Source organism: Hesperophylax consimilis, chromosome 6 (genome assembly GCF_061612785.1).
Source record: "Hesperophylax consimilis isolate HC1 chromosome 6, BYU_Hcon_1.0, whole genome shotgun sequence".
Classification (NCBI taxonomy): Eukaryota; Metazoa; Arthropoda; class Insecta; order Trichoptera; family Limnephilidae; genus Hesperophylax; species Hesperophylax consimilis.
This window is the reverse complement of record NC_142841.1, coordinates 9,459,524-9,531,612: the sequence shown is the minus strand read 5'-3', so window position 1 is coordinate 9,531,612 and position 72,089 is coordinate 9,459,524.

Sequence of the window (72,089 nt, the reverse complement as noted above, 5' to 3'; positions counted from 1 at the left end):
ATAATTACACCGCTATCATCAACCTAATATCCGACAAGTAATTGCTCCTACGTGGCAAAATGGCTATTCCATAGATATAAAATAAACAACCATAGCTTCTTTAATGTAGAAAATAGCATGTTGAATCGTTCAACATGCGACTAAAATCTTGGCGGAATTGCATAATATTCGGTATCTTCATCCTAATATACTAGAGTACCTATTTACATGATTATTAACAAGTTATTTTAGCCTAAATCGGTGCTCTTATCGATCAATAATTTTCTTTATATATTTTAGCGATGCCTACTGTAATTTTTATAAACTTATTACATTCATTGTCAATTTCAAAATAATTGATACCATGAAATAACTTAAAGATTTAACCGAAAATCGTTTTTTTTATTTTTATTTTATTTTATTTAGGAAACATACAGTTTAAAAAAAAAATAATTGAACATAAAATATAGAACATGATTTAAACCAGTTAAGTTCCATTTATAATATTTATAAAAGCTAGAAATTAATTAAAAGCAATAAAGTACAACGGGTGTGTGAAAAATGATTAAAAAGAGAATACTAAACAATACAGAAGTAATATTTTTAACTTAGGTACATAGTAAGGTTAATTTGATTTTAAACGATTTAAGGGTACAGTGGAAAATGTCAATATCGCTTAAGGCATTATAAGATTTGCAGATACGCCCGAGCAAGGAGTTTTGTGCGTATTTCGATTTGAAATATAAAATAATGTATTTGATCTGGTATTGCGTTCAGGACAATGAAATACAATCCTTTCTAACAGGGCTGGGGAGTCAATAAGGCAGTTCACAATTTTGTACAGAAACAGTACGTCAAAATTTTTTCTTCGTTTGTTAAGAGTAATAGGATTACATTGATGATTTTCAAAACGATACGACAGTTTTGTTGACTTGTACCTACTGTATATGAATAACTAGTTCTTTTTCCTCTTGTTAACTATCACTGCTGTAACCAAACTGCACTCGTACCGCACGGTGATAAAATACTAAAATTGCATATTGCTAATTTATTAAAAATCTCTTCAAATGATTTGTAATCCGGTTAAAAACAGGATAGCAGGCTTTTGACGAATGAATTGATGGGTTTCCCGATAAATTTTTAGTAAAACACGAACATATTTTCACGATTTTGGAACAACATTACGACATTATGACACTGTATATAAAGGAAAATGCAGGTGCATGAACACGTATTTCGATATATTACGAATTAACTGTAATTTTACCAGGAAACGGCCTGCCATCCCATATTTAACCGGATTACTAATAATCCATGCCCTTGAGGTGATTTTTCTCAAAAACGACGCTTTAAAAATAATCCAAATATTATTATTAATTTGAAGACATTTTTAATAAATTATCAATGCTCATTTTTCTCAGTGCGGTCATGTAATAAGAGATCCAAGTGATATAACTAGAATAAGATATTTCCAAAGAGTACATATGGAGAGAGTACTCATCCTATTGGCCTATTGCTAACAGACCAATAGGATGAGTTGCTTTTCGTTTTTCACCCATTTCGTTTGTTTGCTGCAAATCATTTTAAAAAGAAACACTTTTGGTTCAATTAAAAAACTAAATAAGAAAGTTGTGCAAAATTGCATGTGGTGTCGCCTAATTTTGTAAAGGCAATGAAACAGTGTTTTTGTTTTGAAATTTAAAACGATTCAATTTTATTTTGAAATTGCCGGCATACATAATATTATGAAATAACTTTAAAACCATTAGAAACTTTGAATTTAGAACTAAAGAACATATCAGAGTTCTAAACGGAAATTGTGAATCTGAGTTTGCAGCTCATCTTTTAAATAACGACCACACATTTGATAAAAACTCAGGTCTTAAAATACTGCACGCAGGATATAAAGCTTCGCAAATAAATAATTTAGAAATTAGAAAACATGTAAATAAAAAAGGAGAATTAATTTAAAAAATTTATAAACCCACTTTTAAATATTTTCCCACTAAACTGGTCTTTCCCGTCTAACAATATTGTAATTCCCAGTTCCGAAAAACTCCTCCCACTCTTACCCCTTCCCACTTCATCCATAGTTTTTAATTTAATTTTTGACTTTAGTATATACTTGCTCCTGATGAGGTGAACATTGTTCATTAAACATCTAGAGGTTATAATATATGTGATGTGAACAAAGTTATTTGTTTTTTTTTTAATATAATAAATAATAACGTCACAAAGTGATAAGCTTTCAGAAGAAATTTTCTTCGAAAACAAAAAAATTATATTATGTTTGCTTACGGTGAGGCCATTTAGTATGTTCTATTTCAATGACCTCACGAATAATTTATCACTTGCTGCAACAGACGACGCATGCAATTTCAAAGCGCAATTATGATTGTTCGGCAAATTAAGAATGGACGAAGTGATGAAACGGATCGCTTTTATGAGCCGTTGCATAGGAATTACTTATACAATATTTTTTATTGAATATTAAATTTAATTTTAAGGGGTGCGGACTTAACACTTTTGATGGTGTAACGCACATAAAATTATTATATTAGAGATAACTGCTTTCTTCTATGGTTATTTTTTTTTTGATATGCATAGCTGCCATTTTTTTACTGAAAATCATATATAAACCAAAAAATCCTAGTAGATTATTTAAAACATAAAGAGGCAGAAACTTAAAAAAACATCAACAAACAGTTTTCTTCTAAGTTCACTTTCTGTTTCTTCTGCAAAAAACTTAAAAATAATCTTTTTTAATTTTGTTTCCACTGCGCATTTAGATAAAACGATATTTTTTTCGATATCATTTTCAACCTAGGTAAATACAAGAGAAGTCCAGTTTAGTATAGAAAAATGAATAATTAAATAAAACACACGTGTACATTTTATAAGTTAACAATTGCAGTGGATATTGAAATTCACTAACAACGTTCCTACATTTTTTTTTTGTGTTTTATTCGTAGAACTACATTTATTTATTTTTGGAATTTAATAAATTAAATTTGATAATGTTATTGTTAAGTTCTGCGAGTATTTTTTGGTTTTTATTATTGTTACAGCTGTATCGGCTTTCAACGCCATTTTCAAACTGAAAAAAACACTGTTACTGATTATGATTATGACAATTCTCGAGGAATCATTTCGAATTAAAAATAATTTTCTGCTCAAAATATTATATTTTAGGTAAGTGCCTACTTAGGTACTCGTCTTGTTTGAATTCTCCAAACAAACACTTCCAATTTTGAAAATGATGACACTTAAATTTAAAGCAAATCCGAGTTTAGGACATAGAATCGTAGTTACAGACACACAACCAAAATTAATTATTTTTAACTAATTTTGTAATCGTCATCATAATATGAATATTTTTAAATTGATTGCTGAATTACATCAATTATTAATAATTCTTCTTGGGCGTATCATTTCATCTACAAATATATTATATTACAGATAAACAATTCATTGGCAGAAATGCTAATTATATTTTAAGATCAACTAAAAACCGAATCGAATACGAAAAATAAAAAAAATAAATTAAAATAAAAAAATTATATTTCAATATGCATAAATATACCTAAAATTGCATTAGCTTTGTTCATATTACAGAACTATCATCATACTAAATTATCTTATTATCCCAAATGAGCTTTTCGGTTTATTTAGAATACTGTGTTTTTAAATATATTCACCGTAATGTTATCGCTCCGTATTTTAGTGTTTTTTCAACATTATCCGCCTCACAAAAGCTCCTGCAGCCGAGGTGGTGTGTATTTTATTACAAGTTTATGTATCACGCCAAATAAATAAATGGTAAGGTTTGTTGATGCAATAAATGTTAGCATTAGGTCCGAACTAACCACGGGGAGTCGTATAAAACCGTCGGCAACGCATACATAATGTCTAACAAATACTGTAATTACCTCCGACGGAAAGCTAACAAAATAGTAACACATCACAAAAAGGTACAAAAAACTCTACAATTTACAACTAAGACTATATGTTTTTGTCAAGCACTTTTTTACTCATTTGTATTACTTCTTCAATATGTTATTACAACGTGATGCATCATAATAGAGGTCAGATGTGTCTAATTTTAATAAGATTGGAAAGTAATTTCTGAGGCATTGTAAAAGTGGGTAATCTTAAATGCCTCCGTGCTTTAATCTAGGGAGGGTTAGTTTGGGATATTTTAAAGGATGTAGTGATCGGGCCCGCCCAAGGCTCAGACCACCGGGAGCGCTACGCCATGCCTCTATTGGACTAAAAAATTCTTTTCAATTCCCTGGAAAAGTAAATTACTCGGAAAAATAAATAAATTGGGAAACCTGGGTGATTTATCCAATGAATTGAACTGATTTGTTTTCCTTGCAATTACATTGATAATCAATACCTACCTAGAATACTTCTGTACAGGGTGTATCGGCACGTACCCTCCTTAGCACATTTGGAGTAAAAAATGTTATGGGCACTTTGCTGTCCGGTAAATTTTTTTTTAATAAAAAAATTATTAATCATATTTTCATCACATGTCACCAATGTTTTATCCTTTGTCAAAGTTTGAAAACCCGTCTGGCAATATTTTGTTCGAGTTTCGTTGAATAATGTACGTACGTACCTGCGTTGGCGCGCTTTTACAATCAAAACGAAATGGCACCATTCGTCTCATTTTTAACTATTATTATTTAGTGTGTACGAAAGAGCGAGAATACTTTTTGACACACCTGCTAATAACAGCTGTTGAATACGAGAAACAATGCAAATGACAGTGACGGAGTGTGGATTTTTTATTTATTTTTTTTTTAATGGAAAAAAAATGTTACCGGACAGCAAAGTGCCTATAACATTTTTTACTCCAAATGTGCTAAGGAATAGCTGGTTAAAGTTTGTCGGGTACGTGCCGATCCACCCTGTATACTTACTAATTATGGAAATTCGTATGTTATTTTTCGTAATTGTATGTAGGTAATCGATCGATAACAATTTATTTAATCTCGATGCGTAGACCGCTAAGAATGCTACAGAGGTCATAGATTTAGAACTATTTTAGACGCCCTCCGTGGTCGAGGGGAAAGGCTTTCGATTAGCAATCTGCGAAGGTCGCATCTTAAATTGTTTCGTCGTCAATTAGCGAAGGTCGCGGGTTCAAATCTCGACGTGCGCAAGTAAATTGTGTTGGAAGAATTTTTGTTATTTCATAATTTATTCATTAAAAATAAAACATAATACTTGCGGCACGTTCCGTAGTGAGAGATACTCGCAGTATCGCCCTGATGTAAGACCACCATTCAGAATTAAAACATTGCTTGAAACGGCCTTAGCCGTGTTTGGTGAACACACGGAACCAGATCTGAATAGTCAGGAACTCCCCCACTTTCCTAATTGGTGATGCCATAGTTTCAATCGCTCCAAACGGTTAGCAGCAGTTTAAAAAATATTTATTTAAAGAAAAATAATATAACACCATCATGTTTGATAACATGTATTTTCTTAACGTTTGTATTATGTTTATTAACATGTATTTTCTTAACGTGTGTATTTTGTTTAATAACATGTATTTTCTTAGCATTCTTTTGTTTGTTTAATAACATGTATTTTCTTAACGTTTATATATTTTTTAATAACATCTATTTTCTCAACGTTTGTATTACTTGAAATAAAATGTGTTTACGTCACCTTTCGAAAGCTATTTCTATTCAGAATCAAAACTGAATGTTTGTTTATTGAAAAAGTATTAAAATGCTTTGCTATACAAATTATAACATTCATTTGTTAACATTTTCTGGAACCTGCATAATGAATGTTTTTAATGGCAAATTAATAATTTATTTTAAAATACCTCAACCGGAATTTTCAACTGTCAAAATAACAAAGCGTATTATTTCACAATTTATAATGATATCACTTGAAGAATATATCCATTAAACTTGCATTTTATGCGCAATCATATAGTTTAATGAGCCTATTAGATTCTCATCTGTTCGTGAATATTTATCTTACATTAATGATGTCCCTGTCTGTTAAACCGTGAGGCTGCTAATTTGTTCATTTCAATTTAAAATAAAACAATTTGAGACTATAAAATAGTGGAACGTACCATATAGATCCCAGGCCGAGATATATTTCACATTTGAATGCTAATTTGACAGAAATTATTTCTCGCTTATCTGAAATTCAATCTCTTTCATTTTTCGAACAAGGCAAAAAGAAAAAAAAAACCGTTTATTTTTTACAGAGTCTCAAATATTTGTAATCTTGATAATTACCTTCCTATATCAGTTAATGTCATGTATTAAGGAATATAATTGAATAAAACATCAGATTTTCAGGTGATAAAAACAAAGCACTAACGGGTTTTTGTTTTCCATGCATTATTTTTATACTTGAGGGTAAAAGTGTTTCGTTTTAAATTCCGAATAAAAATTTCGACGAAGATATTATTATTCACCAGTGGCTTAGCGATAAACTTTCTAAATCCTGGGCAATATGATTAACTCGAAACCCTCTAACCATTTACGAAATTTATATTTTATATAAAGCAGCAATTACTTTGAGGTGTTACATTATATATTAAATTAATAAACACACTTTGTAATACATTACTTTTATTGTATTGCTAAATGATAGCCAACCAGTCTTCTCTTATATTGTTTTTAATATTTAAGCCCCGACGAAGCTTGGGAACCTGGTTGGCCGTCATTTATTGATTTAATAAAAGTAGTGTATTAAAAAATGTGTTTTTTCATCTAATATGCACATTTCAATGTTTATATGCAACCAATTTATTGAAAATGTTGCGAGTCTTCATTGTATTGCATTCACTTGTAATCTAAAAAGAATGTTCGCGAGTCAAATGAATCATTAAATTCATTATTTATTTGGTTGTTAATTTTATAGCTGGTACGATCAACTGACGATGCAGCCCCGATTGTCACTACGCCGGCTTTTAATATTTCATACTAATGGTTGTTCTTAAAAAGTGTTCATACGTGAAAACGAGTTTGAATAGTAACAAATGCAGTTTAATCGAAGTAACCAGAAGGCAAAAAACTTGATGACAACAAAATTTACCTAAAAAAATATAACGTAATTAAAGATCAAAATATATAAATCACAAGTGTCCATGGAACAATACCCGTACGTACGAAGGTATTAGGTAAGATTAGGTATATATTAAGGCAAAATAGTGTTCATTTTACTTCAGTCAAATTCAATAGCATAGCTTTTCAGTGAATTCAGCCAAACCACGATTTTTTTCTGCAAAACTCAACACACAAAATTATCTATTTTATTAATTTATAACCTTCTTCATACAGGTCACTAATTTTCTGTAGAAAGTAAGAATACTAGTAGCGAGGTTTTAACCAGAACGTTTTGCATTTCGTCGCACTGTAATTATTTTTCTACCTTCCGTTTCGGTTCCACGATGGTGGCCGTTTAATGGTTCAGTAACGATTCATTTTCAGATGTGAATTCTTCGGCGGCATGTAAATTTGTATTTTTTTTTCAATAGGGTAGGTAGGTACTTAAGTACAGTGTTTGGAAAAAAAATCATTGCAATAATGACGGTTCTTTGAACACATTGCACAATTCATTGGAATAAAAAAACGTTGGATAAAATATGGTTTGTAATTAAGTAGTAAGGTATTTATGTACAAACTTACAAATCTCATAATTAAATAAGTGACAATTAGTGACATACTCTTTCGGACGCGACTTCCACTGTTCACATAACTGCTAGCTTACTATATTTTGGACGCGACTTCTACTGTTCACATAACTGCTAGTTTACTATATTTTGTACGCGACTGCTACTGTTCACATAACTGCTAGCTTACTATATTTGGACGCGACTGCTACTGTTCACATAACTGCTAGTTTACTATATTTGGACGCGACTGCTAATGTTCACATAACTGCTAGTTTACTATATTTTGGACGCAACTGCTACTGTTCACATAACTGCTAGTTTACTATATTTTAGACGCGACTGCTACTGTTCACATAACTGCTAGTTCACTATATTTTGGACGCGACTTCTACTGTTCACATAACTGCTAATTTACAATATTTTTTAACTGATATTGTGTAGAGTTGAGAGGCATATCAAATAAATTCTAACCTTAAAAAATGTTTCTTGTATTTATTTGTAAATATGAAAACATGTTTATTGGTAATTTTTTAAAAATTATAAACTAATGTTTATGAGACAAGTTTTTGTGAATAGCATGTTTACAGGTGAAACAAATATAATAAGCAGTAATTGTTGATTGAGGTACTAGTACATTTTGAATTATTTGGCGGGTTGGAAATAAGCCGACAAAGCTCAGTGGTTCAGAGCACCTGACCGGACATCAAAAGGTACGGGTTCAATTCCCGTTGGCGGCATTTATTTTTACTCGGGAGATATTTTCAATTTGTATTGATATTTCAGGCGACTAATGATTACTTATAATAATTATTTGTTATGTTTTATTGGGTTGACGTTTTTCGCAATTACTGAGCTTTGATCAATTTAAAATCATTTCATGCAAAATTTCATCCAGAAATATCGACCTTTCTGCCCTAAGCTTTAGCCCGTAAGCTCGGACCGGGATACGTGGGGAACTTTACGGGCTACCCGTAATAAAAATCATAATAAAACGGCCGAATGATTTTGCTCCGATATTTGATGCGGCCATAACAATAAAAGCGGGCGCGGACTTGTGGCAGTAATGGCCAGGGCTGCGAACTAAGGATTCATTCGTCAATAATATCATTTGTATTTTAGTAGCGAAGTCCTGTTTTAACTCGACCGTTTTACATTTTGTCTGTCTGTAAATTTGTTGAAATGTTCCGTTTCCTGTTTAAGATGGTGGCCGTTTAAATGGTTCAAGATAGATTCCATTTTCAAATCAAATTTAAATGTTTTAAGATAGATTCCTTTTTCAAATGTGAAATCTATTATTTTATTCTATGATTTTCTTATTGGTATTTTTTCAATGTAATAATACCTACCTGCTTGAAGAAAGTTAAAAAAATAATTGTCATTGAGATAGTGACGTTTCTTTGGACTAAATCTGTGTTTATTTTTGGAATTTCTAAGAGTATGTCTTCGGAAGAACTGTCTTTTTTCAAAAATTATAGCTTTGCGTAGTCAAATATTTTTTATGAAATTGTAGTTTTTAGGGTTAACAATAATCGACATCAATTTTGAGAAACTTTCACTAGATATTGGCACCTTTCAGATATCGAAAGTCGATTAAAATTACTGTAAATATGTTTAGTCTTTACACCTAAAGATCTCCATGGCAGTACCGGAAGCAAAATTATAATTTATATCAAAAACTTTCAAAGGTATATGAGATTGTTAAATATGGCGAAATTTAAGAAGGTTTCGATTGCTCAGAAGTAAGATGCATTATTCCCAGATAGACTAGATAACGGAAAGTTCTAAGTTCGAATCTCGATCGCACGTTCAACCTTTAATATTCTGTGTATTCTTCCATTTTATATAAATATTATAATGAATTTTGTTTCAATAATTCATACGAAAAGAGCCTTCAGATTCGTCATCTTCATTATCTTAATCTTCCAGTACCATTTAATCTTCCTCGCGAGATTACCAACGTGGTGGAGCCGTAATCCCAATGGCTTTGAACAGAGCGTATCTTTAGTTGCAGTCGCATAAGATTGACGTACCTATAAATAAATTAATAAATGTAAATTTTTAAAGTCAGATGCTTGATTAAATATGAATTCAATTATTTTATAAAGATTTAGATCGACAGAAAAAATATATTTAAAAAAAATCAAAGCTACTAACGTCAAACAGAAGAGTTAAATCTTTTCACAGCCTCTACATCAGCGTACCCTCAACATATTGCGTTAAACTAAAAATTTAGTTTCGGCAAACTAAGACGCGAACATACGTTACCTCTTAATAACGTTGAATAAACAAGAGAAAATGCTCCGCTGACGAAATATGGGATTAATTTATACAAATTCCGGGGACATTCTGAATTGTTACAGATCAACAATTCTAATTTTAAATGTGAATTTTCCTAAACCACGAGAACAAAATAGGAGAAGCTGTATAAGTTATATTTTTTTTGGTTACCATAGTAATAAAATGATAATCACTTTGAATATTTGAGACAAAATGGAAATAATTATTATTTCTCTTTTTAACGTCAAATAAATTAAGTATTTCCGCTTGATGGAAAAAAATATAAAATACTTTTATAAAATATGGACGCACGGTCATATATGATCCTAAAATGCTGGAGGGGTATAGAAGAAAGACATTGCATTAGGAAATAAATGCTTTAATATTTTCTAATCTTATTTGACGAAGAAATTTACAAGAAGATTATCAACGGAAGCAGTGTGTATAATGATGGACAAGAAATACTAAAGATGTGTTCATAAAGTATGCAGAAGCCATTGAAATTGTAAGTATAACAATAATCTAAGAAGATAAAAATAAACAATGTTCGCAAACGTGTAAATTCTTACCCAAATTAGCAAAATATGTTATCTCCTCTAAACCTAAATTACAATAATGAAGAACAGTAAAGAAAATCCAAGAAAAAATAGGAAAAGTACAATTAGAGACAAGAAGAGCCAAGCAGAGACAAACAAATCCAAGAAGAGTCAAAAATAGACAAGAAGATTCAAGAAGAGCCGAGAAGAGCAAGAAGAAGGAAGACATAAAAAAGAAAAACCACGCTCAATCAATTCCTTTATTTCTACCCATCCTACATTCCAATATTGGCTTATTAGGGTTGCTATGTGTACCGGTTGATTTAACTCCAACCTCCTTCCCATCCTCAGATCATGGGTTCCAAGTCCTAACAAATTAATGCCCTTGGTGTACCGACCTTACTGCGACAGGAGTGCTCCTGAATGAGGTGGTACAATCGTATCTTATCGTATCAAATGACCCAAATTACAATAATTTTCTCACACAAAGTAATACACGAACAATGAACCAAGCACCCTGTATTTACGCCGAATGTATTTGGAATCAGTAACAGCACAATCAATTAGTGGCATTTTCTGAAGACAGGGGACCCGCACAAAGGACATGTTTATGTGTGACAAAACGATTTAACAGTAAATAACTGGCGTAGATGGTATCGCCAATAGCCGGGGTATCGACTCTGAGATTGCGTTGGGTCGGCTAAATCGTGCCTGTAATCTATCCAACTGTCAGTTCAACCCTAAAATGGCAACGAATTTTTTTTGTGTGGGCTTATTGACTTCACCCATGTTTTTAAATGTAAGATTGGAATCAGATCTCTAAAATACAATTATTTTTGAAATACCTGTTCTAATTTATGTTGATGTTGTTAACCTTCCCCTTTGCAAACCTATCTATTTGTATCTAAATCTTAGATACGACCAGTTTGGGGATGTGTTATAAATACCTATCTATCTAATTTGTAGATAAACACACATTTGTATTTCTTTTGAATATTCATGCGACGATTCATTTAATTATATTTACTTTCTGACAATATACATACTCGTACATTTTACTATTGTTGATCGGTATTTATGAAGGAGTTTGGACAATATCATTAAGAGGTGCGCTATATATTTCTCATACTTTCGTACATCTGGAATCTACATAAATAGTAAGATAACCGATCGAATTCAATATTTAAAATAATCATACAACGCAGTGTTTGATTTACCGGTGTTTCTTTAGAAGGAGTTTTGAATATCCTAATGCAGAGACGGCAGACACGTCAAACGCTTTACCAGCTCATGTACATTTTCCTCGATAAAAAGTGCAGTTTTTACTGAAACTTATGGAATGATTTGAGGGCTCCTCTCACAACATGGATATCTAGAAGATCAAGATTTACCTTTCCTTTAAAAGATACTTGGCATGGCAACCCCAAAGACATAAGACAACACCAACGCCAAAGACATAAGACAACAACAACTCGAAAGACACAATACAACAATAAACCTAAAGTCATAAGACAACAACACCAAATACATAAGACAACAATACACCCAAAGACATAAGACAACAATAACATCAAACACATAAGTCAACAACAACACCAAAGACATAAGACAACAAGAACCCCAAAGGCAGTGGTAACATGGTGGTCTCCTTTATGGAGTGAACATTAGAAAACAAGTCATTTTAACCAAATTTTTATAAATGGATCAAAATATTTCCCATTAACCTCAAACCCCCAACATTTCACGAATCTCCACCCTCCCATCACTCGGGCAATGGAGAGTTAAGACGTATAGAGGCCGGGCACATAAACTGCTTCAGGGGTGGAGCCAGGCCCGAGCCTTTACACAAATTTTATTTCCTCAGAGGGGGGGGGGCAGTAAAATCTAATGAGGATTTATCCGCGGCGGCGGCCGTTAAGAGTCGGGGGGAGTGCATTAAAACGGCGTGTGTTTATTTGGACAGGGCGTAAAACCGTTTCTTAATGTTGTACAAATAATGTCGGAGCATACGAGCTTGTCTCAAGATGATAAATGAAGAGGATACAGCATGTTAAGGTTTTTGAAAAATTTACTCAAGATGGCTGCCTTTTGGCTATTTTCTATCTCCATTTGGAATTTATCGGTTATGAGAGTGGTTATTCCTAATATTCGATCAAAAACCATTATTATAATTCGCAATTTACGGAAATTTAAAATATAATGAATTTTAACTTTTGAAATACCATGTATTATTTCAAAAATGATATTATGCTGACTGAAATTTTACATAATTATGTACGAAAGTGTTTTTCTTATTAAGTTATCACATTTTATAGTTCTTTAATCTTTTGAGATTATACGCTGCACTAATCTTTACGATGTCTGTAGTTTATGCCTGAGATACAATACTAACATGGTATTTTAATACTTTACATTTATTTAAGTCAATTAACTACATAATTTATTCACTAATTGCCGAGAACTTTGTCAATTAGTTCTCTTTAAAATGCTGTCTTCGATTAACTTTGTCTTTAGTGCCTATATATTTTGAAAGAAATTCTGTGTCTTTAGTAATGGTGTATATGATAATGATTTGTTAATATTCACGCACGGTTGACTCAAGTAACGGCCTTCGTGGGCGAGGGGTAAGGCTCTCGACTAGCAAGCTAGAGGTCGCGGGTTCAAATCACGGCGTGAGCAAGTTAATTTTATGTGATGATTTGTGTTATTTCACCAATTATAATTCAAAATAATATATTAAATACACTTCCAGAGTGGAAGATACTCTCAGTATCGCCCTGGTGAAAGACCACCATTCAGAATTGAAACGTTGCTTGAAATGGCTTTGGCCATGTTTGGTGACCAGATCTCATAGCCATAGCCAGGTACTTCCCCACCTTCCTCTTCCCCATCTCCCCATCCTTCCCACTACTTTCAGCCCCACAACATACCCCAATTGGGGATGCCATGCTCACTGGCTTTAGACGGTTGGGATCAGTAGGGTCTATTGGGCGGTTTCACATAAAAATAAAAGTAAATTAAAAATCCCTGAGGAGGATGCTTCAATCCTCAGCCAAACCAAAAAAAAAATCTTTGCAGTAGGCTATTAGCCAGACCAAGAGATGGAGCAACTAGGTCAAATATTGAAAATAAATGTAATGTAATTTTTTTTTAATTCTTAAAATCTATTATTAATAAATCTAGCATTTTTCTAACCTACCTTTTTGTTGAAAATATACAAAATATAATATTTTATTAATTACTTACATGATTTTTTTATTATAACTGAGCTAAAATTCCCTCAACATAACACAAGAGCCTGGTCTCTTTTTTGTTTTACATTATAATACTGTGTGGCATGTAAACATGTATATTTAATGTAAAAATACAAAAATAATAATAAACAAATGTTTTTTCAAATTTTTTTTCGAAAAAGTAGCTCACGTTTCTATGTTCTCCAATGGATTAATAAAACATTCCCGAAAAGGCCATATGCAATCACGTCCATCCTCATCAAGTTCCTAGTATCGAGAAATGAGAACTAAATGTCCCCATTCCATGTAACGATAGCCCATTCGCCATTCGATGGCGCACTCTCCCGCTCCAAAACAATAACGGAAGCTGTCGATAAACCTGATGAATTTATCGGCACTAAATGTCCCGGAACACTGTTTCAATATGTAACGCAGTGCCACGCAGATTCAGGCAACGTCACGCAACGCCACGCACTGTCACGCGGTGTCACGCGACTCTCCCAGCGAGACCGAACCCCGGCCCTTGACGTGACAACAAAGTTTCATGTGACACGTGACGGAGGAATGCAGATTTTTTTTATGAATTATTGATTTTATTTCATTTTGTGTCTGGACACACCAAACTTCAATACCAAACTGAGGTAAGTTTTTATGATTCCTTTCTACCAAAAATACGCATTTACCTTTAAATATGTATTTTTTTTATTTGATGCAATAACTTACATATATTAAAACATTATTAAATAATGTGAGCCTCACTTAGGTGTCATGAATTATCTATATGTATTAATATTATTGTCCTATTATCATCTGTTGCATTATTTCACGCATTTTTAATATACTTGTCTACGTATTATGCCAAACTTTCAAAATTCTTATTAAAATGTTTGCTTTCCAAATGATAAAATTTGCTTATGATTATTACCTGTTTTCTACGCTCAGTCTCTGTTTCTTTCATTACGTTAGTTTTATTTTTAGTAAATTTTTTGTCACATACATTTAATTTTAGATATATTTATTATTAACAAAAAAAATCCCACATAGACAAGGCGTCGGTATACTTGTGATTTATTAGAAAAATACTACCTTTATAAACGTTTAATAAATTTTCATTAAATTCTAACTAAATACTTACTAAATTTACCTTATTCCTTATCCATCACGAGATATATATTAAATGTTATTTTATCAAAAAATTCTTCCCCTCTAGTGTAAGTGCTACATAGTTTTATCCGCACTGCCAATCTAAGCTTATTTGACCATCGAGGTAGGACAGTCAAAACTATCTCTTAAATTTGCAATATGTACCTAATGCTTTTCTGCACTAAATAACTCAAGACTGCTGCAGTAAATAGTACACGTCAAAGCCCACCTTTGTAGCAACAATGAAATATTAAAGAATCTAAATTAGATTAATGTATTTATAAATCACTTTTTAGCTATTGTTAAGTGTTTAAGATTCACGCAATTTAATGCCCTTTCATAATCTAGATTTGTAAGATGAATAGCCCCCAGTCCAATAGGCAGTAAGCCCCCCAAAGTACTAAAGGAAAAATAATATTTTATTGAATTGTTTTAAAAGTGTTTGAGACAGAAACAACATCTGTTACAGTTATAAAGATATCAGAGAAGTTCAAAACAGGTTGATATTTCAGGAATAAAATAAAGTAGTTTCCTTGAGAGAGCATTAAAATGATAGTTAATGGATTGTCACAGCGGAATCAATTCGTTAGCTTGTTTAATGGGTGTTACACGTCCAAAGGGTCAGGCCTATTTTCATCCTGGCTGACATCTAGTACGTGAACTAGATGGCCAATGATTCGGATGGATTGTGGGAACCGCCCGATCTGTTTATGCCTCGGAACCTGCTACGGGATGCTTAATGAATATTTAACTTTACTGCTACATTCCGTCTGGTTTATAGTCTTGAATATGTGAGACTCCAATACCGTTTATAGCCAAGTTAATGATTTCTCCAAGAGAGTCATGACGACTGCGTGCGCCTAGCGTTAATGCATATCCTGCGCCTAATGATCAATGCTTTATTGGTTTCATTAGTTTGAGAACAACAAATGTAAATAGGCAACAATACGCACTGGTAATGATATGAAAGGTGTATAAATTCACACACCTATAATTTGAGAGTCTACATAATAATGTGCGGCATTTGCAAAGCACGTATATATAAGTAAAAATTTTCATAATAGCGGTTTTAATTCTGTGATAACTGAAAAATCTCTCTACTAAAACCTATATATTCATAAAATTGGGACGACTTTCTTGTAATTAACATAGCGTGGATAGAACATAACATACCAACATAGAGAATTCTCTATAACAAGTTGAGATTCAAGGCGTTCTGATGAAGAAGTATTTCTTAGAGACTGGCAGGATTCTCCAAGGATCAAACGTGTCTCCTGAAATATGGGAAGTTTATGCTTGTCGAAGGAATTATTAGAAATTAGTTATTATTTCTTACAAGATTATTGTAAAATCATGTCTGGCTGGTGGTTGCCTGATCCTTTGATTCAAAGAAGTTTTGTATTTTGCAGTGAACGTAAAATTTATTTAACTTACGACGGTATGTAATTTTAAAAACAAGTCAGACAGCGTATTTTTAACGATTCAAATAAAAACTCCGTAAGTGAGCATCTTATTTGCCAATAAAAGAGGGAGGTTGTTTTTAATGCATCAACAAAACTGGAGAGTATTACGCCCGTTTCTTTGAAGAACTCAGAATAAATCCCAAAGACATAATACATACAACGTTTTATCACTCTCTTTGATGCACCGCCATGTCACGCTCAAGAGGTGTGCATTTTCGCATTAAAAGCGAAATGTCCCGTAATATGCCGAAAACGCTATAAAAATCTCGCGACCACTTCAAAGCAGTCATTAATTCAGCACGAAACGAAAAAGCACGAATTTACCAATCATACTAAAAACACTATATATGTTTCTAAAAATAAAGTACGTTTTATTATTAGTAATTTTATAAGAGCATTAAAATATGATCTTCGTGTGGGTACATACCAAAGTGACAATACAGTGGAATTATTCCTGAAATGGATGATTTTAAGACGTTAATTCAAGGAGTAATAAAATATTATGACATTTTAACCTTAAAAGCACTGGATAGCTGAGGTGGTCGACATCTCGTTGGGTATATCGCTCGACTAGCTGTCGAGCAGGTCGACTTCGATTCCTACTCACAGTGAGTAACCGAATAACTCCCTTTTAAAACTAAATATGGTCGGTGAACTGATATGTACTATAATAGTCCATTTTTTAAATTTATTATTGTTTATTTATATTTTTTATTTATATAGACTGTGAACCTGGTAATTTATCTAATTTAATATACAATTTAAAGATTTAAAATAAGAAATAATAATCGTTACAACTCTCTTAAAAAAGAAATAACATTACCAAAAATGAAATAATATACCTACCCACAGAAAGACAAGCAGATTTGGACCGACCCGTATAGTTACAATTGGAGGCGTTACTGTGTACTATAATCCTGTAGAAACTTTTCCCACTATTATAACGCGATAAGCGGAGCGCGTAGACCGGATTGAGTAGTTTCATTTCAGTGTCGAAAGAGTTGGAGGTCAGTTGGAGGTAAAAAAGCGGAACCTATTTTTTCGCCTCATGTCTTATCTAAATATAATATGTACATCAATGGGCCGATCGCAATCTACTAAAATATCTAACTCGTGTTCTGCTGAAAGCACTGAACTAGCACAGATTTGTTTTTATTGTAGAAGGGTTGCATATAACAGGAAAAAATTTAATATGAAAAGTTCATATATTCCCTTCCTACGGTTTTAAAACACATCATATCCCACTCATGTAAAATAAAACTACCACCTGTAACACATTACCTCCAGATAATTCTTTGCAAACACTGTTATTATTGTGCTAACTTATGTTAGGTCGGTACAAGAAGTTAAGGGAATGCTGATGTTCTGTAAATAGCTCATAAGGAGACCGTATTACACGTACGACAATGGCCATTTAAGTGCCCCTTTCACGTTCATTAAAAATTCTTATCAATCCTTTACTTTTTATTAACATTTACTTGTGTATCTAATGACGGCGCGGCCTTAAAATGCCTTACATAAATCTTTACACAAAATGTTCGCTTACGCGAATAAAGTATAAAATATATATTTCATTTTAAATGAAGTGGCATATAATTTTATTGGATTTTCATTACAAAGGAATAATATCACAAATTTATTTCATTTTTATGATGTCACTACCGTGTAAACAAGATGAAATTACTCATAGATCTTATTAGAGTATGTACAGATTTTATTATGTATTTTCTTGATGTGCATATATAAAATGTTAACAGTAAGAAGGGTGAAAATCACATTATGGCCATAATTTGTACATAATATATAATTATTTCGACTGCCCCAACTGATTTCAACCATGAACATGTATTTTCTCAAAATAAAATAAAACCATCTAAACCATTTGAGAAAAGTGTAAAAAAATTCTGTAAATCTCAACCAATTAACTAACTTTCATAGCAATTCTTTGCAGGAGCCAAAAGAGATAAATTATATTATTATCTTTAAATAGTATAAAGTCGCTATCCGCGTCTGTATGTTTGTGTGCTTAGTTCTTCTGATCTACGCAACGGATTTTGATAAGGTATTGACTATCATTTAGAACGTTTCTTCCGGAAGGTTAACATATATGATACATGCATATTATATTTATAAAAAGTACAGAAAAGTCGATGTTTTATAATCAAGTCGTAAAATATATTTTCAGGAACTACATTGCTAACGCTGGCATCCATAGACATATGAATATTAGTAGACCTGCCCTAAGTGATTAAAAGCGTATTATCCCCACTCCCCATACCGGTTCCATTGGAGCCGGCTGTGCTCGCGTATGGCCTCAAGTGAAATTTGAAAACGTGACGTCATCATTCTTGTGCGAACTATGGTCGAGGCATCATCGGTTCATTTTACGAAATAACAAGGCAAAATGTTGACTTGTACTATGAAAACTTGTAAAAATAGATGTGAAAAAGAGAATAAACCCAATTGTCGTATTACATTCCATATATAAGCATTATTTACTTTATTTTAAGCATATTCACATCGTATAATATGAATCAGTTGTTACTATCACATCGAGAAACGTCTGGACGCGAAACACAAAGCTGGTTGGTTGCTGGGAAGTAAATTATGAACATTTATAAAAGTGTCTTAACTAAATACTTAAACGAAATATTCGACTCTGAAATTTTTTTGCCGAATTTGGACTTCGCAAATTTGTTTATAACGTGGCGAGTAATTTGCGCTCCCATGTAAAAATGTCTATTCATTCAAAAGCAGATTTTACTTTTAAGAAGTAAATGGTGATATTATAATGCGAGATGCCTATTTACTGTCAGATTGATTTATTGACGAATCACAGTCAGCTTCACTCCCTTCGTTCTTCAACAGTTGATTTTACCCCTCGCCATTATCTTCTCGTCTATTAATTCCTATGTCTGTGCTGGCATCAAAATAATGTACCTCGGAATTGTATATCTTAAAAAATCATACAGCAAAATCCGGGATGGTATACATATGTCTATTTCCTAAGGATAATGCCCAGCAACGCCAGGTACAAGTCAGCTAGTAACTGATTTTTACCGTTACCGATTTCACCTTATTATAATCATCTTCAGACTTATAAAAATAAAACTGTTAATTAAGCTATCACTGATGCAAATAAAATTAAAATAAGTTGAAAAATGTTTAAATTTATCATTATTTCGTTATAATGGAAATTATAACGAAATTAATTCCACCGTGAATTGTCAGTATCAAAAATAGAAATAACAGGGTGCGCCAGAGAAATTTACTTATTTGAAAAAATTCCCGTCCGTTGAGTTGGGCAGGTAAAGGGGCGGGAGGGGGCGCATCTGGAGGAGGACGTCCCCAAGTTTGTTTCCCATTTTCGTCAGTTGCTATTATGCTGTGGTCTACTACAGTGCAGCGGGCATAAATTTGCTGCGACAACATTTCCCCAACCGCCTCATCTCTCTCCGAGGCGATCTCCCATGGCCGGCGCGCTCTCCGGATTTGACTCCATGTGATTTTTTTTATGGGGTTATTTGAAATCCCTTGTTTATGTCGATCGACCACGGACCATAGATCACCTAAAGAACAACATTCGCGATGCTATTGCCAATATTCCGATTGATATGCTGAGAAGAGTGGACGAGAACTTCAAAAAACGACTTAACCAGTGTATGCGCGATGAGGGTCGCCGTTTAAAAAATGTAATTTTTAAGACAGTATGAAAAAAAACTTGGTACATTGCATTTTCAAATAAAAAAAGAATTCTAACAATAACTACAGTGCTTTTGTTTTTATTGAACTTTCAAATAAGTAAGTTTCTCTGGCGCACCCTGTATTAACAACTCCATTCTGCTTCGGTACATACTCCAAATATCCTTATTCCACACCAATATTCTTACACCGTCTCATCCATACACACTCTTCTGACACGGATTTTTGACATGAACGTTCATGTCAAAAATCCTTCGGCCAAATTATGTCAATGACACGGCAGAACTCTTCACGCCATAGGTGGCCAGGGGCGTACAGTTCATATATGAACAATTTACGGACCAGCTGTCTATATAGGCACAAACACTGCCTACCCTACTAAATTTTAGTGAATTTTACTGATCAGCCTAATTTCAAACCTAATTTAACTCTTCAAAAATTTTGTGTCTAGAATACTATGTAACCGTAATTTCTTATTATCATTTTGCCTATTCAAAATGATCATCAACTTAGTAAAACGTTTTGTTTTTAATTTTCTATCATGTGACAATAACTTCCAGTTTCTATCGGCAGGGACCAAAACGATCACGGAACGGGTAGGAAAATCGGCTCGGCTCGGGTCAGTCCCGGTTTGACGCGACAAACCATGGCCTTTTAGTAAGTATATTATCTGCTGAGCCACGACAGCCTGGCCGTATATGTCGTGTAATGTTTGTTTTACGGTGTGAGTTGAGTCAAATCGATAACTTGGTATTTTAAGTATTTCTTATATTGTGGTAAAGTTGTACATATAAATTAAAGTGATATTATTCGTTAACATTACGTTTGATGGTCGGCTTTTCTGGTGAACTAATTGAAAAACAAAAACTTGATTTCCATTATTGATTTTTTTTACTTCAGCAATTTGAAATACTCGACACGAGCAATTGAGAAGGAGTTGTAATTTTGCCTTAGTTTATTCTTAGGGTATTTTGCCGTTTTGTGTAGGTTTTTGTGAAGTTGTAATACTTAAATCTTACCACGGTGTGCATCAAATGTTAACCTAACAATTAGGTAGTAAGCGTAACAGAAAAAGCAACATGAATCACAGGCAAGTTCTGTGTAAAAAAAAAATATATAAGTTTATTCTGTAAAGTTGGAAGTTAAAATTTTTCCGAATAGTAATATGCAAGATTTTAAAAGGACTCTTATATGTAATAAATATCTCGATGGGTAATTCAAAACCAGATGATAATTTTGATAGTTAAATTATAAAATTTTACCACTTAAAGTTATTTGATGAGATGGTCAAGTAACTAACGAATTTAATAGTGCGCCAGATTATTTAAACGTAATAAACATGTATTTATATGAAAGAAGTTACATATGTTAAAAAACATTAAACAGAAAACTAAGCTAAATACCTAATTAATGTATGTGTTCGTTGTGACGCCATGATTAGCCATGTCTCCTCATATCCGAATGAGCTCCCGTTGATCTGCTGGATTGAATCATAGAATCAAACGCAGCTGTAAGCGTAGCTACGAAACACTCATCGATCGCCTTAATCTTCTATCGATATTTTGTAACAGGAGACGGGGCATGTGGTTCTAACCTTTGCAAAGTGTGTGTTTATGTATCATAATATGTAGAATAATAGTTCTTGGTATCCGATACTTAACGGCTACACCAAAACTAAACATCGAAAACCACATTACAACCCAAACGGGGTACGTTGACGTCGTACGTACCTCTGTTTTGTTGGTTAACAGTAATGTCAATCCCGCTCGGTTCGATTTGAAATCATCAAATCCCAATTTAAATATTTAACAAGATTTACAAAAATGTCTTTTGAAATAATTTGAATACCGCAGTGATAACCCATGTAAAAGTATTCGCAGCGCAACTCTACACAAAATAATTGTTCGCATTATATTGTTTCTGTCAGAAAACGCCGACCAATCACAGGGTGTTTAAGTCTCTTTCGGTTTTAATCGTTTTTAAATGAAGATTTATGAATTTTACGTATACATGTAATAAAACTTATACATTCAGAATCAGCGTTTTTTTATTTGTTTAAAAACATGTTTTAAGCTATAATATTTATATTTCAAGGTTCCTTATTATCTAGCCAGAATCCATACAAAAATAATGGCTTATTTTTTTTGATTTCGCATGGTACCATTTAAAACTTCTTTACTAATTGGATGATGATATTTTAGTGAAAAACTTATTTTAATATTCTATTTGATGTATTTACATTAATGTGTGTGCAATGGAAAATACATCATAGGATACCAACTACCCATAGACAGTTGGGTTATGTTGTGAGACTGAATCGAGTAGCGAGGGAACAGAGGTGGAGTAGGGGAAGTTTCGTAATTACCCAGTCATTCGATCTAGTCCCTAAGTATGGCTAAAGTCGTGTAAAACAATCATATCGATTCTGGATGGTAGTCTTTCTCCAAGGCAATACTGACAGAATCAACCGCTTTAGGATATACAGCGAATACATCAAATATTTTATTATAAACTAACCCGTAAAAAATCATAAGATCATATATTGAAATTGTAGGATATGTGAAGCTGAAAGAATTTGCCTCAAGATCATTGCCTTTCAAAAGAGATCAGAAAATTACTTTGGGTAAACAAAAAACTATGGCACCTGCCAAAAATTAAAACAAAATAAATACACATTTATAATATACAATTATTTATTAACAAAATAATTTGGGCTTCTACTGAATCGCTTCTCGGAATCGTTCCCCCAATCAATTCCAATATTGAAAATCAAAGCAATTTTTATTTTAAAAGTCGCTCGCCGGGTTTCTAACGTGTGATCTATGTATCCTAAGCCGATAATCTTAGCTGCTGTCGGCACCACGAAGGTGCACAACTGACATGCAAAAACGATTTATCGAATTCTTAATTCGTTTTAAATTTGTGTAACGCGCCAAGGTAACATGGTTGTTACAGTTGTGGTGTGGTCATGCGACATGCAAATTCAAAACAAAGCGTATCATTCAACAACATCTTAAAGAGACCCATTTTGTAGGAGGGAGGAAACACAGTTGCCGGAAAATCGTTCCACAGTCGAGTTGTTGAACTCAAGAACGAGTCGTAGAAGCTACCCGTTCTCATGTGACAATTGTGTACATTATAATGGGCGCGCATACCTGATGACGCCTCTTTGGTAGTCTGAAGGACATGCTCAATCTGCGGTTATAACGGAAGTAAGAAGATTCTAGCAAGCAGATTGTTTTATAAAAAAACACCACAAATCTTTTCAAATTAAAACAGGAATTTATTTAACCCTGTTAGCTGAGCAGACCTAGTTTAGTTCTAAACCTTGTCTTTAATAACTTAAGGAATAAATCAACAGGCGTTTAATCTCAGCAGATTATAAAGATCATGTTAATATGGTGATACGCCGAAATATAAAGCTTCATGTAGCAATAATTATATTTTTCTCTGCAAAAGTTCCGACGCATGTTATTATTGTATACAAATACAGGAAGGCCCCCGCTGTCAATCTTAATTTAAACGCATATCTGGAGATTTTACAATATGCAAATAGCCCGATCAGTAAACATCTGTACCTATATAATAATTAGATAAATTAGATTTGAATAATGTTCTCGTCATTAAAAATCCCCATAAAAAGAAACGAGCTATAAAGCCACATAGTTGAAAAGCTCATCGGAGCATTAATCTTTATGTATCTCCGTTATAAACATTTGGAAAATTGGAAACGGAATAAAATATCAATAAAGGCCTCGCTGGCAGTAACTTGCAAGATACCGGTCTTCAGATAATAATCATTAAATTACAGTGGAGACTGGCCCGGCTGATTATGCAAATGTACTCATAACGTACTGCCATTAGTATCAATTTTATCTCGCATTCATACGTATTTATTGATTCTACACAGATCATAAATTGTACCTTACTCACCTCCGTGTCCATTATTAATATGGAAGCAAGAAGTCTATTCATCGACTTTGGAAACCTAATTTATTACCCCTGTCCAATTTTATTTCCAACGTTTAGTAGGCGAACGACATCATTTCGGTCGGCCGTATATTTGTATCAAGGATCCATTCGGGCTTTTTACTGACTTTATAATCATAGAAATGGATATCGATATTTTTTATTACGCTTCGTTTATTGCCTCGTAAAACGTCTGAAGTTCCTTGGAATTATACGTTTTATTTCATGATTAGTATTTAAAAAACGGAGAGAATATGCGATTTGAATGACATTAATCGTCGTGGAGAATCGAAAATGCGTCCCGGCCAATTGTTTATGTCACATTTAACATTCGCATTATAATAAAATTTTATTTAATGACGGCATTACGAGATTATTTTCAGATGTGCAGTTGACTACTAGTTTCGTTGTTTAAATTACCCGGCCAATAACAATTTCCAATAATGCCTCGAGAATGTAAATGAATTCGTGTAGCCATGATGTCATCGCATTCATGAAGCTTGTTAGTCTTTTTACATTTTCATGTCATGTAATTAAATTTGATTTTATATCAAATTCTTCAGTAATTTTATCACTGGGCAGTTTAAACATATGAGCGTTTAGAATAATCATTTCTAATTAAAATTGTTGCTCACTATAAAACACGATGTTTTCTTAGTATTTGGAATCTATAAACAGTGCATTTTATGTAAAACTACTAAAACGATTCTATAAATCTACAGATTTTATTGAATGATTAATCTGATAATGATGTCAAGCACAAGAAATAATGTTTTCTTTGAGTTGAATCATTATATTATAATGAATATGAAAGATTGTATATTGAAATTAATGCAGTAAAACTCTGTAGGCATTTTCACGAACATTTCACTAGGAGTTTTCCGCCTCGTGGTATTCCTTAACGCCCGTTACCCGAGAGAGCATTATCGTTTACCTCAAATTCGTCCCATAATTACGTGGAAACCCAATTTCCCTAACTAGCACTTCGTGCGCCATTTTGCTATAATTATTACGTAAAGGTAGTTTGGCAGATAGTTAAGTAAATGCATTTTAATTCCGAAATAAACCGTTTGATAAGTTTTTTTTTAGATTATGATTTTTGAAATTCCTTTAAGATGTAATAATAGTTGTTTTCGTTGCAAGGCCGTAAGCCTAGACAGTAAGACGTATGGCAGTAAGACTTAAAAGTCGCGGGTTTCTGGATCAAGTTTTCTCTCAACAATTTTAGAGCAAAATATTTTCACATCTATTTGCACATCGTTCGCGAGTGGAAGGAACCCTCAGAATTGCCTTTGTGAGTGACCACCATTCAAAGTCGAAACCTTCTATTAAATTAAATTCACTTCATGTAGTATCCTATTCTTTTATTTCCACACTTTTAAGTTCATATAGTTTTATGATGTTCTTTAACAGCTTCTAACCTAATGTACAATAACACTTGATCTGAAACATGCGAACACTTCAGCACAAGTTCTCTTGGTGAGGTGTTAACACAACATTACTACTTAAACATTTACAAGCAGTTACTATTTTACACTCTACTACATTGTTTTATATTTGGAATATATTTTAACATTACTTGCACTTATTAAATATTTACTGCGCCCGTAAAATTTATTTACGGGCGTAGAAATAAATAAAAAATAAAAATACTTTAGTTTTTAGTGACTTGATCTGAAAAGTTAGTTGCTCTACGATAATCCACTTTTTTCTCCTTTTCCTCCCCAACTTCTTTTATTTTCTCCGCATTGTCCAAATGGGGATGTTTTCGTTATATTTTACCAACTGACATAGCAGTTGCAACTTTTTCCGGTATCAAAACCTACAAAAGTTTTATGATGTAGTTTGGTTGAAAAAAAAACTTCCTAAATCCATGAATTACTCATTTTCCGCCCCTTTAAGAAAGTGTTTGTAGAAAGCTTGTCTGAAATTATATTATATTATATTACTTTCTGATCATGGCAGCCAGTTCAGCCTAGAATCGAAGTCTCCTAAATTGCAAACCCCTAACAATCCACTAAAAGCGGTCAGCGGCTTCCCTCCCGGCAATCTCGCCCACCCTGCTAGCCAAAGACCTACTGCTACGAGTCTGGTAATTCTGTTACCAACCACCCTGTACCCCACACAAGCATTATATATACCAACCGCCCCCATGAACATACCCGGCATGTAGCTAGATGTAGTCTAGTTATTTTGGCCACACTAAAAGACCTGAAACACCAACTTAAAGCGTCTTGTTTATGGAACATTTAAGTGTTTTTTTTTTTTTTTTTTTTAATTTTGGATTTCAGATCTTAATTTAACTAAATTTAAACTTATGTCTTTATATAAATTAGACTCGCAAAAACAGTGCCTGCACATTGTATTCAAATTTTATTCATTCATTCAATTAATTTTCTTTTTCAAATTTACACAACGCAGTGTCCTTCGGCATTTGTGGATCGTAAAGGCACAATGGCTGTTCATGCACTAAATAGTTTAACCTTGTTTAACCTACCAAAAAATAGAGAAAGCTGAATACCTCACTGTGGAATTTGCAATTATTGTTCAAATATGAATTTTTGAGACATTCGCCATTAATTTCGTGTTTACTAGCTTTATTTATTGAAGTGGCTGTCGGCAATAAGCGCGGTCCTTTACACCACACGAATTTGAGGTAAACGATAATGCTCTCTCGGGTAACGGGCGTTAAGGAATACCACGAGGCGGAAAACTCATAATTAAATGTTCGTGAAAATGCCTACAGAGTTTTACTGCATTATTTTAAATTTACAATCTTTCATATTCATTATTATATAATGATTCAACTCAAAGAAAACATTATTTCTTGTGCTTGACATCATTATCAGATTAATCATTCAATAAAATCTGTAGATTTATAGAATCGTTTTAGTAGTTTTACATAAAATGCACTGTTTATAGATTCCAAATACTAAGAAAACATCGTTTTTTATAGTGAGCAACAATTTTAATTAGAAATGATTATTCTAAACGCTCATATGTTTAAACTGCCCAGTGATAAAATTATAGAAGAATTTGATATAAAATCAAATTTAATTACATGACATGAAAATGTAAAAAAACTAACAAGCTTCATGAATGCGATGACATCATGGCTACACGAATTCATTTAAATTCTCGAGGCATTATTGGAAATTGTTATTGGCCGGGTAATTTAAACAACGAAACTAGTAGTCAACTGCACATCTGAAAATAATCTCGTAATGCCGTCATTAAATAAAATTTTATTATAATGCGAATGTTAAATGTGACATAAACAATCCGGAGAAAAATTGGAGTGTTGCTGATTTACTAAAATCCTGTTAAAAACGGAACGGCCGGCCGTTTCCTAATAAAATTTGAGTACTTTCCGAATACATTCATGAACCTCCGTTTGCTCTGTTAATATTATAATGACAAAATGCGAAACATAATGATTTTTATGAACACGTATTCTAACGTCGCGTTAATACATTCCTTTTTTACTAAGCGTTTAACATGAAACCTATGAATTATTCTATAAGGTTCTGTAATCACGCTGTTAACAAAATAACGAATAATTTAAAGAGATGCTTAATAAATTAGCAATTTTTTATATCAATAAGTTTCTTTGTGAATAACATGAGTGTCCAAAGATCTACAGATGAAATTCACATTTCTTTCACAGTAAAAATGGACTTCCGTTGCTCTCTGTGTTAAAATTTGATTACTTTTCTTTGTTATTATTAGGAGCAATAGAATAGTGAAGCCGCGTTCTTACCTGCGAGCTGTAACAGAAACCGTTGGTAACCGTAGCAGATTCAGCAACCAGGCTCTAGTCACCAGTGTGTACGCTGTTGCTGATGTACCAAGTCGCACGCGAACCATGTTTTTTTGGTAACAGTAACGTGTTAGCTAGCAGGAGAGTAAGCGGTTTTACAAATTACATTTTTCCCCTTATATTATTAGTGTATATTCATAGGAGGTTTCGTTTTAATTTATATTCGTTGAAATTTATCTTGACGATCTCTGCTTTGGAAGAAAAATAAGAACCAAGTATACTCAATGTCTAGATGTGGTAGTATTTGTTCTGGTAATCCAGGACACCTTGTAAAAGAAGATAGTTTTCGGTTTACCGGCGTCCAGTGCTGTAAGATGCTATCAATGTGAGATTTAGGGGGATATCCGCTAATGTAAAGACTTTACATCTGCCAACGAGCTTTTTATTATATTTATGTGCTTGAATTTAAGGTTTATGACTTTTGTAAATAGATTTCGGTACATTATTTTAATCTTAAGACTTGAAAACATTTTTTAATCACACTTTATCTGGAAAAAATAAAACATATATATTTTTACCGATTTCACTTTAATCCTTGAACTTGCTTTTATTTATAGAAGAAAAATAATTATGAAAAACATAGGTCAGCAAATGAAGAGATGTACTTACTATTAAAGTTAGTACGTTACTAGCGCACATAAATAAACCACTCACTGGATCATAATTTAATTTATATATTTTGGCAAGATGAATATTCAAAAAGTTTTTCGATAAAAAAATTTAAAAGACTGGTATTTTTCAAAAATGATATTGTGATTCAGTAACCACAACTCCATGACCAGTAATACTTAAATGGCCACCCCACTTTCAATGAAAGCCATCAAAACGGTCAGCGATTTTCCAATCGAATCCGAAGCAATTCCATCGGTCCAAATTTAAAACTTATTTCAGAATTTCCCACAGTCACCTAAGCCCGGGCTTAGCGCAATAGTCGCCTCTCGCCAAACGATCTCTTCGCTGTAATTTTGTGGGCTGCAAAGCTGTGATTTTCCAAAATGGCCCCCGGGGGAAATGTCTAGAATTCTCACTCTTTTTTGCGGAGTTCTTTTATTTGGGAGGCTTTTTACGGCGATGGTCGAAGATTCCCGAGTAAGCCGATTGTGCGACGGGAAGGCCCCGAAGGATTTATTTGATTGGCTGAAAAAACTACGGGATATTTATGTCCGTCACACTTTATACCGGATAAGGATGGAAATGGCCGCGCTGATCGGCTCGCCCGGCTTTATGGGGATGTCGAGCCTTCAATGGGGCTGTTTGTTTAGTTTGAGAGACAGCGCTTATCCGGATGCCCTGATGGGACGTGACAGGGTCACGAGAAGGATATTCAGACGAAAATAAGCCTGTTTTCCAGGAAAAGTATTATAATTTTTCAAGCAAATTTAAAAAGTTTTCTTTCATCAATCAGTTTTTATGATAAACTTTGAAACCTCAATCATGCTACGAGGATGACAAATACATACCTACAACGACATTTTTTACAATAATTCTTGCCTGGTCGATCTACCCATGTAGCTATTATATGCAGACAAACTGTTGATAAGAAAATTGTAACTCTTTTTCATAAATGTCGAATAGAACAGAAATAAAGGATATATTATATTATGAATAAATATAATCTCGCTGACAGAAGATCTTAAAAATAAATTGTTCACTTTACGTAGATCCTGAAAAAAAATTCCGACTACCCCCAAAGTCATCAATGTTTTTTTTCCAATAAATTAATTGCCAAAAGTAAAGAAGTAATGAATTTGTGAGTAATATTTTTTCGTTCGGTTCCAAAATTTAATACTTTTCAAAACTTTATTACACAAATGACCGTGAAAACAAGAAACATTTCCAATACAAACTTTTCTCATTTTTAGAGATATTCCCCGAATCAGAGGGCGGCAAATCGCGGGTGGCGTCAAAAGGGTCCTGCTAGGGCGTCGGAACAAAGGCGGCGATAACTGCTGTATGGCTTTACTGCCGCCCACCAGGGACCAGCCGGGGCGGAGGACAGAGGTGGCTTCGATTGACCCCAAAGGCCGCTTCAAGCGTCCCGCCTGCCCCCGGGCGGCAAAGGTGGGTGGGGGCGGTCGGGGGTGAGTGGTGGTGGGACACTCAAAGCCGCCCGGATTTCTCACTTTGGGAGGTGTAAAATTGGATTGAAGATCATTGATATAGCTGTTAGAAAAAAATTTCTGGAATATATGCTTAGAAAATATGATTACTAATATTAATTTCCCAGTGGATTTTTATATCTTTTATAATATATGTTTATTTGAATTTATTTAGTACTTTGTGACGCTTCCTAATTAGGATTTTCATCAATATTGTGTGCATTTTATGAATGTAATAATTACAAATAAAAAAACAGTCGTTTTACAGGGAGCTTTATTGGCCAAGGTTACCTAATTTTGATTTTTTTTTCGATTTTTTAAATTTACTAGCGTAAAATGAAGGGTACATTTCAAATAAAATCCATTAAAATTTGTACCTGTGTCATTTTTTTAAAGCATCTGTTAAGTTCTCGTTGCTGACTATTTTAGTTGACCTCTATGATGGTATTTACATACCTCATGACATATTTTAGTTATTAACAAAGTATCAGATTTTTTGAACGCTCTTTACCATAACTCTTCACCTCATATTTGAACGTATTTTTCTCATATAATGTGGAAAATTCACTAGTTTGATTCATCTTTATAACGAATTGGTGTACATTATGAATACCAAAAAATATGCTTTAGATAAATTGAAGGTTTTCCTATCTTTTGAACATAATACTAAAAATCTAAAAAAAAATTTTCAATAGAAATGTATGAACGCATAAAGAAAACAACTTTTAAAAAATACAGTATTATATCTAAGATTATCTGTGAGAGTTTCACTTGATTAAATTTTTGCTCTCTTTTAAAATTATTTACAAAATAAATAAAAACCAGTTTTGTGCTTGAAATCAAACGTTTCTAGACTCCGTTTGTCAAGAGATTTTAATGCTTATTGCCTACAATATAAGGTATACCAAGAATATACACATTTTTGGCTTGTAGCTTCCTTTTAGACAGAAGCTTTGGCTCCGAGAAAGGAAGTACATAACAATATTTTATCACTTTTCATTATTATTCCTAACATGCCTAATCTTGTACGTTGTATTTAAGATAACAAAACGATCAAACTGAAAAAACTGTTCAGAAACAAATATATACTTATTATATATTTCATTTCATTCAATCCATCTTGGGAGGTACGTGCTAGTACGCTTGTCTAGACCCTAGACTTGTGATTTGTGGTGCGTATTTTCTTGTGTCTGACTTGGAACGTTTTATTAGCTGTGTCCAATAGCTAGCACTAAAGGTGAGGCACGTACCAACACTAATAATTGAGCAACGTTCTGCAGAATCAAGCTAGCCAACGCTAAACTCAAATATGTAACATACAGAAATGTCATACATTGCACCATCATTGTCATATTTATAACAGAAACGATGAGAAACAATGATATTTTAAGGGATAACCGTTTTTATAAAATGAATTTTACTGTAGTCAGGTTTGGCAATTCAGATATATTTCTTAACGTGAAAAGAAGGAAACACCAATATATAAATAACAATAATTAATATTAACTGAAAATCCAGAGGAGGTGGTAGACGTAGTTCACAAGGCAAAGTTGGCTGACGTGACATGTGCAATCAATCCATACATGTACAGTCAATCCGTATAGCACTAGATAAGTAATACAATCAATCAATATAGGTACAATCAATCTGTACAAGTACAATCAAATTGCACAGCTACAATCAACTTATACAGGTACAACCAATCCGTACAAGTACAATAAATCCGTATAGGTATAATCAATACGCACAGGTACAATCAATCCGCAACTCGATCCGTTTAAATTTCGCTCTCTTAACAGGCGGATTGCAATCTTTTGAGTACAGGCGTCAGGTAGGTATGCTGTCCTTGTTCTACCGGTATTAAAATGGAAGTTGCTCCTAGGAACTAGCGTCAATGATCCCTTCGTCACTGGTGCATAACCGGGAAACACGCCAAATGCGCGCCCAATATTTGTACACGGTTGACGTTTATCACGTGAGAACGCATCGCTTCCACGACTCGTTCTTGAGTTCAACAGCACAGCTGTGGAACGATTTTCCGTCTTCTGTGTTTCCTCCCTCCTACAACATCGGTTTCTTCAAGATCCATGATCACGCCTTCCTCTCCTCAAAAAGACCCTACACACAGCATCCCCAGAGATGACGTAGGCTCCAAGAGGAATTACTGTCCTCAGAGCCTCCTGTGTGGAGTTAATGTAAAAAAAAATAATATAATTGCGGTCTACGGGATGAAAATTGCCCCAATGATTGTAGAGGGCACCAGAAGAAGAAGAAAAAATATTTTGCTTTAAACACCGAGCTTTTTTTATGTAAATTAAAAAAAATATTTTCACAGTTTAATAACATTTCTAAATAAAATTAAAAGTAAAGTGTAACTGCTCTCGCGTATTCAATGTTTAGTTACTGGCAAGGTTTACCAGCTTGCCACACCGAAACGACACGTGGCCCTAAAATAATAATAGCTTTCCTCACAATCAAAAGACAAGGCTTCTGTTAGGTTAGGGAATTCAAGCTCAAATAATAAAATCATATAAGTAATGAAATATTGTTAATAATAAACGAAATAAAAGAAAAAAAATAGGAGAAAAATTAAGCAAAAATTCATATTTATTTTTAATTTTAAAGGAATGTTGTTAAAATATTATATTATTAATGTTAAAATAGGTTATTCCTAAAAAGATATAAATGTTCTGAATATGCTTGGAATTTAATTTTGTTAATTCGATATTCAACTATTTTTCTTCTAAATATTGTATTATTGAGTATATTTTATACATTTTGTCTATGGTACATTGAACATCGTAAAAGGGTTGCAGAAAATTGATATATTTTTTTTAAATTACCTTATTTATCAATCTTTGACTAATTTTAAGTGGACTGTAAATATTATCGTAAAATATAATGTTCTTCTCCAGCCAATAACACCGTAATATAGATTGAACAATTACATTTAACACCCTTTTTAGGCTTTATAGTCTAAGAGTATTTTTAAGTATTATTAATACATAAATACAATTCCTAATTCGTTAGAGATGTTCACAAATATGTGTTTTCTTGATCATTTTACAAATCCGTATTTTTATGACTCTATATCTGTAAGGATTCCTCGGCATTTCTAACAGGACATTTCTATGCGATAAATTATGATACAAAAATAACTTATTACCAAAAAAAGGGTGGCTCTATGTTCTAGGTCTTCTTTGTATCACATTGTTCGTTGGTTTCCTTCAGCGGAACGCCACACAGTTCATTTCAAGATAAGCCCATGAATAATGCATAGTGAAAGAAGACCTCCTCACAAGTGGGCATGTGCATAAATCGATGCAATAAAGTGACGCCGGCCGGGGGCAGACGTCATCTTCAATTCGCATTACCTCTTGCAGAGGAAGCTGGAATCACACAACATGACCGGAGTAGTAATATCATGGTCGTAATTTTACGTCGCGACTTGAATTAATTGTGCAATTCTGCATGCATAGATGTCTAGTTCTAGCGTGACGGTACGATAATGTGATGTATCTTTGTGTGAACAGATTATATTATAATATGTTACCTAAGTATTGTTTTATAACTTCATGCTCAAGACAGATTCAATCATATTTTCAGTGCCAATATTTATACAGTTTCTTGCATGAATGATTTTATTTCAAACTATCATCACCCTGTCACGTGTTGCTGTGGATCAGTGTGTCTGTACAGATAGAGAAACAATACATGGCACGGTTTAAACAAAACTTGTTTGTCCAACAAATACGATGTCTAAAAAAAAACACGTTTTTACCTGTCACAGGTAACATCTATATAATATAGGTATATAAGGTGACCGGATAAATCATCAAAAGTTAAGTTAACTGGGTTAAGTAGGTTAGGTTAGGTTTTTTTTCATCATTTCTAATGACTTTATATCACTTTTTAAAGGTGTGTTGAATTGTCGATGTGTTGATTTATCGTGGAACCATAAAAACACACGCGTATCGTACTTTCGGAGATTTAAGATTTTGAACAAATGAACACTTACATTTTTATTTATGTAGATAGATACTAGCTGTACCCCGCTACGCGTTGCAGTGGCATAGTCTGTCTGTGCAGCTAAACAATAGCGCGTGTTGCTTGTACGTCAAAATGATGGCACGGTTTTTAAAAAAAACATATAAATGGATAATATACATGTGATAAGAAGTACGCTTTAAGAATTACTTGGATGTGTGTCTGTAACTCTGGTTCAATGAACTCTTGTACCTATTTGAATTTGCTGTGAATTAAGTTGCACTTTCAAAATTGGAAAAGATTGTTTGAATAAATTCAAACAAGCGATAATGAACATACCTGTGATGTAATACTTGTAACAGTAATTTTTATAATTTCCATTTTTAAAGTTGGAACTGATTTGTCGAGAAATCAAACTGTTCGTGATTTTTGAGTACAAAAATGTCATAGGACAATTTGTGTTAATATCCGCAGTGGCGCAAATGTCACAAATATACATAATGTACAAAATAATTACAAAATTCAAAACACGAACCTGCCGATGAGAACAAAATACCAGGAGCAAAGAAATGTGATTGGTCGGGTATTTCTATTTTGTTAGTATTATAAACTTTTATTACAGTTAATAATCATTTAACGAGGAAATCATAAATATTTTAAATATATAGCTTGTCGTGATTTTTATTCGTGAGTCTGTGCTCGAAATATCATAATGTCTAATTATTATAGTAGAGAGGTAATCCGTTGACAATAACTACCTACCACACTAGTTAAATTAACCACTTCGATTGGAGAAATAAAACAACAAAATAAAATACTCGATAATCGAGGTAAGAAAATAAAAAGAAAGAAAAACAGTGTTTTGAAAAAAATTTCACCTGCTCTAATATCTCCAAAAATATGGGTAATTAGGGACCAGTCGTTATCGACAGTATTAGCCGCCATATTCAACTTCTAGGGTAAGTCGTTGGGACGCCCGAGGAATACATGGCACGACTAAGTGAATCAGATACTTGAGTCGGGCCATATAAAGAGTCAGAATAATAGAAGAGTATGTATGAGACGATGTATGAATGTGAATGAGGAAAGGAGTGTGTGCCAATATCGAGTTGTTTGGCGGTCCATCCTCTCTGCCTACCCCTGCGGGGAAACGGCGTGATGGTTAGTTAGTTAAGGCGATGCCATACGTAGTCCAGAAAAAAATAATGTATAAGGCTTATGAAAACTGCTTCAAAGCTCAAAATCTCCTACTTACGAATCCATTTTCGGTTATGATTTTATTGTGAACTGGAAAATTAAGTTATTTATAAAATGATCGAAAAAAAAATAAGTATTTATGCCTGAACATCCACAAAATAAAATAAATGGCACTTTTTGGCTATGTTTTTTTCTTGCATAAATTTAGATAAGTCTTTTTTAAGCCCAGAAACGAATAATGTATTAGGCCTATGAAATCTGTTTAAAGTTCAAAATCTCCTACCCATTTTCGGTTATGGTTTTATTGTATAATATGGAAAATTAAGTTATTTATAAAATGATCGAAAAACATTTAAATATTTGTGCCTGAACATCTACAAAATAAAATAAAAGGCACTTTTTGGCCATGTTTTTTTCTTGCATAAATCAAAAAAGGTGGATGGTGTTAAGCGGGAATTTAAGGCTTATAGCCATCTACGTAATAGTCCAGTCAGCCTGTGTCGTAGAACACCATTTAGACCAACTAAATAGTATAAAGCTAATTTTTTCCCCATCGACTACTACCATTTAGACAAGTGTTTAGAAAAAAGTCCCCGCCCCTACCCCCCTTGCTTCCCCCCCTGTGCCCCCCCAAACATGAAAAGTGTAAGGGTTTCGTAAATCGCGTCTATCTCAATTATTAAACAACATATCGGATTGAAATTTTTATTCTCTTTGTTGTAACATTTTCTACAAAAAAAGTTCAGTTAACTTTCGTCGTAACTTTTACCGTTTGTTTGTAATTCGTATGATAAGGTAAAAATTTGTATATTTTTTGGCACATAATTTTATATTTTGTCACAGAACTTTTCAGGCCGACATTTTATGAAAAAATATTTCCTACAAAAGTTGTAGTCTCTGTTATTACCTTTAAAATGATATATTTTAATGTGTACTTTATGGCTAGAAAACGCCAAATATCAACCGTGAAAGTCGAGATGTGACATCAGAGTGTACTGGCCTCGAGGAGGGGGTTTCGAGTTGTTGCATGCAGAGTGACTGATGTCAAGGCCATAAATAGGTCAGTTACGGAAACCCGCCAGACAGAAAGGGTCGCGTCGCGAGAGTCCGTGTTTCGCAGTGATTGTGTTTTATGGTTTGTGTTTTACGGTTTGTGTTTGTTTTTGTGAACCAAAATGGAGGGCGAGTCATGTGTTATTTGCAATGAACCTTTATCTGTAAGTCAAAATGTTACAGTTACTTCTAAGGGGATTAAAACTTTAATCGAATCTAGCCTTCAAAGGAAGGACGGCCTACAGTGTAAATTCGAAACTCTTCCGACAGTCAGTATACACAAAGAATGCCGTAAAGTGTATACCCGCAGTAGTTCAATAAAAGCTTACATAGCGAGCTCCAAAAACGTTGAAGATTTTGAATCAAACAGTGCGCCTATAAAATGTAGGTCTAATTCTCAGAAGTTTAATTTAAATTGAATTGCTTATTTTGTGGAATGGATGCGGTGGTAAATATAAAGACTCCAACAGAATATAGGAAAGCGGTCCATTTAGTTCATACTTTAACTATAAAACAAACTATATCTAAATATATTGAAAATAGGAATGATGATTGGGGTGATTTGGTTAGGTCCAGGCTAGAAGGAGTTGTAGACCTCGTAGCTGCTGAGGGGCGTTATCATTCCGACTGTTATGCTAGGTTTTCGAAACAACCCACTCAATCATCCAGTACGTACGCAGGTCGTGGTAGACCAGTTGACGATTTATTAAAAGAATCATTCATAAAAGTTTGTGATTTCATTGAGGAAAACGATGATTGCCAGCATAGTATTTCTGACCTTTTGCAATTGATGAAAAGTGTGTCAGGCAGAGACCAGGTTTATGAAATTAACTACTTCAAAACTCTATTACTTAGGCACTTTGGTGAAAGACTTCTTATTACAAACATAAAACATAAATCCTCCATCGTTTGTTTAAGAGATGGGGCGGGCAAGGTTTTGTCTGAAACTTGGTACTCTCAAAAGAAAAGCAATAAAGATGATGAGATTAGGAGAATCGTTTCTACAGCAGCAGCTTTGATAAGACAAGAAATTCAAAATCAAGTGTATGATGACTCGACTTACCCCAGTGTTGAAGATATAAGGTCAGGCGGGAAAGATGTTGTTCCACAACTTCTAGATTTGTTTTTAAACGATCTAACGAAGAGAAGAAGGCAAACTTCAGACGAAAGTATGGACGTAAAACGAAAGAGGACTACCATAATCACATGATATTAAAACTGTGTAGGCCTAGGTCTTTTCAATCACCTGTCCAGTCTGCTTTTGGATTATACTTATCTAGACGGTATGGCTCTAAACATTTAATAGACATTTGTTCATCTCTGGGATGTTCAACGTCATACTATGAGACAGAAATGTACTTACAATCGCTGTTAAAAGCAGGTGGGCCCCAAATTGAGGAAAGGATTTTTTTCCAATTTGTATTTGACAATATTGATATCAACTTAAGAACTCTTGACGGTAAAGACACATTTCACGCTCTCGGAGGCATACAGTGCGTAACTCCAAAAACAGCTGTGTCGAGTGATGTCCGAGTTCCACGTGTTAAGACATGCGACTTTGAAGGTAAATTCAATGTCCCAGTTTTAATGTATACTAAAAAGGCGAAAAGTGGCTTAAAGTCTTTAACAATAGAAAACATTTCTGAAAATATGCCCACTCAATGCTTAGTCTCAGCTCGTAACATGCTTTGGTTATGTAGTTTTGCTTTTGTGCCAGTTTCACTACCTGGATGGTCTGCATACATGCGAAACTGTTACGATGGTAGACAAAACTTTGAACCATCTTATGTACTGGCTTTGCCTTTTATAAACATAGATCCAGGAAATCCGACTGCTATTTATTCTGCCCTTAGTTACGCTTCTAAAGAGAGCAAGTTAGCTGGCCAGCCGTGTATTGTCACTTTTGACCAACCACTTTTCCTGAAAGCAGTAGACATTGTTGCAAGTTCTTCTACAGAAAGTGAAATATCTGGAGTAATCGTCAGACTAGGCGGATTCCATCTTCTAATGAGTTTCCTTGGTTGCTTAGGAAAGTTTATGGAAGGTAGTGGAATCGAAGAAATGTGGACCTCTGTTTATGGAAAATCAACGATTCCTCACCTTATGTCAGGACATGCTTACGCAAGGTCTTATAGAGCTCACATGATGACCCAGGCAGCTTTGATGTTACTGCTATTCGAGGAATGTTCATCTCTTAAAGAAATGATTACAAACGACTTTAATGATATTCATATCCAAACAATTAACAAACAAACAACTGTTAAAGACGCCATGAGTGAGTGTAAAACAAATGAAATAATGACAAGACTAGAAGAAGTGTATGAAGATTTGGTTAAAACTAGTAGAACTTCAAAACTGTGGCTACAAGAGTTTAAATTGGTGAATTTGGCTCTAGATTTTATTCTGGCAGAGAGAATCGGCGATTGGAATTTGCACATTAATACAGTCAAGCAAATGATACCGTATTTCCATGCTGCTGGACATTTGCTCTACGCCAAATCCGCACATATATACTTACAACAAATGTTGAGTCTACAATCGAAGATGTCAAATGAAGACTTCGAAAGGTTCGTCAATAAAGGTTTTTTTACAGTTCGGCGTACAGATGGATTTTTTACCGGTATCTGGACGGACATGACCATAGAGCAGACATTAATGCGATCATCAAAATCCATAGGTGGCCTTACTCATGGACGAGGATTAAGCGAGAGGACGCTAACCAAGTTCATTGCTTGCGCTCCTGCATCCCTACAAATTTGTGAGGCTTTCGAGAAGTTCTCTGGCTGCTTGACTCAGTTTAACGAACAGCACACTGAACTTAGATGCAGTAGAAGAGAAAGGGACTTGCAAGATATTAATAAATTTCTCGGGTGGCTGCGTATCCATAATCCTTTCCGACAGAGCAACGATTTAATTTCTTTATCCTCTGGTCTAGTAGTGACAAGTTCGGGTGTAAACTGCGATGAAGCGTATGATGTAGGAATGAAATGCTTGAAAGACATCGAAGGAAATAATTTTGCAGATGTTAAATTGAAAAGAAAAAATAAAGTTAAAACTATAGGCTCCGTAGTAAGTGGTATAAATGTGAGATCTGAAGAAGTGCCAATTAATCCTGATCAGCTGTTTAATAGGGTTATATGTATGTCTCAAGGAACAAATAATCTCAAACAATACTTCAACTATGAACTTAGCCCATACCCTTTGTCTTTATTAGAAAACAATAAAATGATAAGAAAGGGAACTAAATCAAGTCTTATGAAAATATTTGAAAAGTGGACAGTTAGCAACGAAGTTTTTAAAAATTTGCCCCCAAAAATATATGTAGTAGATGGAGGGTATCTTTTGCACAGTGTTATTTGGCCTGACAAAGTAACATATAGCAGCATCATAGAGAAGTATGTTGATACTGTAATGAAACGGTATGGGAAAGATTGTCATGTTGTGTTTGATGGGTATCCTGACTATCCCACCACAAAAGGGGTCGAACATATGCGGAGAAGTAAAAAAACATCTCTAGAAATGAAATTCAACGTTAATATGGAATGCTCTGTGAAGCAAAATGAATTTTTGGCAAATCCAAAAAACAAAAGCCAGCTTATTGAACAGCTCTCTCAGAAGCTTAATGAAGCAAACATTCCAACCATTGTGGCGGAGGAAGATGCAGTGGTCGGAAGAGCAATAGATGTCTCCCAGATTCAAAGTGGGAGGCCTGTAGTTGTTCTCGGACAGGATACTGATCTTTTCGTTCTATTGTTAGGGTTACCACAGTGTCAAAATGTGCAACTATTCTTTCACAAACCCTCTGGCACACCATCAACGTATGACATCAGCAAGATTCGTGAAGAGATTGGTGATATGAAGGATGTGGTATTATTTTTGCATGCTATCACAGGATGTGATACCACATCTTATTTATTCGGCAAAGGCAAAATTAACGCGTACAAATTGCTAAGTTCATCAAATGATCTCCGCACAAAAGTTTTACAGTTTTATGAAAAACAGGCAGACAAAAATATTCTCAAAGAGGTAGGAGAGGCTTTTGTCTTGAAACTATATGGATGCACAAGGTCTGCAAGTCTGAATGACAGTAGATATTCAATGTACCTTAAAGCTGTTGCAAAAATGTCATTAAAATCCAAATTTAAAATGGCGTCCCTCCCTCCAACATCTGATGCTGCTGAACAACACGCCTATCGAACATACTATCAGATTCAAAAATGGATTGGAGATAAGGAAATCAGCGCTACGGACTGGGGATGGATTTTAACAGACAACATGCTGTACCCAGTGCACTCAAAAAAACCACCGGCACCTGAAGAAGTTATAAACTTAGTTTCCTGCAACTGCAAAAAGGCTTGCAAAAATAATTGTAGCTGCTTTAAAGCATCACTTGATTGCACAGAAATGTGCGGGAACTGTGGTGGATCATGCAGCAATGTAACTTTGGTTGAAGTCGAGGAAAATGAAGAACCTCTCATGGAAGTTTAGGATATGATCAAATTAAGATACCGCAATTATTTTGTTCTAAAATAACATCTTTAAAAAATATTACATGCATTTTCAAACCAAAAACTATTTAAAATACCTATTTTCGCTGTATACAAGGACTTATTATTATTTGAAACAAATTTAAAAAGTGGGGAATTTAGGTTTCACCGAGACTCGATTAGTTTTATTTATGGAAAATGCAATAGTGTACCTTGAAGATAAAAAACACTATCACTATACAACAATATCTGCATTGGAACGCCGCGCCGGCCGGCCCCACCTCGACCGAACCCGCCATGATAATCTCGTTGGATCTCCAACAAAGTAAGTACTATTTTATATCATTTTAAAGGTAATGATAGGGGCTACAACTTTTGTAGGAAATATTTTTTCATAAAATGTCGGCCTGAAAAGTTCTGTGACAAAATATAAAATTATGTGCAAAAAAATATACAAATTTTTACCTTATCATACGAATTACAAACAAACGGTAAAAGTTGCGACGAAAGTTAACTGAACTTTTTTTGTAGAAAATGTTACAACAAAGAGAATAAAAAAAATTTCAATCCGATATGTTGTTTAATAATTGAGATAGACGCGATTTACGAAACCCTTACACTTTTCATGTTTGGGGGGGCACAGGGGGGGAAGCAAGGGGGGTAGGGGCGGGGACTTTTTTCTAAACACTTGTCTAAATGGTAGTAGTCGATGGGGAAAAAATTAGCTTTATACTATTTAGTTACATATAAAAACACAGGCTGACTGGACTATAAGGTGTGTTATTGATAGCGGCCCGATTTAAAATATTACACGACGTAGTGCATCGCCTTAATTACTATTTCATTTTATCTATCTTTGGTTACCCAAATATGTGTAAATTTGGTGGGATTGGGCATTTTTATGTTTTTAATTTATTTGCTTTTTTCAAATTTTAAATACAATTTTTTTTTTCTATATGTTGTTAAAGAGATTTTGATACGCTTAGTGACCAAATTATTGGAACAATATTAATAGACCAATATTCTGAGTACATCGTTACCAAATTCAGAGGTAACAATGCAGTTAATCCCTTTATGTTTTATCCTGAGTAAACATAATAATATTGTAACTATAACCAACCATCCATCACGTAGAAACATAATGCTTTCCATAAAGCCGCTAACCATAACGAACAAAACCTTTTATTCCATATCTCTCTGCCCTCTGAGAGTCTGGTTGTGCAATTCTACCCTGCGGTACCATTAGGCAAGTAACGATGAGAAACAACGACTGTTTGACAGTAGTTGTTATTACACCTCAGTTGGATGTGGACGGTATGATTACAAGTTAGAGATAATGATTAGAGTCGCCGCCCTGTGCCGTTGGACTACGCGGTAAAAGCTGCTGTACAGGTAAAATCGATGGTTGGCTTTGCCGTATTAAAGTAATCGAGTCATTTGTAAAATTATGCTGAGTTCAAAGAGAAGTACTAGGATGAGGATTGCATTATAAAATTATGTATTAATTAAATAAATTTACACGACCATTCGTGGTTCATACATGAGAATCGTCATCGAATTGTTGACATAATATATATGTTTTACTATTCAGATTTTTCAAATCTTTTGAAATTTATTACAACACAAGACTATTAATGAAGAACCTGGAGAAGAAATGCATAACGTAGGAAAAGCATAGAAGATGACAAATCACTTCACAGGCGAGATACAAGTATTATTTATTTATTTATTTATTATAAGAACTTTTTGAACATTTATACATATTTTTGATAATTCATCCGCCATGCTAGGGATGTCCCTGTGTTATGGCGGGTGATATTTACAGATTGGATTTATAAAATAAGTTAATTATAAGTTATAAAGTTATGCAATTTAGATTAAAATATAAGTTAATTAGATTATACAATTAAATAATAAGTAAGTAATAAAACTATACAAATTAAATTAAATTAAAAGTTATTAAATTATACAAATTTAATTGCATTACAAATATTAAAATAATAGTTTCTAAATGTATTTATAGTAATAAAAATAGTATTAAATATTAATAATAATTGATAATTAGTTGATAAAATTATAATATAATTTAATTTATGTACCAATTTTTATATATTGTGGTCTCCAAGTGAACTTATCCATTTTGATATTAGTTTTTTAAATTTATGGGGTTGGGTTTCGGTTTTTAAGTTTTCAGGGAGAAGGTTAAATATTTTGGGAGCTAGGTACATGAAATGTCTTCGAGCTGACGTGGTATGTAGTGTAGGTACGTTGTAGTGTCGTTTGGTTATTGTTCTGGTGGTGTAATTGTGGTGTACGAGGGTTTTTTTCTTATATTTGTACAAAAAATGCATTAGAGTAAATTTTATGTGGAGTTGCCGTATGTTTAAGACATTGTATTCAGTGAAGAGTCGAGTGGAGGAGTATCTTGTCGGTCGCTTGTTGATAGTACGTATTATCGTTTTTTGGGCTTTTTGTAATGGATCAATAAGATAATGTGCACAACCGCCCCAAATTATGATGCCATATGCTAATTGGGATTGGCAGAGAGCATAGTAGACTGTTTTCATTATTGTAGGAGTAAGGATATTTCTTAATGTTCGAAAAACATAGCAGAGCTTGCGAATTCGGGGAGTTAGGCTGGCTAAGTGCTGATCCCAACGAAGATGATGATCAAGCGCTATGCCCACTCAACCATTGACCGGTCAGTGGTTGAGTGGGCATAGCGCTTGGGTCTCACCCGAGCGTCGCGTGTTCGATTCCTCGGCTGGCTAAGTCCTCCATCACAACACAAGCAACATTTTCGGCTTTCTATGGTGGTAGTAGGAGATTTTCAAACATTGTTGGGTTATTCGTAACCTGGGAATGTTTGTCTTTCTTTTTAAAAAAAAAAAAAAAAAAAATTAGGACCCCTAGGTATTTTATATGGGATACTTTTTCTAAGTTTGGGCAAGTACAGGAAGAATAAGGTCTTGGACAAGAGTGAATTGTTATTTTCTGATTTTTAGTAGGTTGGGTTGCAACAGATAGACTGAAGGTTAGGAATTTTGTTTTACCAGCGTTGAGTGTCAGGAGATTGTCATCTAACCAATTCTTTACAAGGCCTATGTCGTGTTGAGCTATGTCAAATGCTCCTTTCCAGTTTTTATGACGAGCTATGAGCACAGTGTCATCTGCAAAGGATATTAGTTTTCCGGTTATGGGTAGGTTACAGAGTTTGTTGATGTAAATGAGGAACAATATAGGGCCTAGGACACTCCCTTGTGGGACTCCGAATTGAATTGGTAGAGGGTTACTTTCAGCTGTGTTGTTAATTTTTACAGTTTGTGATCTACCAGTTAGGTATGAGGAGAACCAGTTAAGAGTTGAGTCCCGGATGCCTATTTGAGATAGCCTTTCTAGGAGTATGGGATGGGAAACCGTGTCGAATGCTTTGGCTAAGTCTAAGAATATGGCTAGACAGGAATCGCCTTCATCCAGGCTATTAGAGATGTTCTCAGTCAAATCTAAGATTGCAGATTCTGTACTAATTTTTTTTTGGAAGCCAAACTGATAGGGCGAGAGAATCTTCTGTGTTTCCAAATGGGAGATAAGTCTACTTTTGACAATTTTTTCGATGATTTTTGATAGGACACTTAGCAAAGAAATGGGTCTGTAGTTTTCGATATTTGTTTTGTCGCCACTCTTATAGATTGGAATAACCGTAGCATGTTTTAGTTGGTTGGGGAAGGTGCCACTTTTGAAACTTAGATTAACAATGTGTTTTAACGGTGTGGTAATGAAGTGAGCTATATGTTTTAGTATGTAAGGTGAAATTTTGTCATTACCTGCAGCACTATTTGTTTTTATAGAGAGTATGGTGTCAACAATTTCTTTGGTGGATGTGGGGGCTAGGATAAGTGTGGGATGTAGAAAGTTCTGTTGTCTTACCCTTGAAGCTAGAAAATTTTGTGTTTTATTTGTGGCTTTCAGAATTTTGTTGGCTAAGTTTGTGCCGATATTACTAAAATAATGGTTGGCGTGATCAGCTAAGGTTTCTGGGTCTTCGTGAACTTAGATATTTTTCCCATTTATAACTAGTGATTGAATGTTGAGTGAGGTTTTTTTATTTTCTGATAAGTCGTTGACTACGTTCCAAATTACTTTGCTGTCATATCCTGATTCTTCAATTTTTTTCTTATAATATTTTTGTTTGGTTATTATTATCAGATTATTGCAAATGTTACGATACTTTTTATAGAATCGTGAGAATTGGGGGTCAGGGTTATTGAGTGCTTGTTTATGGAGTCTGTCTCTTTAACGTATGCAGAAGATAAGGCCGTTCGTAATCCAAGGTTTCAACTTCTTGTTTTTGTTGGAGGCTGTTTTGGTGGGGAAAGACGCGTAATTAATGTGGGCAGTTAGTGATGCAGAAAACGTTTCAAGAGCTGTATTGACATTTTCAGAAAGCAGGGTAGACTCCCATTTTTCTAGTTCTACTGCCTTTATCAGATGATCCATATTTACAATTTTATGAGTAGGATTACTGGGCTTAGGGGGAGGAGATTTTGAATTATGTAATTCTAGGATGGTTGAGTAGTGGTCTGTTACAGTAGATTCGAACACAATTGATTTAGCAGATCGCTTTGTTCTAACCATGATGTGATCTATGCATGTCTTAGTAGTGAGTGTGACTCGGGTAGGTATGTTGATGTATGGTATAAGGCCATGCAGGCCTATTAGGTTAGGTATTTTGTTGTATGAGGGCTGGCTTCGTTTAGTATGTCTATGTTGATATCACCTATTATGATGAGATCTTTAGTTGAGTCTTCGATTTTTTTTTCGAGTGAGTAGAGAAAAGGGGAGACATTATTGAGCTTAGGGGAGCGATATATGGCGAAGACATTTAAGTTGTCAATAGTAACTTTGAGGCAATTTGCATGGTCAACTGAAATTTCAGACACTATAGGGTTTAAGTAAGATTTGACATAAACTATGACCCCATCGGATTGGGACATGTGCCGAGTTGTATTGAACACGGAGTAGTTGTTGATTATTTTCGGGATATAATTTGCATTTATCCAGCACTCTGACAGCACAATTATATCAAATTCATTCCCTAATTCAGTTAGGAGTACAAGCAAATTGTCAAAGTTTTTATTGAGGCTGCGGATATTCATGGAAAATATTTTTAGTACTTTAGGTGTGGAGATAATTTTTTTATATTCATTTATATCATTTGTCGTTTGAACCGTGATGTTTAGTAGGTTATCGATAGGGTTATTTGGGTCCATTATAAGCGTCTGTGTATGGTGGGGGCTCGAATTCATCAGTAACATTGTGAGTTAAGTGGATGTATAGAGATAAAGGAAAAGGAAAACCATAGAAATTGATAATTAAGATGTGTTTTTGCAGATGTTTAGTTACTCTAGTGCTTAGTAGAATTATATGAATTAACGGAATTAGAACAATAGGAAGAGTGTTAAAACAGATATATATAAAAATAAAAATGGAACAATTTAAGTTCATCGAAAAGTAAAAGACACTGAGATAATCAAAATAGTTAAAACAGGTATTTATAAAAATAAAAATGTCACAATTTAAATTCATCAAAAAAAAATATGAGGCATTGATATAATCAAAATGGTTAAAACAGATGTATATAAAAATAAAAATGGAACAATTAAAATTCATCGAAAAATAAAAGACAATGAGATAATGAAAATAGTTAAAACAGATATTTATAAAGATAAAAATGGAACAATTTAAATTCATTGTAAAATAAGAGACAAATAGATAATCTAAATTGTTAAAACAGATATTTGTAAAAATAAAAATGGGACAATTTAAATTCATCAAAAAATATGAGACATTGAGATAATCAAAATAGTTAAAAGAGATGTATATACAAATTAAGATGGAATAATTTAAGTTCATCGACAAATAAGAGACATTGAGATAATCGAAAAAATTAAAACAGATATTTATAAAAATAGAAATGGAACAATTTAAATTCAACGAAAAATAAGAGACATTGAGATAATTGAAAAAATTAAAACAGGTATATATAAAAATAAAATTGGTATAATTTAAATTCATCGAAAAATAAGAGACATTGAGATAAACAAAATAATTAAAACAGATGTGTATAAAAATAAAAATGAAACAATTTAAATTCATCGAAAAATAAGAAAAATAATTGACACAATAATCAAAATAGTTAAAACAGATATCACGATTTAAAATAATAATGCATAGGAAATGGTTGAAACAATTGTTATAATTATAGTTCATGCGACAGTTAAGAGAATCATAGAAGACTTTTTATGCCCCTTAAAGATTAGTGATAACATCTCCTTTCCATTAGATAATTCAACAATTTAGATATATTTAATAAATATCTTTTTAATGCTGAAAGTTCTTGGTTATATCCATTTTAATAAAATAGTCGAAAAAAAAATTTTTTTCAGTTAATATTTTTAACCGTGACCGACTTCAGCTTATTGTAGCCACCTTCATATAATAACAAATAACAAAGAAAAAACCTGCCTGATAACGGCAATAATTGGGTGATGACCATTAAAGTAATATATTAAACTAAATAAACAGTAAATTAATCTAATACACCGAGGAAATTATGCGTAGTAACCAAATAAATGAAAATTCAACTTTGAACCACACAGTAATGACCCTGTTGAGCCCCTCTATATAAACCATAGTTTAAGAAATAATTGTACCAGTCTGAAGATGGCTATAATAAGCTGAAACCGGTAATGTTAAGGTTTTAAATGGTCTCAATATATCAATAAAAATATTTTATTTGAGTTTGGCGCGTCCCTCGACTGTCCACCAATGCCAAAGTGATTAATAATTGAAATACTGGTTAAACTAACACTTAAATCACACGTGACGTTTTTTGAACTGTGGTTTTGTAGTGGTATGTAGGAAAGAAAAGTTTGAAAGGAAAAACAAATGCCTGTCATAAATGGAATACGATATCCTTTACTGCATGCTATTTTATCAGTATACCCCTGTGTACTTAACCCCTTTGATCGTATTAATGAAACGAATAGACTTTTTTTCTGAAAGAATAAAAGTAGACAGATAAAACAAACAATTGAAAGTAATAGTGCTGTAAGCGGTAAAGATTTTTTTGTGCAATACATCAATATAACTTGTTATTTGATCTTAATAATAGTCTCTGAAAGTCTGTAGTAACATCGAGGATGTATAATTTGGTCCCCGGACAGGCGCCTTTGATAACCTTCACGTTTTACGATACAATTTCAAGGGTTTTAATCTTTTATTACCATGATTGCTTCGGCTGAATGCCAAGACCCGTCAATTCTCCGTAGATTTTTTAAGTACTCACATCCTACCTTATTATGAGGGTAAACGGATTTATTAATTTTTGGTCTTTTGGACGTTAAAGGCATAAATCATCAGATAGTTAAGGCAGGGGTGAGAAATTAAAGTGTTGAATTTCTTGGAATCATTTTACTAAAAAAAAATTTATTTAACTAGAATGAATGTTTTTCCTCAATCTTAGACTTAACTACATTTTAAGTTTTACACTTATTAAATTTAAAAAAAATTGTTTAGCGCGTATTTTATTTTTGGAAACTTCTCCTAAAACGTTTCCAAATACCTCCTAAGTAGATTTCCAAAATCGTTGTTTTGTTATCATCGCGTGTCTCGTGTTCAATACTGAGCCCATGAACCATGCCAAAAGTGACTTAGCGATCTGAAAATACTGGCCCCGAAATTCCGGATAGAAAGAATGTGCAATTTCACGATTGTAGAGAGTATTGCAGCTTTATTTCCATACGCACAAATGTTCGTCCTTATATTTGAGATTAAGTATTTTGTCGTATAATTTTACTATATATAATTTCGATCGGGAAATGATCATTTTTTAAACAAATAAAATAACTCTTACCAACATCATTATGAGCAGAAAACTATGTTTGTGTAATGATATATGTATTACCCAATTGTCCAAAATAAGCCTCTTTGAAAATGGTATTGTTTAAACATTTCAAAACTAAATTATTGACTCACCACCAATCGAAATAAGACTACTCAGATCATGTTAACCGCGTTAAACCCGCCCAAAACGCATAAACAATCTCAAATAATTTATCAAGCATGAACATTTCAATCACCCGTGATTAGTTTGGAGGTATGTTTCCCCGAGCGGGAACGTGAATCGGACTAATTCTCCACACGTAATAAACTACAATCATACTGCCCAATAAAAATCGACAAATGGTGGCGGTCCCGATGATCACATCAGATAAAGCGCCTAATATCATAGCACGGATTTTAAAGACCTTATTCTAACCATGTGGTTATGTAAAGCCCAGCGATAAGAATTGAACCCATAGAATAATTGGTAGATTTTACTAGAAATTATCAGGAATCATTCACCACAATATTGTTTTTAGGGTTAATGGTCAACTAATGATGCAAATATCTTGTTTGAGGGTAGTAAAGCATCGTGGTTTTTTTTTTAGCGAAAACCTTACAAAAGTCCCAACTTTCCGGATCCAGTGGCATTTTCAAATCAATACGAGGCTGAAGAAATTCGAAGAAGAGGAAGGTCGGGATGTAGGTAACTGGCCAGTCAGATCTGGTGAAAAGCCATAATTTCTAGCAAAATTTCAATACAAACCATAGACGTATGAATATTAGTAGACCTGCCCTAAGTGATTAAAAGCGTATTATCCCCACTCCCCATAGCGGTTCCATTGGAGCCGGCTGGGCTCGCGTATGGCCTCAAGTGAAATTTGAAAACGTGACGTCATCATTCTTGTGCGAACTATGGTCGAGGCATCATCGGTTAATTTTACGAAATAACACGGCAAAATGTTGACTTGTACTATGAAAACTTGTAAAAATAGATGTGAAAAAGAGAATAAACCCAATTGTCGTATTACATTCCATATATAAGCATTATTTTACTTTATTTTAAGCATATTCACATCGTATAATATAGATCAGTTTTAGAAACATATACTATCACATCGAGAAACGTCTGGACGCGAAACACAAAGCTGGTTGGTTGCTGGGAAGTAAATTATGAACATTTATAAAAGTGTCTTAACTAAATACTTAAACGAAATATTCGACTCCGAAAATAGAACCGAATTTTTTTGCCGAATTTGGACTTCGCAAATTTGTTCATAACGTGGCGAGTAATTTGCGCTCCCATGTAAAAATGTCTATTCATTCAAAAGCAGATTTTACTTTTAAGAATTAAATGGTGATATTATAATGCGAGATGCCTATTTACTGTCAGATTGATTTATTGACGAATCACAGTCAGCCTTACGCCCTTCGTTCTTCAACAGTTGATTTTACCCCTCGCCATTATCTTCTCGTCTATTAATTCCTATGTCTGTGATACAAACCTTATATCGTTTGTAAGGGACGCATGTCCAAGAGTTTTGAAGAGGTAATCGAGTATGAATGAGATGGTATGCAATAAAAGCTTTTGATTGTTTGTCTCGTGCATTTTAATATTCTTCCTGCCTTTTCAGTAGTACCTTCAACGGGATATTTATTCCCTACCTAAATAAAAGGAATTACTAGATGACCATCACCATATTGTATTTATTCATTGGTGACAATCATCACATTATTATGTCCAGTTATCTGTATCCATAACAAAATTCTCGCACCTATTAAGTAGATTGTTAATGTTATCATTTACATTATATAATTTTAACGAGAGTTTTTATGACTTGCTCATGGAAAGTTCAAAATAAATTTGAATAATAATTGACTTTGTAAAAGCAAAAGAAACGAACAAGTTGAAATGAGAAAATTTTTAACAATAAGTTTTAAAAAATTGAGTCTGTATTTTTCACCGACCACATTCTCGCCGAAGTAAAAAGATTTATACTTTCAAATCTTTAAAAATTCAATAAGTACCTAACCATAATTTCCACGCATGATTTGGAAGGGACTTTGGACTTCCTTGCTTTTCTTCCTTGGAATACATTCCTTGCTTCAATCACATACCAACTATTTCTCATGCATACCCCATATTTTCTTTCATACCGATTATTTTTCTCATTTTTGATTCGGTTGATCAAACCATATCTTCCCTTGATATCTCCGACATCTCTCATTCTCTTGGACAGAATAAATAGTAAAGATGAAAGTTTGTGTCGGTACCGCTTCGACTTTCGTGGCGGCCGGACATCGCGAATTATACTGTCACCCAACCCTTATGGATGGTTCCCAAAAGAGCAAGATGATTTTATATGGAAAGAGAAACAAACGGTTTACTTAGTTTTCAGATCGAATGAGAAAAAATTACAGCCCTTGCATAGGTAGTCAAAAAGACCGAGGTTAAAAATCTCACAGCGGTTAGCGAATATCTGCTTTGTAAGCTGAGTAAAAAAGCCAAGCTATGACAAATTTTAGTGCAGATTTTATTTAGGAAACAAACACCTTTTTATATTAGTTTGATTTGAGAATAAGCCTGCTGCCCATAACTTGTAGAACCATTTCATTTGGAATAGTTATTGAATCTAGACACGACTAGTATAAAATCAGACATGTAATTATGACCGAAGTCGGCCCACACGGTTTGTCGGCAATAAACTATAAAGCATAAAATGCGGGCCCAACAGATAAACACATCTGAGACCTGGGTAATTTATCAGCGCTTTGTTTGAGGCGCGGTTCATTTATTGCATATTGCTTGTCGGTGTTAGGATTGATGACTGCCATACTTCCGTGAGTTCTTTAATGTGTTTCTTAGCAGAGCTTTCGAAATTTTGTTTATGAGTTGTGGTTTGAACAAAGTAGTGTGTTAAGGCCAAACACTACTAAGAAATGCAAAATCATGTGTTTTTGGTTTGAACATTTGATTGCTTATAAATAAGTTAAATGCTTTAATTAAATACTACGAGTAGAACACATTTCAGCCTTTGAAACTAAGCATTTTGTAATAGGTCTTTTTAAAAGGCCAGAAAAAAATAAAACTGCTTTAAAGATCAAAAATCCATTACTTACACATAAATTTTCGGTTATGATTTAATTGTTATTGCCTGCTGGTGTTAAGCGGGAATTTAAACCTTATCGTCATCTTCATAAGGACTGTTATTGTTAGAGACTCGATTCCAAATGTTACACGCCGCAGTGGATCTTAAACGTTTAAAAGGGATATCGTGGAAGGAAGTTATGACTGTTATTTGTTATATAAGTGTTCAGTGAATAATGGGTTAATTATTTTACTTTTAGCTACACAAATATGTACCCATTGGTCTTGCCGGAATTTTAGTTTTCGAACATAAACACAATTCTAAAACATGTAAACTAATTAGTTCTTATTCGCCAGTTCAACGTTGTTATCGTAAAGCTGGCCTCAAGCTTCGTTTAAAGCCGTTTTAACCGTGCAAGCGCCGTGGTATTATTAGTCAAGTTTTTTTACCTGTTCCAAGTTATTCGTCTAAGATCAGTGAAATCAGTCCTCTCACTCTTACTCATAATCGCGATTTAGATGTAACGCGACGCGTAAGGTAGCGGCGTGTGCATAGTTGACTTAATACCGGCTGTACCATACCAACTTTGAACCGGTGAATTAGAATCTAATAAGTAAGTTGATTTATATATACACAGCTCTTGATTTCCATATAAAAAGATAAAAATTAACTTTTTTTCAATTACATCGAAGGGGAAATAAATCGTTATAAAGACAGGACTCTATCTAGTTCTGGTATGCGCACATGTGTCAGAAGGTAGTTATTTTTTTATATAAACGTTAAACAGCGCATAATTTCGGTCCGTGATTGAAATTTAAAAATTTTGAAGCGGAAACAATAAAACCACCTGAATATTATCATTGAAATTATCTCGTATAAACCATTTTAGTATATGCTGGTACGTGCCTTTGAAATTCAAATAGATGTATTATATCTATTTGAATTTCACTTTTGTTTTCAGGAATAAATTAACGTAAATCTTGGAAGCAGACGTTAATTCACTTTCCGACATCTGGTCAAGCATCCGATTGGCAGATAGACTCGTTGACGATGAGAATGCATTCCCCAACTTTTGGTTACAATCACGTACACACACGCAGACCCATCTCTGAAATCCGATGACTTAACAGTAGCTAATATACGAAATAACTATCGGTCCTACCCGATAGGCATTTGGCGAGGTTTTTAGCGCAGTTGATTCCAGTCCCTGGGGAAGAAGGTTCAATATTCAGTCAAAAATAAATAAATTATTAATTAAAATAGATAAGAGTAAAAAAATTTTGTCTAATTTTTTTTTTTTTTTCTTTTTGGTGAGTACTAGTTTCTATTTTAAATTCAATGGTAACTTTCTGCAGGTGCCTAAATATAAGTTTTTCAATAAAAGATATTTCATGGACAAGTAGTGTTTGTTAGAAGGACAATATTTTTTTTAAGATAATATAAATGTAGTAACAATAATGATGATTTAACATTCGACAGCCACTGGTGTCTGGTATATGGGCCGACAGGCCGACTGGCCGACTCGGCATGGCACGACAACCTGTCTCCATATCGGACCGTAATATCTGTGATTAGCGGAGGAGGTTATATTTTACACTGAACGGTCGGGGCAGAAAATAACCGTCGTAGAAAGAACAAGCTTTTTAGCCCCCCAAATCATAGGTTGGCGGGGGCAAATTACCGGGAATTATGCGATAATCACACGCGGCCGGGCCCGCCGAGAGAAACGAAACGCGATGGATTCTTTGTGGCATTTTTATCTGGCTTTTTCATTGCCTCCTCTGCGCTCCGTCTCTGTTATTAGACGCGAATTTTCCAACCACGCTTGAGACGTTTGGAGCCAAAAGAGAAAACGCTATTTTTCAACGATTTTTTTTTTAATTCGATGCCATACGTAGTTATGCAAAATCATGTGTTTTTCGTTTGAAAATTTGGTCGCCTCGAAATGTTTCAGATGCTTTAATTAAATACTGCGAGTAAAATACATCTTGGCCTTTGAAATAATCGAATGTTTTTTAGATAAGTCTTTTTATAAGCCCAGAAAAAAAAATTGTATAAGGCCTATGAAAACTGCTTTAAAGTTCAAAATCTCCTACTTACGAACTCATTTTCGGTTATTATTTTACTGTACAATGTGGCAAATTAAGTTATTTATAAAATGATAGGAAAAAAATTAAATATTTATGCCTGAACCTGAACATCCACAAAATAAAATAAATGAAACTCTTTGTACATGTTTTTTTCTTGCATAAGTCAAAACAGGCGGATGGTGTTAAGTGGGAATTTAAACCTTATCGCTATCTACGTAAGGGTTGTTATTGATAGCGGCTCAATTTAAAATATTACACGACGTAGTGCATCGCCTTAAAACCATTTTTATTTGGTATGATTTAAGATTTTCACGGCCAAGAGTATTACAGTGATTTATTTTTGGGGTATTATACCTTCTTCTTTTTCTAACGTTTCGGGCAGCATTACAGTATCCACCATCATAATTCTGTCAGAAACTTAGGCTAAAGAACGGCCTAACACCCTTTAAAGCAATCAACGTAAAACGATTTGCATTTCTATAATAATTTCAAATTCACTTCAAGGCGTAAGTGAATTGAAGGCGATTGAAATTAAATTAAACTTTGTTGATTATTTTAAGGAGCACCTAAACTGTTTTTTCCTCATTTTGGAAACAGTTCATTCTTTTGATATAAATAATGGGTTAAAAATTTCAAATACGACGGGTTTACAATATGATTTCTTTGAAATTAGAAAAAGTGTTAATAATTAATTATTTTTATTATTATTTTTTTTTATTTTATTGATTTATTGTGAAAACAGTATATTCCATTTACATTTCACAAATAACAGTTTATAAATTACAGTTTATAAGAAGTCAGTACATACATTTATTTGCATGGGTAAATACATCAATTCTATCTGATTAACCAGATTTGTTAAATAGTATGCTTATTGCCGTCTTAAATTCTCTTTGGTTCAAATTGAAAATGTCAATCACAGAAGAAATGTGATTTAACAAAGTAGTTATTCTCCCCAAAGGCATGATCATTGGTAGGTTGGTCCTGCCCCTTGGAAAAATAAATAATCTGTGCTGTCTAGCTCTGATGAAATTATCAGGGACATAAAAATAAATTCGTTCCAGAATATTTGGATTGCAAATGTGCCCATTTAGCAGCTTGTGCGCCACTAACACCATTGCAATATTTCTCCTAACGTCTAGACGTTCTATCCCCATATATGTGTTTTTGTATATATATATGTTTTTGATGTGTACATAAAAGTGTTATTTTATAGATGTTTTTGGTGTTTATATAAAAGTGTTATTTTATAGAAGTTTTTGATGTGTACATAAAAGTGTTATTTTAATACGAAGGGATAAGAACAGGTTTGTAGAAATCATTACTCATAATCAGGCGCATGCGTACTGCGCACACCGGCTGTAATACCGCAGTATTAGTGGCTGACAGATTTTTAAACCGCTTGAACCCCAGGATTAACGGCGTATAGCCATTGTATTAAGAAAATGTAAAAAAGCAGTAATTCCCATTGGCAGCACTATCAGAGGAATATTTTAAATGGAAATATCGATTTACCAAAGCAAATACATCTGATGTCATCTGAAGAAACTTGACGTTAGCAACTAAATGCGAAATGGATAATGACCGTTTTTTTGAGGATTGGAACAAAGTGGTTCCAGCCTAAAAAATCTTGCATGAACAATAAATATTGTGAGAAAATATTTTAACCCGAGCATTATACGGGACTTTGAACCATATCGCTATACCAGCGATGCAGCGGCGTATACGGCGATCTTTATAATTAAGACTGATGTTTCATTCGTACAACTATATTTAATGTGATTTTCAATTAAATCAAAACAATATTATTATTAAGCTTTTCAAATGCTTTTTTAATTTTTTTTATTATTAATGTGGAATTTTTTGGTTAAACCTCCTTTTGAAGCTGATTCCTTAAATTGAATATGGTCGATAATACCAGGTTAATAGGCCGTGGTTATTGGCGGAATATTATTGTGGCTTGCGAAATAATGAATGATGGTTCGTGGATATTTTTGATTTATGTTCGTTTTCGTCACTTTGCATCGAGAAGGGTCTAACCACACTTATTATGGGTAATTCTTGATTGCGACCAAATTGACTTAAGTATTGAGCGATTCGTCTTCGGATAACAAGGCCGGTCCCAACAAAGCAACTGAAAGTAAAATATGAATAATAAAGTAAGTTTTAATCAGGTATTAAATTAAAATTAAAAAAACGGACGTTTTTTATGAATTGAAAATAAAACATTTGTTGTCAATATTCGCGTTGTTTAATATATATATATAGAAACGTACAAATAAATAGGTTTATTTTTTTAAAGAATGGCCTGACAATATTTGAAAATCTCCAACTATCACCACCGTAAGTCCAAAATGTTGCTTGTATCGTGATGGGGGACTTAACAAGACAAACAAAAAAAGGACGGAGAAAAATGAGTACGGCATTTTTAATCAAGATCCTGTTAAAATGTGATTACATTACCATTTCCTAATAAAATATTAGTCATTCAGAATATATCTGAACACGTGTTCCACGCAGGTGACCTTGTCCGAATAAACATAACGGATGAGATGCGACTGTATTATTATTTTGAAAAACACGTGTTCCGACTTCCTCATAAAATTTTCGTGATTTACTGAAAGTTTGTTATGAAATTTATCAAATCATTCGTTATACGCCTCCAGTCCCGTTTGCAACAGGAAAACGAATAATGTGACCAGATTTTTAATAAATTAGGAATTTTTCATTTCATTAAGTTTTCACCGTATAGACGCGATGATAACTCGGCCACTGACCAGTCGAAGGTATATAAAAATTTACTGAAAAATATGAAACACAATAAAGCGACTTGTTTTATATTTTGTTAGTTTTACATATCAATAAAAAAATCTATGCGAATTTTATCGTTTGAGAAATCTACTTCAGACACAAGATAAATAAACTAATTTTCTGATTTTTGGGTAAATTACAAATCATAAAAAATTGTAATGGCAACATACTGAAAAAGGTTTTACTTTTATATGCATATTGCATGTGCATAAGTGTCTAAATGACTCCCTACTAATTGGAGCCAGTAAGACCAGGGCATCCTCAGTAGTGCACTGAAAAAAATGAGTATGTCCGATTTATTAAAAAACTGTTAATAAAACTAGATATCTCTTGGTAAAATATTAGTCCTTTCATAATATATCGGAACAAGTGTTCATGCAGCTGTGCTTTTTCTAATAAATATAATCATGAAATGCGACAGTATTAGAATTTTTAAGAACACGTGTTCTGAAATTTTAATAACATTTCCGTGTTTTACCGACAGTTTGTTAGGAAACCTGTCAATTCATTCTTTAAAATTCAGAAAAGGAGACGGTATGTTGTATATTGGAAATTACCGGGCTATTCCGATCCGGTTACCAAACACGCCAGGCTAAATCCATTTCAAGTAACGTTTCGAATGATAATAAATTATTGCAATATTGAGAGTATCTACCACTTCAAGAAATTATTATGTTGTTTAATGAGGCAGGTATATTTCACAGCAAAGATAAAAAGTAAAATGAATAGTAACATCAATGTCTGTAAATAGTCTTTAAATTAATCAACATGTTTATATTAATACATAATACATAACATATAATAATTTAGATCTGAAGGGATCATAGTGCACGCGTAATTAAGATAATTTTCAATGAGACGTCCAACGACAGAATAATATATTAAATTAATCAGAAAAACTTATCATAATAATGTTTTAAGTGAGCAATAAAATAATATTTTGACCTAAACTAAATAGTGCTTGCAACCTTGTTTGTAATAAAAGCCAATCTAGTTTGACAAAAATATTGATTAAATTATTGAAAAATATTTACCGAGGGTTATCTAATTTATTAGGTTATTTATGGAGTAATGTGGCTTTAATATATTATTATATATATTCAATAATATTATTTTCCAATTTATAAAAAAAACAACAATTTATTTGTAAAAAAAATCTGCTGTGTAATTATTATTACTCTCGACACCATGAATCCATCTTGTCTTCTTTTTTTTAATATTTAAGACTTTTTTTAAATAAAAATTTTTGAAAGTCTGGTGTAGCCCGTCAGCTAAGTTTGAATTATTATAAGACAGAACCCCCCTACCACACCGCAGTGGCAGAATGTGAAGTTGGAGATAGGACTTACCACTTTGACTTGAGAGAGTTAAATGGTCGGTTCAACGACAGCCCTAAGATTGATCGCCTTAATTTTTGATGGACCAAACGAGATGGTTTATCTGTGTCAGTGACAAGTACGGTGGGAGGCGGGTGAATATTGGAAGCGGGTATCGCAATGAAGAAGAAAAGGATTTGAGTTATTGCAGCAAATACTGTTCCGAATTAGAACAAATCGCATTGTTTTATAACAAATCTACAGTATCTTCACCATGAGAAGGATTTATTATCACCAATAAAATAACTCGAAAATGGAACAAATGCGATATTATTTAATATTGGAAAGTCTACGCAGTGATTGTCAGTTTCTACTCAAAACAACAACTGGATATGTTTATTTTTAAAAAAGAGATTTGTTTATACAAGGTTTTATTATCAGAGATTTCAATAGGTAATACTCAAACTTCTTACAGGAGCAAACACTAATTGCGCACGGGATTTCTTATCTTATGGACATTGTTTTATTACGATGTCACATTCGGAGAATCCAAAATACCAAGTTTTATAAACGTGAGAAGAAAACGATTAATATATTTTAAAATTGTGTCAATGAGAATGGAACCGTGTATTTAATGGTATAGATGCAAATCCGACACATTTTCCACTCAGCTACACCCAGGGGTCGTGTCATGGGTTCAAATCCTCTCTTAGGTAATTTCTCCATCATTTTCCTCTTATCATAAAATAACCCTAACCAGGAAAGTTTTGTCTTCTCTTTAAACAAGAGAAGATGTATCATAATGAATATTCTTATCTGGAAGATATATTTCACGAGGATAAATATTGTTTTTACTTCAAGATAAAATAAATTGTACATTAGAGTATTAATTCACGCGCCATGCCATGCCAAGGATGTCCCTATGTTAAGACCGGGGAAATTTACAGACTTAATTTATTCATAATATGTATATGATTGATATTAAATTATGTAATTCAAATTTAGTGATAAATATTTTAAATAATAATTTAATTCAGAAAATTGGATAAGCAATGTGAGAGATGTATCATGTGAGATTAGGTAGTTAGGGTGTAGAATATAAGGGAGTCATGATTGAATGTATTGAAATTTTTGTTTGTGCTGACATAGTACGTAAGTTAGTTTTATATCTATTCCATAATTTTTATTTTTCTAGACACAAATAGACCTAATAATTCCTTCCACTATTTTTTATGTTAAACATCAGAACCGGTGAGTTAGAGAGTAAATTAAATTTCGTGCTATTTATGTGAAGGGTGATTGTTACAAGTCAGCGTGATCTATTTTTTTATTTGTATTTTTAGTTTCTGTTCATGTTTTTACCAATATATTTTATTTTAATTTGTTTTCTTGTTTACTTCTTTCATTTGTTCTTATACTTTCATAAATTCTTTTCATTTTGTAACTATCTACAAGATTCTAGTGATACAAAGTCTACTAGGGCGTGAAATAAATAAATACATTGTTGCGTTCTTTAAACATTCTTAATCAGGCTTTAGTTTTTTAAATGTTCATATTTCTGGATAAAATAATCTATCTGAACATGTTATTCAGCCCTATAAGTAATAAGTACGTTTTCGTAAATCACGCTTATTTTTTTATGAAAAAATACACATTTTATCACAAAAATGGTACCGTCTACTGTTTCTCAGAATCCGTAAAAATAAGAGACACTCGGGGTATATCTTTTTCCTTCCTCCCTCCTCCTACAACCATCTGTTCTCCCGCCTAATCCATCTTCATCTGACTCCTCCATGACAAGCTGTCACGTGTTCCGCTGATGACGACATCAGATAACTTCGAACACACTCTTCAACCTTCAACTAAATGTATACGTTGAACAACATAATGTGTATGATAAAAAGAAGGCCTAAGCAATTGTTTAAACAGCTTCAAGCAATTATTTAGCTTGCTTCCGGTGAATCAAGTCACATTTTGAAATTGCTGATTTATTTGTAATTTTCTCGATACATGTTTTGTTTGAGTTAATACTTTTGTTAATTACTAACTTTATGGTCTAAAAAACAGTTTAATCATAGCTAAATAAGATTAAATAATCAAACAAAATTTTCACTTGAATCATCTAACTATGTAAATATGTGTTTAGTGACCACATCACTATTACTTTCCTATATCCTTATTTTAGTCTCACTATTTATTTAACTATGGTGACCATATAGGCCACTGGTTGATCTAACGCGGTATCGCTCACTATTAGGGATTTTGTTTATTTTGTAAAACAGTAATTAAAGTTTGTATACTAGTGGTTTTGTGAACAGTGGACCTCGCGTCCATAAAAGTATGTTCCTAATTTTCTCGAATGTAATAAATCAAAACCGAAATTAAAACCAACAAAACCACAACATTCGTACATATAAACCATAAACCATAAATATTTAAGTGTTTTTTTTATTACTTTATTTCGACTAAGGAATTAAACAATTAATCCAAAGAAATGTCATCATCTCAAAGACAATTTTTTTTAAGCTTTCTTCAAACCAGTAGATACTGCAATATTGACAAATCATCCAATAATAATCAGCTGCTAACCCTATACAAATCTCAAGTATGCCCAACAATAGAATTTGGGAGCCACCTCTGGGCTGGAGCCCCACAATTCTTAATAAACTTACTTGATTTTGTGCAAAGGAGGTTGGTCCGTCTGATTGACGATCCATTGTTAACGGGATTGCCACAGACGCAATGGGGGCATTCTGAGTCTACTCTACATCTATTTTAATGGAGCCTGATTTAAGGAGCTAACAGCATCGATCCCCGGTGCACCGGTGCACGTGCATGGAACACCCGCAGTTGATATTAATATAGAACGCGCCGCTTCTTCGACTCGTTTTTTTATAAGACGACTCCTCTGTGGAACGAGCTACCGGCATCTGTCTTTCCTCCTTCATATAACCCAGGCCTTTTAGAGACCCGCATTTATAAATTCCTTCCTACAGCCCATATTTTGACGGCCGGCGTGGTCTAGTGGTATACGCTTTTGACTACAGATCCGAAGGTCGCGGGTTCGAACCCGGCGTGCGCAAATAAATTTTATTTGATTAATTTGTGTTATTTCACAATTAATTAATTAAAAATAATATATAGTATATTTGCGGCACGTTCCAGAGTGGAAGATACTCTCAGTATCGCCCTGGTGTAAGACCACCATTCAGAATTGAAACGTTGCTTGAAATGGCTTTAGCCGTGTTTGGTGACCAGATCTGAATAGCCAGGTACTTCCCCACCTTCCTCTTCCCCATCTCCCTCCCCTCCCCAATACCCTCAGCCTCACAACATACCCCAATTGGGGATGCCATAGTCTCACTGGCTCCAGACGGGAGCAGTTGGGACTCTTGTGCGGTAATACTGTAAAAAAAAAAAAAAAAAAAATACCATAACCCGCCTCACAACGCTGCTCAACCGGGTGGCCTTTACACTGCACAGTCAGGGGCTCATAAAGAGGTGTCACATAAAAATTAAAAAAGCTGAAATGCCAAATGGTCGAGTTAAGACAGAACTTCGCGACGCTCAGTAAATCATCCATATTACTATACACTGTCACTGTCTGAAATATTATGTAACTATAATTATCAACTGTTAACAATATTTTATGCAATCAGAATTGAAATTCGAACTAAGTAACCAAACAAGTTAACACGCAACCAAAAACTTCACATAATAATATACATTATACATAGGTACCTACCTGACCAAAAGTTGTCACTCATTATTTATATGCAAATGTATACATTTGTGTCTGCCACAAGTTCAGGAAAATACGTATAAATAATTTCATGATGCATTTCCCTGTCAGCGGCGGACTCTCTCTGGTTGACAGGTCCATCTTTCTTTGTCATCGACGTCACATATTTCAAATTTAATTAAGCCCCGGACGTTTCATCGGAGATTCGTTTCTGTAACGTTCCAGAAAAGTTTCCCTTGGACACGTAGCAAAATAATGGCAAAGTGGACGAGAGAGAGACGGGGTTGCTGGCTGTTCTACCTACATTTTTACCTGATACTCCACACTCGAAGTACCTACTGGATATAGCAGTTATATTAGTTCTTGTTCTCGTACATTTAATCTTTTACCTAAACAAATTCAAATGAATAATTAAATATATGTATAAAAGATTTTAATTTATGGCTGCATAATTATTCCATAGCCCACACTTAAAATACTGGATATCTGAGGTGACTTTGTACTTTTGACCATCTACTTAGGTTAGGTTTTGTTTAGACAAATTAAAATTATTAATACAATATCAAATGTATTTTTATATGTAGATTGTGTTTTTATTTTTTTTTTTAAACTTCCGATTTAGTTGTCCGGGTTAAGTCTTCCCCAAAGGAAAAACTTAACCCTTCCACTCACTTTTCCACAAATGATCATCTAGTCAATCAACATTATGTAAGTGCATTATATAAGCAGAATAAATACAAAACAATACAAGAACAACACGTCAAATCACCAGAGATCAAATGGGAAAATAATTCACCGTCTCCAGATATTTTCATATCAGAGGGTTCGGCTCGGTAGAACTTCTAACAGGGCCTATAAATCCTACTGATCCCTCAACATAAATATTTAAAAAATCTTTTGTTATCCTACATGTATTCAAAATGACCGACTTTTGCATCTTTATATATAATTTTTTTGATAGATCTAATACGCCTAAATTTTTAATTAGAGAGCTAGGTATAATGCCAGTAGCCGAAATAACGAATGGTAATATTTTTATAGTCTGAGAATGCCAAATTCTTTTTATTTCATTTCCGAAATCTGTGTATTTTCTTATTTTTTCACTAACAGATTTTTGAATATTACAGGAATTTGGAATAGCGACATCAATGATATAAGTTATTTTTTTAATTTTGTCATGTAAAACTATATCGGGTCTATTATGACTAATCGCTCGGTCTGTTAGTATAGTTTTATCATAATATATTTTATAAAATTCGTTTTCTAAAAATGAATTTGGTTCGTATTCATAATATGGTACTACATTACGGCAGTCAATCAAGTTATGTTTAATTACCAAATTTTGGTGAATTATTTTTAAAACTTGATTGTGCCTAAATGTATACTCGGACGGTGCTAATATAGAACATCCCGATATAATATGTTCTATAGTTTCCGGAAAAGCCAAACATTTTCTACACAAATCATCAATTTGATTTGTATCTTTGATTATAAGCTTTCTATAATTTTTAGTATTAATGACTCTATCCTGAATGGCAAGCATAAATCCTTCTATTTCTGCGCTCAACTCTCCAATACTCAACCATTTATTTGACGAAATTTTGTCAACATACGTTTGGTTGAGATAATTGAAGTGTTTTGCGTGTAAAATTTTATTTGACCAGGAATCTAATAATTCCTGGTTGGGATTTATAAAAATGTTGGCATTCTCATCGTATAAATTTAAAGGTGTAATATTTCTATCTGCCTTGCAAATTATTTTGTGCATTTCTGAGCTATGAGCTTTCCTATGGAAAAAAGTTCTTAGCATTTCTACCTGATTATGTTTCAAAGAAGTTATTTTGACTATACCTCTACCTCCTAAATTTCTAGGTAAATTAACTCGTTCTATAGCTGAATTTGGATGATGGCAATTAAACTTTGTTAGCGTAGTTCTAATTAATCTTTCTAAGTTATCTAAATCTGTATTAGACCATTTAATTATGCCAAATGAGTACGTTAATAGAGGTATTGCCCAAGTATTTATTGCTTTTACTAAATTTTTTTTTTTTTTTTTTAAACTTCCGATTTAGTTGTCCGGGTTAAGTCTTCCCCAAAGGAAAAACTTAACCCTTCCACTCACTTTTCCACAAATGATCAGCTAGTCAATCAACACTATGTAAGTGCATTATATAAGTAAAATAAATACAAAACAATACAAGAACAACAACACGTCAAATCACCAGATATCAAATGGGAAAAAAAAAAAAAAATTCACCGTCTCCAGATATTTTCATATCAGAGGGTTCGGCTCGGTAGAACTTCTAACAGGGCCTATAAATCCTACTGATCCCTCAACATAAATATTTAAAAAATCTTTTGTTATCCTACATGTATTCAAAATGACCGACTTTTGCATCTTTATATATAAATTTTTTGATAGATCTAATACGCCTAAATTTTTAATTAGAGAGCTAGGTATAATGCCAGTAGCCGAAATAACGAATGGTAATATTTTTATAGTCTGAGAATGCCAAATTCTTTTTATTTCATTTCCTAAATCTGTGTATTTTCTTATTTTTTCACTAACAGATTTTTGAATATTACAGGAATTTGGAATAGCAACATCAATGATATAAGTTATTTTTTTAATTTTGTCATGTAAAACTATATCGGGTCTATTATGACTAATCGCTCGGTCTGTTAGTATAGTTTTATCATAATATATTTTATAAAATTCGTTTTCTAAAAATGAATTTGGTTCGTATTCATAATATGGTACTACATTACGGCAGTCAATCAAGTTATGTTTAATTACCAAATTTTGGTGAATTATTTTTAAAACTTGATTGTGCCTAAATGTATACTCGGACGGTGCTAATATAGAACATCCCGATATAATATGTTCTATAGTTTCCTTAAAAGCCAAACATTTTCTACACAAATCATCAATTTGATTTGTATCTTTGATTATATGCTTTCTATAATTTTTAGTATTAATGACTCTATCCTGAATTGCAAGCATAAATCCTTCTATTTCTGCGCTCAACTCTCCAATACTCAACCATTTGTTTGACTTAATTTTGTCAACATACGTTTGGTTGAGATAATTGAAGTGTTTTGCGTGTAAAATTTTATTTGACCAGGAATCTAATAATTCCTGGTTGGGATTTATAAAAATGTTGGCATTCTCATCGTATAAATTTAAAGGTGTAATATTTCTATCTGCCTTGCAAATTATTTTGTGCATTTCTGAGCTATGAGCTTTCCTATGGAAAAAAGTTCTTAGCATTTCTACCTGATTATGTTTCAAAGAAGTTATTTTGACTATACCTCTACCTCCTAAATTTCTAGGTAAATTAACTCGTTCTATAGCTGAATTTGGATGATGGCAATTAAACTTTGTTAGCGTAGTTCTAATTAATCTTTCTAAGTTATCTAAATCTGTATTAGACCATTTAATTATGCCAAATGAGTACGTTAATAGAGGTATTGCCCAAGTATTTATTGCTTTTACTAAATTTTTAGCAGATAGATTGCATTTTAAAATTTTCCTTATCCTAGTTTGAAATTTAATCCTAATATCATTTTTAATACTACTATGGTCTAATCTATTTGATTGTGGGTATCCTAAATACTTATAAACCTCATCCCTTTTCATACTAGTAATTTGGAAATTTCTAAATATACTCTCGTCCCCATCTACAATTTTGCCTTTTTCTATATGGATCGTTCTACATTTATCTAAACCAAATGTCATTTTGATATCATCTGAAAAGTTTTTAACTACCTCGATCATTTTCTCTAAATTTTGTTCAGAATTCGAAAATAATTTTATATCATCCATAAATAATAAATGCGAAATTGTACTACTCTCCCTTGTATTACCCTTAACTTTTATTCCAAACTTGCTTTTAATTAACATTTTAGATAGAGGATTCAATGCTAAGCAAAACCAAAGAGGACTCAATGAGTCTCCTTGAAAAATCCCTCTTTTAATTGAAATGCCCGGTATTACTATTTTCTTACCTTTTAAATTGATAAGTAAATTGGTATTCCAAAAGGACATAATATTTTCCAAAAAGCTAATAATAATGGGGTTAATTTTATATATTTTTAATACTTTGATCAGCCACGAGTGCGGGACACTATCGAAAGCCTTTTGGTAGTCTATATAGCAAGTATGTAAATTACGTTTTCGAGTTTGAATCTGTTTTAGAATTACAGAATCGATAACTAATTGTTCTTTACATCCCATATGTTTTCTGCGACAACCTTTTTGTTGTTCAGATAAAATATTTTTTTCATCTAAATGAGTATATATTAAATCTGTTAAACAAGAGGTTAAAATTTTGTATATTGTCGGTAAACATGTAATGGGTCTGTACTGAGAAGGATTATTAATATTTTCGCTTTTGGGTAACATATAAGTAATACCCTTAGTTAGAAAATTTGGAAAATTTTGAGGTTGACTGACAAATTTTGAAAGATTTTTTGCCAAAAGAGGATGTAAAGTAGTCAGACGTTTGTACCAAAAATTATGTATCCAATCGCAACCCGTGGCTTTCCAATTATGAGTATTTTTAATAATTTTGGTTAACAATTCAACCGATATATTAGAAAAACTCATTTGTTCAATACCTGAAAAATTGAGTTCTTCATTTTCTATCCATGGAGTTGACTCGTTATGTTTTATATCTTTACTCCAAATTTTAGTCCAAAAATCGCGCATATCTGATTCAGATGGTAACGGAATATTATTATTCGAAATAATATTTTGTTTATCGTCAAGTTTGGAATAAAATATTTTTTCATTTTTCTGAAATAATCTATTATTATTTTTTTTATTATACGTATAATTATATCTTTTTAATCTACTAGCTTTTACGCCTAATTTTTGTTTTAATAAATCCAATAAATCATTGATTATATTTTCATTATTATGACTATCAATGTTATAACCAAATTTTCTACCAATTTCATCTACATGTCTCAAAATTTTCCTACTTCTATTTCCATTTTTATATTCTATTACTCTAGCTATGTTACTTCTTAAAAATACTACATCATTTTCTAATCTGATCTGCCATTCTGGTTTACTATAACTATATGATCTATCGTCAGAGGATGATAATTTAATTCCTAACTTATCACAAACAGTAATCGCACTAGCGTATACTATTGTATGAAGATCTAAAAAACTAATTTCGTCAAATATGATTTTTGGTAAAATTATGTTATTTAATTCAAAAATTAATTTAGATAATTTCTTTGACGTATGCAATTTCGGTAATTTTGGTCTAATTGTTGGCTCTACATCTATATATCTGTTTATATTATTATGAAGTAAGTTAGCTAATTCTACTACATTTTCTATTTTATTATTATTTATTTACTATTTTATTATTATTATTATTATTATTACACGTTGTATAAAAACTGTATAATTTCTAATTCAAATTATTACTAATCAAAAATGTCTTATACTGGCAGACTCACGCATGCTTCTAATGTCTGATGCCACGGGAAAATGACAGCTTTAGTTGGTGATTCGTAATGTGTGATTTAGAACATGTTTTCTTGTAAAATTTCCATTCTAATGACAAATTCACTATTATATTAGAATTATTCAATATATTTACTATGTGTCACATTGTGAACATAGCTTCATGTTACCGGAAAAGAGAGGTTATTTTATACATTTTATTTCCTATTTGATTTTTACCTAGTAAATTTAATAAAACTTCCATTAAAGTAAAATGTTTTAATAGCATAAATTCCTTCTGCGTACGTATGTAAGGAAATTTTTTTATTAATCAACTTTATACTGTGCCAAAATCTCTTAAAAAATATATTTTGGTCATCCTCTGAGTATTATTAATGTAATTTTTAAATTTACTGACGAGATAAAAAGTGAATTGATAATTTAGGTGTATATACTTTAAATAATACGACTGGGTATTTTGAATTTTCAATTCTGTGAAAATTTTCGACGTTTTGATCAAAAATTTTTGTGGTAATCATTTTTTTTCAACTTATTTCATGTTTGAAAATAAAATATTTTACTTTTATACATGAAAGTATATTTGAAGTGTAAAAATCTTAAAGGTTATTTGATTTAGTTTCTAAAATGGTATTTGTCATTTTCAAAATAAGAAAAAAATCGAACATAAACTTGTTTCACAAAATTTGAAAAATTCATCAAATTTCAACGATCATTTACAGGTCCTGTGAAAGTCCTATTCAAGTTATGTTATTATATTATTATAGGCTAGTTGCTTGACACAACTGAATTAATAACAGAACTTGAAAATATCTTTCACAGAACTTGAAAATATACTTTGAAATTTGAAGAATTGTTCAAATTCTCTGAAACAACCCGTTCTGGAAAAATTCCGAAAGAAAAATTATTATTATTTCATGTTTATATAACAGAAAAAAACCTTTAACTGGATATGCAATGCATAATATATCTTATGTATCTTTCCATTAACTATTTTATGTCAGTTTCTATTTTACGTTTCAATTAGTAAGGTTTTCACACACACGATCGTTTATCAATTGAATGAAATTTTATTTTTAAGGATTAATTATTAGGCTGAAACACTATAAAAATGAAAAAAAATTTACTAGGTAGGTACTTAAATTGATTTTATTTTTCAGATTATTACTTAGAATATGGATAAAGGGTAATGCTTTGATAATTATTATGTTACGCGATGGTATATTATTAAATGATCTTACTTTAATTGTGCATCGAATTCAGAGTTGGTTTGCGGGTCACCGTTGTAAAAATAAATTAAGATTTAAGCACGTGTCGTGGGTCGTTTGAACCACGATTTACGTATAGCGTATTTGTTGCAAGAGGATCACATCGGGGTAACCAATTGTAGGAATATGTTTATTAATATATATAATATTATAAACATATTCCTATAATTGGTGACCCCAATGTGATTCTCTTGCAATAAATACATTATACGTTAATCGAAGGTATATATATAGGGATACTGATTATTATTAGAAAAGTATTGATGAACACGAGAAAACTGAAGTGAAGAGAAAGAAGTTAAGTTGTTAATGAGGCCGGGGATTGATGGAAAGATGATAATGAAAAGATCTGAATGAAATGATGTGAACTTAAAAAGCAAAAGTGAAGGAATAAATAGCGGTAATGATTTTTTTCTTCGAATATTTTCAATTTATACATGTATTTTAGGCTAATAAATATTGCTTAAAAATAATATGTTATCCTTCGTGCTATGCATTAACCTGGTAAAAATTAGTTTATCATTAAAAATAAGAATAAAATTTTCCCCACGTTTTTTAGTAAGATCATTTGTAAAAGAATTTAAACAGTGGCTGCATAATTCATCAAAAATGTCACCGGAGACCAAAATTTCAATGACAAAAATCAAAATTTCATTTTACTCCAAGTAATGTCAGGGATGGTTTAAACAAGACAAGTACGTCCCTTAACACTCTGTATTATATACTGCTACGTCAAAATTATAATTCTAAACTTGCCGGTTGTTTTATTTTAAAAACATTGAATCAAAAATTGTGTACAACATTTTACTTACTTGTAGATTAATGTAATTTTTATTATGGCTTAGCTTACCAGTAGCTTAAAGTAGTACCATCATGAGCTACAGATCTTTGTTATATCTAATATAATTATGTAAGTAATTAAGTAAGACCGCATTTGATTTGTAACGTGTTTTAATTTTTAAAAATTGTTGATATAACTGAAAGAAAAATGTAATTTCTGAATGAAGCCGGGCAAAGAACTAGTAAATAAATTAAAAACACAAAATAATTCACAATGTGAAAAACCTACAACTAGTTATTTTCATTAGTCAGAATATTTATTAACCGGTCAATTATACGCATTTCGCTAAATTAACTTGATATATTAATTAATGTATACTTTCTCATTTTCTAGTTGAACCTGTTTTAAAATAATATTTTATCATTTTCTTCAAAATAGCAATTTAAATTAAACGTAAATTGAATGATTGCGTTTTATCAATTTCAATAATAATTTCATCGACTGATGTGAACACGGATATATTAGTAAATAATTATGACTTCATGGACAAATAAAGTGATATGTTATGAAAACAAATCGCTCATCTTTTGAAACATTGAATAAATATTGATTTAGCATTACATACGAAGTTTATTGAATTGGAGATAAAAAATAGGACACACACAAACACGTGTTCAAATTAGACCAGTGAAAACACCTACAAGTATTGAAAGGAAATGTGTTATCTTTCAAAAGAAATGTGTCTAGAATGATTTATTCGGTGTATTTACCTATCGGGTGTTACAGAGCTGTCAGTAAGGTCAACAGAGTCCGGAAACCGTTATTTTTTGTAAACCTTTTTTAAGGCTTTACGTCAATCACCTTCAAATACCATAACAGTATGAAAAACATTTTTTACGTGTTAGTGGCTATTACTTATTACAGCAAAAAGTTTTAACTACCTAGTGCTTATGAACCTGTGGCATACCAAATTTGGGGAATATTATCAGACTAAAGATAGTGAAAGAAGATGGGAAAGATGAAGGTCTGGATATCTGATCAGCACTAACAAGTCTAAAAAATTGTAGAAACGCTTCGATTCTGAATACTAAACTGATAATATCTACAATTTTGGAAATTGCTGGAAATATGTAAGTACTGTAACAAGTGGCGATGCGAGGTATGCAAAATCATTTGTTTTTGGTTAGAAAATTTGATCGCTTAATTGATCGATGATTTGAAGTTATTAAAAATCCGTTAAAGTCCGGTTTTGTTATAATCGAGTATTTGTTTGATAAGTCTTTTTATAAACATAGAAAAATATAAAGTATCACATCTATCAATTTTTGTTTAAATGGTTATGTAAGAATTTAACTTGTTTTATGTACATTCTGTCTTTTTATGGTTACCAATAAATGAGAACTGCGAATACAGCGTACATTGTATGCAAATACTCCATATACATTTATAATTTTAAATGTAATTATCTCTATTTTTGATAAAATTATCTCTATTTTTTACAAAAACAAGGAAAACATTTATTATTATTATATGTGTATAACTACAGAAAAAATTGTTTTCTTGTTATCATCGTTTTTATTTTGTGTAATTCTGTGTTGAAATTAATTAATATTATTTCCTGTCTTATTTTTTATAAAATTTTAAATGTAATTTAAAATTTTATAAAAAACTCAGTAAGCTCAGTAAAATAAATATTTTTTACCTGTCGTGAGTAATTTTTAGGTAAATAAATATAAATCTTTAATATATTTTTTTTAATATTTGTTGTTTTACTAAAGGTTAAGTGACAATGAAGAAATCCATTGATCGATTTTATTTTGGCTATATATTACACATGTAAAAGCTGTCCATTTCCCGAAAATAAATGAATAGATTAAGGCGATGCCATACGTAGTAATGCAAAAACATGTGTTTTTGGTTTGAATATTTGGTCGCCTAGAAATGTTTCAGATGCTTTAATTAAATACTGCGAGTAGAATACATCTTGGCCTTTGAAATAATCGAGAATTTTTTAGATAAGTCTTTTTATAAGCCCAGAAAAAAATAATGTATAAGGCCTATGAAAACTGCTTTAAAGTTCAAAATCTCCTACTGACGAACCCATTTACGGTTATGATTTTATTGTATAAATTGGAAAATTAAGTTATTTATAAAATGATCGAAAAAAAATTAGTATTTATGTATTTATGCCTGAACATCCACAAAATAAAATAAAAGGCACTTTTTGGCCATGTTTTTTTCTTATAAATCAAAACATGCGGATGGTGTTAAGCGGGAATTTAAACCTTATCGCCATCTACGTAAGGGTTGTTATTGATAGCGGCTCAATTTAAAATATTACACGACGTAGTGCATTGCCTCAATAAAAAATGTTTTTTATTCGAAATCTTTCGCTTACGAATTCTCTTTTGGTTGTGCTTTTTATTATGTGATTTTAGATTCTGTTCGGAAAACATTGTAATATTTGTGACTGAATTATCGAACACGCGATCCCTGGGTTCAGAGCTTACCACTATACAACAGCAGTCGCTTTAGTCACATTGAGGGCCTCAGTGGTCGAGGGGTAGGGCTCTCGACTACCAAGTCGAAGATCGCGGTTTCAAATCCTTACGTGCGCAAGTAAATTTGATTTGATTCATTTGAATTGTTTCATCATTCATTAAAAGGAATGTTTAGTATACTTACAGCACGTTGCAGAGTGGAATATGCTCTCAGTGACACCCTTGTGTAAGACCACCATTCGGAATTAAAACGTTGTTTTAAAAGGCTTTATCTGTGTTTGTTGGCCAGGTCTGAATAGCCCGGTACTCCCCCACCTATATCTTCCCCACTTCCTCTCCCCCCACTACCTCCAGCTTCACAACATATCCCAACTTGGGATGTCATAGTCTCACTGTCTTCAACGTTTGGGAGCATTTGGGGGGGTTTACATAAAAATATATATAAATTTAAGTATTGTGGACGACAGCAAACATTTATTACAAGCATGCTTCTTAGTTATCTCTGAATAGTATAAAATAAAGT